The sequence below is a fragment of the Pinus tabuliformis genome, chromosome 9 (genome assembly GCF_031772625.1).
Source record: "Pinus tabuliformis cultivar Carrire ecotype Pingquan chromosome 9, CPIR1, whole genome shotgun sequence".
Classification (NCBI taxonomy): Eukaryota; Viridiplantae; Streptophyta; class Pinopsida; order Pinales; family Pinaceae; genus Pinus; species Pinus tabuliformis.
In genome coordinates, this window is record NC_142307.1 from 1,727,612,316 (window position 1) to 1,727,684,404 (window position 72,089).

Sequence of the window (72,089 nt, forward strand, 5' to 3'; positions counted from 1 at the left end):
CATTCCACCCTTTGCATTTGCAACTCCAACTATTGAATCTGCATACGGATTGACATTACCGTTGGTTGTGTTGCATTTTTATCTGCTTCCACAACTCAATGCATGATCGTTCAAGTATTTATTCTCCGCACTTCTCCATTCCCTAGTTTTCGAAGTTGAAGCAACGATGCTCCTTTGAGATTTCTTGAACCATAGTATAATTGGCTACAGATAAAACCTCAACAAGTTTCATTTTGGCTTTCAGTATTTTTTTTTTATATTAGCGGAGGGGCTTTAGCTCAAAAATTAGTCCAAATGACTAAAATTGAACAACCAACCTGAACTGCACAAGCTACTAAGCTAAATCCAAGCCCCTCAATATAATATAGGATGCATTTTTTTACATTTCCATTAGCCTGGTCCTAAACTTATTGAATGTTCAGTCATAACATTCCACATTTTGAATTTGTAACTCTAACTATTGATTTTGCCTACGAATTGGCATTATCGGTTGCTTGCGTTGCATTTCTATCTGCTTGTGCGACTCAATTCATAATCGGTCAAGTAGTTATACCCATAATACTCTAACATTAGCGCTTATTTAAGATTGTAAAGGCTTATTGGTGACTCAGATGTGTTGCGTGGAGAAGTATTGGTGACAAACAAGTGTTGCAATCACGCAATTTGGAATTCAAAATTTTAAAGAAAATTCTGCTAAATTGGAAAACTATGTTGTTTAACCTAGACAATCATTGCAAGGAAGAGCATTGTAGTGGTGCATTAAATGTAGAAAATTCTTCAAGCTTAGTTGTTGAAGATTTTAGACATTAGGGAGAAAATTGCAAGCACCGCCCACCAAAATTTCTCTAAAGAAACCAAAATAAAAAAATCCCACTGGGCAGTCTCATTACACAATACAAAAGTCAACATATTGGCAAAATAGTTAAATTTTCAAACATATGTGCCAGAAGCTTCCACGAGAATAGTGATTTGCAAGGATATGGCATTTGGTGAACAAGTGGTGCAATTAGAGAACCATTGCAATGGAGATAACAACAACAACAAAGGAAAACACCTTAGTGTGGAAGTAGTTGTGCAAAAGAGGGGTTTGTTCGAGAGAACCTTTACTTCGCACACAGCCCCGCCTTCATACATGTGTTGTTCTACACAACTACTTCTACAATTAGATAATGTTTTACCTATCATGTAGTTTGTTCAACGCCTGATATTTGTTCAACCACCCACCCCTCGCTTACGTAAGGGACCTGGCACCCGATCAATTCTAGAATAATTGGGTAGAGTAGTAGTAGTGTCAGGGCACTCATAGATAGAATGACGACTTACAAAATTTCCCTCCACTAGGGGAATTATGTCACATCAAGACTCACTCAACCAATGGAAAATTAGAAATAAGATTTCCAGGAATTAAAACATTATTTTTGAATTTACGAAAAAATGGAAATATTCAATATTTTCCTGAAACTTTGGTTAAAGTTACTAAAATGCCACAAAAACTCGGAAAACTAATCAAGAGTCAAGGGACTTTGATCGTGATGTGAGTGTTATAGTCCCTGATGAGGTAGGAACTTGTAAATGGAGCGACATGCCCTACTAGGAAATGGATCTCTTATTATTAAGAATAATTCAACATATGGCTAGATGAAGAGGAAAACATGTGTTGAAATGTAGTTTTCACGACTTTGTTTTAATGTATGTTGCTTAAGGTATGTTTTTGGTATGAAAATTTCACAATGATGATTTTGAACCTAATGAAATGGCTATCTATATAAAACTTAATAAGGATTATTGAACATCTATATATATATATATATATATATATATATATAAAGTATTGGTTTGTTGGTGACATTAATCAAATTTCGAGTCATCTATTAAAGTTTGGTGTTATTTAAACATGTTATGTTTTGGAGTTTTTGGCTAGAATCCGACAAATTTGTTTTTGGCTAGAATTCGACGATTTTTTTTGGCTAAATTTTATTTTTGTTGTTGTTTAAAATGGGGTTTTAACTACATATGTGGATTTAACACCTTGAAAAACCCTAGGAGCACCCAAATTGTGGAGAGTTTACAACTCAAACTTGTGATTCCAAAGAATCTCTGCCAGATTATGGATAAATTAGACTGAAAAACCCTAAAAAACGTAGAACATATAAACTATGGCTTAAAGTTTTATTTTCAAAAAATGTTGCCCCAAATGAGATGTTAAAAAAGATCAAGTTGAGTATAGTTTAAATGAATTTGGTATAATAGATACAACTCAAATTTAGCATCTAAGCCAAAAGAAATTTAATTTATATAATATGACGTTAAGAGGTGTCTTTTTAGAAGCACTTTCTTTTATGGAAACTCTTAAGATCAAGTTGAGTATAGTTTAAATGATTTTGGTGTAATAGATACAACTCAAATTTAGCATCTAAGCCAAAAGAAGTTTAATTTATATAATATGACGTTAAGAGGTGTGTTTTTAGGAGAACTTTCTTTTAAAGAAACACTTAAATATGCTTTAACGCTCGACATCCAAGAAGATAATTAGACTCTTGAAAGCGTATGGCACGAGAAGATTGGGAATGCTTAATTAGCTCAAAATTATATATGCCAAAATGTTGCGTAAGATGTGAAATGTTGCGTAAGATGTGATTGATGATCATAATAAATGAGTAATGTTACATAATATTGTTATATATTTTGCTATTATGGAAAGTTATAAACTCCATGCCATATTATTATAACTTAAAAACATAATATTTCTCTTGGTTTAATTATTTAGCATGTCTTTCATAGGGTTTGAACATAAAATTCATGTATAAAACCTCAAAATTATTACCAATGCTCCTGGTTCTTATTTACTTAACAATATTGATTTCATATCTAAAGATGGAGGATATCTGCAATAACACTGGCCCCTTCAAAGCCTTTTTAAGGGAATATGTGTCTATACTCTGTCTCCAGGGTTACTTTATGGAGACTGGGTTATCAAAAAATCCTCTTCCCTTAACCAAATTGATACTCTTTTCTAAGATCATCATCATGTTTTGCACATCAAGAGTTTTTCAATGATATAAATTTCATCAATATCAAACCTCTAGACACAAAGTTATGGCCTTAAAAGTGCCATGTCAACATCTATACATTGCCTCATGTCATTATTTTTTCCTGGTATCTCCTCCGTACAATGCTAGTCAACTAACACATCACTATCCATGCCCACATGTCATCACTGCATAAGGCCATGTTGCAACTTGGCACATCAACCACTGCTTACATGTGGATCCAAGGTCTTCCTTATGTCTTGCTATAAGTGTCAGAATCATGATTTTTGTTACATCAAAACCCACAAGTGTTAGTAAACGGATGCATCGCCAGATTTAATGGATCTTTGAGAGGCGGTTAAGCACATGTCACGAAACACATGAGGAACACTCTATTATCTAATGCCCACAATCTCCCCCCCAACGTGATCCAGGGGTGTTTCAAATTTGAAACCTTTAGATTTAATACTAATTGTTGGAATCACGATTGTCGTTACACCAAAATCCATAGGTTTTAGTAAACAGATGCATTGCCAAAGTTAATGGATCCTCAAGAGATGGTTAAGAACATGTTGTAAAACACACAGGGAGAGTTGCATTATCCAATGCCCAACAATAAGAAGTTATAGATCTAAAACATTTGAATCTAGGGATAATGTAAGTGTCCCTCTTACCTTTGATCCAAATCTTCAAATATTTGAATTCCCATAAATCTTGATCTGTTTGGCCCCCCAAGCTTTTGAATACATTTGGTTAATCTAAAATATATAGACTTAGGAATGATGCAAGTTTCCCTCTTACCTTTGAGTTGGATATCCAGATATCCATATTTCCAATTTTTGGATTCCACGTCACTTGCCACAACAATGACACATCAATTGCCATGTCAACCCTTTTGACCACAATTCACTATGTCATATTGCCATGTCAATATGCCACATCATCATACCATGTCAACACACACCCACCCGTGGAGACTGTGAGTGTCCACGTGGCTTGCTACACTAGCATCCAACATTCAATATCCAAGTGTTTTTAAGATCCGTTTACCAATTCTTCCAAATTCCTAGATATGTGGATCTTGACAAACAACTTGGTTGGAATTCATATCTGGGTTCTTATCAATGGTCTCTTTATAAGGATTTTTGGGTGCTCGGATGCTTATCTCTCTTGTAGCCTTGATGTTTGGGTTCCTCTTATGTAGAGTTCTAACATGTGCAGGATTCCACCATTTGGGACATCTAACATCTGGACTTTTGGAAAGGGTTCCTTTACAAGGATCTTTAGATGTCTAGACATCTAGATCTCCCTATTTCTTCGTATTTAACAAAAATTTGGTGCTGATATTCCTATACTTCACTCAAAAAATCTTTATATTTCTCATCTGCATTCAACTGATTAGAATAAGGTTGTCTATGAGTTCTTTTGGATGCCTAGATGCTCAAATATTCATATCTCTCAATATCCAAAGCATCCCCGCTTATGCTCCTTAGTAATTCATCTGAATTCTTGCAAATATGAATATTTGGATATTCATAGCCTCTTTTTCCTCAAGGACTTCTATACGTAAGCATCTTTCTCATCGGCCACGAGTTACAATCCTCCCCACCTAATCCATGTGACTAGGGTCTAGGCATAAAGCTCCAAAATTCCAAGCTTCCACCCAAAAATAAGAAAAACTTATGAGATACTTCTATGCCTATCCCGAGGACTAAAAAAGACTGCAACAAGGCATTAATATACCCAAAAAACTTATTATACACAGAAGCCATCTTCAACATTTATAGGCTTTCAAACTCTAGTCTTAAATAGGCATCCTCACAGGAAGGAACAAAAGACGGCCAAATGCTAACTCCACAACTTAACCCAAATTGAAATGAGATCCTTCTCATTCCTTTTGGTTGCAAACTTCAACTTCAGACTCCTAAACATACAAATAGAAAATCCAATAATCTAGTTTATCCCTCGAGGAAAAAGGGTCCCGAAAAATCCTTACAACATATTTGCAACCTATCCCTCAATAACATCACAAATAGAACCTTAAACCTCCTTTCCAAGATCTCCAATCATGGAAACTTCCTAGTCTTTTCACTTATATTCAAGCTACAACACAATTGTTCAATCCCATTATTGGCCTAATAATGGCTAGTCATACTAACAGAAACATTAAGAGCCTTAGGCTCTAATCAGCTTGCACATTTCAATTCAAAAAACCATACATCTCATATTCATTACAACTAACACATTCTAAGGATTACTTCTACATAAAAAAATTGTTAAAAAATGAATTTAGATCTATTTACCAAACACCATTCACCATAACTTTAAACTTATCATTACAACATGCTCAATATCCAACATTGCAACAACCATGAAACATTAACAAAAATATAATTTCATGGACAAAGAGATTTACACACTTATTTGATTCATAAAAGTTGGTTGGAAATTGAAGAAGGGAGAGCCACTCTCCACCCAACCATAGGCTTAGTTGAAACACACTTTTTTTTGTTGTAGCCGACCACCCTTGAGCCAGTTATAATGCCCTCAGAGGAAGAATCACTTAGGTAATATCATCGATCCAAACATAGTAGAGAACATGAAGGCTTCTCTTTTTCACACATTGGAATTCAATGTGTCGCCTTTTAGCCATTGATCCAAGACATGTTACCTTTCATAATGTTGCCATGTTGGGCCTAGATAGCATAAAGGGAGTCCTTTTTAGATCCAACAATCCCTTGGTACTTCCTCTTTCTTAATGATTTTCATGGATAGATACAATAAACTCTCTCAACAATTCCTTCTGGCAATCTAGCTTAGGTTGACAACTTCAACACTGACTTCCCTCACCAATTAGGTAGTCCACAACTCCACATGTGTTACCGGGACTCAAAGGGATTTTTCTCTCACTTTATGCTCAAAGTTGCAATCTTAGAATCCATGTGTGGCTAAGATTCATTCTACTTGTTACTTAGTTCACATGCACATCACTCTACAAGTCACATATGACCATAATATTTTCTTGTTTCTCACACTTCGCTACAATCCTCTATGGTCACACTCCATAAATATTGCTCTAGACTCTCCAACCACACACAGACTCTAAGCATGAGAATACGGGGTTCCTCCGTTGGTTTGCATTGTCAATCAAAAGTCTCTAGAATGGGTATGTAACCCATACTCTTTGAGTAGTTCATTACCACTCCCATTCTTTCTCATAACTACTGGTAGTTAGGTAGTTCAACTACCAAATAAAAATCATAACATTTAATTCAAGTAAGATGGGAAATCTCCCTAGTCCCCCTTGCAACTTCCCTTAAGCATCAAGATTCATATTGGATGATCTCTTATTTAACTTTAGCAATGTATTAATTAAAAATGAATATTTACATCAAATTATGTCTATCAAACTATCCATGTTGGCCATTCTAACATTAGTGTTAATTACAACTACAAAACTTGGGGTTTAAAAAGGGGTATTACAGTATAGTTAGAGTCATGCATTGCTTATGGTCCAAATTGAAGCTTATTTGAAATTCTAAGGTAGAGATTTGGATAAGATAAAATTTGATTTAAATATTTTTATTGTTTTAAAAAAAATGAGCATCTAATAAAAGGAAGTAAGCCCTGACAAAAAAATTAAAGGATACAAAAATGCATTTACCAATAAGACTTAAAATGGTTGTAGTTGTTTATGAAGAAGAATCATGTAAAACCACTAAAGATGAAGGACAATTCCAAGTGCTCATTGAAAAATATATCATGTAACTATGTATTAAAAATAATTCTAAGTTGGTTATTTAGATATTGAAATATGTTGTTAAGAATGAGCACAAGCATAAGCGAGACGAAAAAAAGGCAAAAAAGATTAAGCCATTTTCAACACATTGTATTGATCTCATGATATGAACATATAATACATTGACTTGATAATTCTAGATGTAGATCTCATTGACAACTCATTAATGGATCATGACAACACCTCATCAAAGATAAGGTTTACAACTCAGGACAATTGTGGTCTTGAACTTTGTTATTGTCTAGGGACTCATAATCTAACACTCCTATCCTCAATCACAAGTCTAAATAATTGTACTAGTAGCTTGTATCATCTTCAATCTAAAATTGTTGAATCGATGAAGATATGCCGAAAATCCACCAATATATGGAAGTGAACATTTTCCATATCTAAACATTCCCAATGAACAAGTTAAATGATTTTCATTTCCTATTGAGGAGACCAGTTGCTATGATGGAATTCCCAATTGCTAATTGGATTTTGATTGATTTATAAGACTTTGAATCTTGATGCCTAATATTTGATATCCACTCGTATTAGGTGCAAGTTGAGTAGATTGTTAAAGGGATTCAGCTTGAGTTTTGGATTCTTTTGTTCTTTAATAGCTCGTAGTTGAAATGACCCATGCTATAACTTTAGATTCTTCTATTATTTAATGACTCATGGTTGAAAGGATTCAAGTTGGAGCTTTGAATTTTTTATGTGGTGGTTTTTTTGGTTGACTACTAACCATCTTCACTTCATATGGTGGTTTTTTTGGTTGACCACTAACCATCATCCATTGATACTGATGGTTTATGGTGTACCACTAACCATTTTCACTTGAACAATGTGGTGGTTTTTGGATGATCACTAACGGATTTTCTTTGCACAATGTGATGGTTTTGGACGACTACTTACTAATTTGATTGAATAATGTAATGGTTTTGGTTTACAACTAACCAACTTCATCCCTCCCCCTTAAGGTGTAGGGGAGTTTATTTTTATCAATATGCTCCCCCACTTGAGGTGTGGAGAGTACCACCTTTGACTTCAGAGAACATATAGAATTGAGTTTGGGTCATGTCCAAAATCATATGGAATAATTGCTTGATAGCTTTTAACTTTGGCCATTTCTTCTTTTTACTGTATCACCTCTCTCTTGACTAGGAAGTAAGACTTATGTAGCTTCTTTAATTCTTGATTCCATCTCCAATAATTTATCTATCCATAATGAATTGTCTTCTTAACCATCTTTTGGTTTCAACATTTTTTAGGTAACTGATTTTCCTTCCCACAATGAAGACAAGGATGAGCATCAAAACACTGACTCCCCACATGACTAACTCTTTGAAAATTCCAACACTCATTACTAAGATTCTGGACATATTCAAGGAAGTCTATGCTCAAAAACTAAATTGGTTTGGAGTAATTTGGGATATGAAAGTTGGTTCCTTTGTCATATCCTAATCCATGTTGATTTTTATTAAATGATAACTCTTCCCAAGGCTTGATAAACATCCTAGAAATATCATTTTGTCATTATTTTGTTTCTTCAATTTTCTACTATTTTTGTTATCATTCTATCCTTGTGACTCATCTTCCATCATTGTTTCCTTCATCAGTTTATTGCATGATTCCATATCCATCAATTTGTCTATTTAACAATGAGCATCAACAATCTGTATTATGTCTTGTGTGTCACAAGTCACGTCAACCTTTTGCATGATTTCATCTTATCACATGTTGCATCAATCTTTTGTATACGATCCCCTATATCACATGTTGAATAATTTTTTAGATTAAGTTCCTCTATATCACAACTTCATCAACCTTTTGGATGAGGTTATTAGCTGCAAATGTTGCATCAAACATGTCATCAATTTGATTATGTTTTTCTCTTAATTCTATATGAAGTGCATCAATTAATTGATCCTTGATATTTAAATAATCTTGAAGATCAATAAGACAATTATGCAATTCATTTTTATAATCTTGTAATTCTTTGACTTCCTGAGAGGCATTTTAAAATATTTTCCTAAATATCCATTTTTCTCATGCTCACTTGTCAAGCTCGCTTGATTATATGCTTATTTGTCACATTCAATTGTACTTTGTTTCTTTATATCACATTGGATTGATGTTAAGTCAGCTTAGAGTGTTGGGTGCTACCCATCATGCACCCTAAAATGTGATGACAATGTCTTGAATTTTGACCTCCTTATTCAATTTCAAGTAGGTTCCTTTACAACAGTTCTTGTAATTCCTCTCTTTAAACAAATCAATGACTCGAATTAAATGACTTATCCTTCTTAATTTTTTACAATTCAATTCTTGATTAAGAGAGATTTAACAATTTGATTTCAGAGTATATAGAATTGGTTATGTGATGGTCCTTAAACTTTATTGTTATGTTTGTTTAACCTTCTATTCTCTTATCTCCTTTTACTCCATGCTTTTAGGATTGTTGTAGATAGTAACATCACTATTTACAAATGTGAATTTAGCCTGTAGAAATTGGACATAAGGATCAAAATAACACAAATGCAAAGTACCTTAGACTCCCTTATTCAATTTCAGGACAAGTCTAGGGCAAGGAAAAAGAAATTTAATTTTATTATGGGTGTCTGCAATGCTTTATCGTTATTGTGGCAAAATACAATTTTTTATCCTTCACAATATTGTGGCCAAATACAATTTGAAGTCTTCATTTATTTCTTTTTTTTGGTGGAAGACTTCTAGGTTTAGAGAAAAAAATATGAAAACACAATATTCAATCAGATCAATTGACTCCTCTTGTAAAGAGAATCTATGCCTATTTTTGTTTTTCAACTTTGGTAATATCCCATGGCAAAAATAGACTTGAATCAATTCTCAAATGATGTGACATTACCCAAAAGATACCTCTTTTTTAATTGTGCATGGACTGGTCATCAAACCTTTAGATCTGAAAGAAAATATGCAAATCTGAGTGGCATTTGTGGAGTGTTTCTCCTCTTAACATTGTTGAGCATTTCTCCTTTAAAGGGTTACTATGGATTGCATTTTTGGCCAAAATTTTCATTGGAGGGATGATAACATAACCATGTTTTATTAGTGATAGGGCCTGGACTCCAAACACATAGATATATTTCTAGTGTGCTCCTCCTTATTTCTCTGCATGAACATGGATAATTTGGACACCAATACTTGAGAGGATATTTCTATTCTTCATATTCATTGGATATTAAGTAGCATGCTTCCAGTTGTTGATCCTCTATCTCCATGCAATGATGCTCTCATTCATGAAAATTGTATTATACCATCTATTGAAGACTTAATATATACACTACTACGAATGGCCTATTTCTTCATGTAATAATGCCAAGTTTCAATCTTGTCCATTTTTGGAGTCATAACGTTCTTAATCCCACTACCTTTCCTATCTCCTCAACATCACAATTATGACAAAAAACGATAGTTGTGAAGAAAACATGTTGAGCTATAAAATATACAACATTAGCCCAAATTCTTATTGGGAAATAAGCTCTTCAAATTCAAATCATGGTGGTAGAAGCCCTAGTTGTGGAATAAATCAATATAATACACCAAGTTTCATAATGTTTGACCATTTGTTAATTGATACACACATGAGCCAAGTTAAGAAATGAGCACAAACAAGACTGTGATTTATGCTTTTGTTGGAGGTGTTGACCCTCTGAATTGTCCTCATTTTAAAAAACCTTTTTCCCTTCCTTTCATCCATTTCATACACATTTGTGTTTCATCCATGAATTATAAGGTCATCCAATTCATGCACAACTACAATAAAAGGTATCATTCACTCACAACTCATAATCTATGATTTCTTTGTAAAATTGGTTAAAACATTGCTATAGCTACCGAAAGGTTCATATTTTGTAGCTAACTAGCATTTCTATACATATGTCCTTCTTGTCTTCAAAATCATGGGAACTTGCATGGACATCCACCTATTGGGCTCACTTGGAAGTTTACAAAATATGAGAATCTTGTTGGTCAAATCAAAAGTCAAACCTAGATGTAGAAGGTTGATCTCGTGCAGAACCTCAAGGAGTTAATCTTATTGTCAGGCAAGCATGGAAAAGTCAAGCGAGTGAGATGTGGAATTTAGAATTTCTAATTAATGATGTGTCGATCAAAATCCCTCTCATAATTCACTCTTCCCATAGCGAATCATGAGAATAAACTTTCTATTTTGATTTTAAAACTTAGTTTTCGACTGAAGAACTTACTTCTCGACATTTATCTCTTAAAAGTTGTTAGTTTAGAAACATTATAAATTGCTTCGATCCAAAAGCAAGAGATGTTAAGTTTTAAGTCTGTAATTATTGTTACTCTTTAGAGAGAAGACTTTGTTTATAGTTAATGCAATTACTCTGTTCTTGGCGCAATTGTGAATGTGTTGGTGACTTAGTTCCATGATTTGAATTCTTATTTCCTCGCGCTCACCAGGAGGGCCCCCTGTGGAGTTGTGAGATAGTGTAGTTGTTCTTTCAATTTCATTCTTTTTAGCATTCATTTCAATTCATTCTTTAATAGTTAAATGCTTAATACTCTGTTTTCAAGCACAATTTTCTTATTTTTCTTTTGTTTGTCATAGGTTGAGCTATTGATAATAAACCAAAAACACCAAACATACCTCTTTCACATATTGATTATTTAATTTCATGCTTGATGCCTAGATTAGTTTGAATTAGGAATTCCCACACTAGTAATCTATAAAGGTTTCAATTCTTTGGATTCCATTGCTTTAATCACCGCTCTTTAAATTAGTCTTCATTTCAAGTTATGATATCTAGGTTTCCTTTCATTTTCTTAGATAGAATTGATTTCAAGTTATTCTTTGTCAATTAGATCAATTTTTCATTTCTTGGTCTATAGACTAGAATTAGAATAGAATTCATTTCAAAAGATTTCTAGAGTAAGTATTCATTTCAAGTCAATTAGATTATATTTATTTTTATTGTGTAATAGAATAAGATTTCCGTTTTCTGTCAAACTATAATAGATTTCAATTATTGCTCTTCTTGTTCATTAGAATAGTTTGCTTTGAAGGTTAATTAAATCAGAATGCCTTGTAGACAGAACATGTGCATACACTTAATGAGAATTAGTCATAGATATATTGAGTTTACAACTTGTATTCATTCTATTTGATTGAAAATAAATTCCTAACATATATGGTGCACATACACTACACAAGTTCACAAACCCTGGTTGATAATTTAATGAAGTAATTTAACCAAAATTAAACTACCCAACAAGAGGAACCTATAAGCTACAAGTGAATCAAAGATGGGAATGCAACAATCCACCAAATCTACCTCTCCTATAGCCAATAGATGCCAACATTTGTTATTGTATTCTACTGCATCATATGTAAGCTATCCAAGATGGAATCTGTTTTTCTTGTAGTTTGCTTTATCAATGTGAAAAATATCTCTATGATTCTTTCACAAAAGAATAATTTTAACATGGCATTTTATCTTTGTGATTATTTCACACAACTATTCTTTAACATCAATATTAATTCTTTCTTTAGATTAGACCAAGCTTCAATATAATAGATCTACTTCAAATGAAAATTTTGTTCTACTAAGACATTTATTGGCAAAATGATGTATACAACCCCAAAGAAAATACACATGAACAATGAAGAAGAAGGGTCTAATCACACCCTCCAATTCCCCAAAATCTAAACAAAACAATTTTTCATTTGCATGGTTTTCTAAGGTGCCAAGATCATAGGGCCAAAATATCCTTTGTTCAAGACAAATTCTACCATTTATGATGAATTGAGCTAGCCGTAGATATGGCTTCGATCTACCCTCCATGTACTTCACTTAATGTGAAATCAAATCACGATGTGAGAATCAACACTAAATTTTTAAATGAGGAGCATTTCTTCGAAACCATAACAATGTAGTGAACCTCTTTGTAGAGATTATTCAATCCAAATTCATGTAACAATCTCACCACCCCATTGTTACTATTAATTGGTTAAAGAAGTCAAGGATCATATTGCTACTAAGGCAACAAAATAGATTGTTACCACTTTCGACTATTAATCTACTCCTTCAAACATATATCTAATATTCTTGACGTTTATTGATTGATCTATGATTTTAATTGAGCATGCTTGATGGTAAAATACTACATGCTAGATTGCTTGAGGTTGATCTTGATGATATCAATTGTGGATCCCTCTTGTCTTTTCCTTATGCAATGAAAAGGAAGTAGATCTTGTAGGAAACATGACTTCTTCTCCTGATTGTAGACTCCACTTGCTTGAGACGAATTTTCTCATCACAAGCCTCTCTTAACCTTGCTTTGATATTCTCATCCTCTCTTCACCATGGGTCTGAGACCATGTTAAGAATGAGCACAAGCATAAGCCAGAAAAAATATGGTGGAAAAGGCTGAAGCCGACTTCTTCCAAGTGCTCATTAAAAAAGATATCATGTAAATTTTATTTAAAATAATGAATTCCAAGTGTTCATTAAGAAAAAGATACCATGTAACTATTTATTTAAAATAATTCTAATTTGGTTATTTAGACACCTAAATACACCAAGTCAAATAAAAATTAGAATCACAATAAAACAAGCTAAGAATTTCTTTCTGAGATTTGAGCTAGGCATGGTAATATGCCATATACCATGAAAATAACATAGTTGGAAGTGAAGAGGCAATTCTACATCTTAATCATGGTATAATTGATCATTATGAAGCTCAAGTGGTTACACAAGTAGATATTAAAAGGAGAATGTCAACATAGAATGAAAGTATGGAGAAGATAACTACATGCTTTAGACATGCACTATAACATTATATTAGATTTTACTTCAAGCTCATTGGCCTTGTATGCTCACCCTATAATTTTCACTAGTTTGATGAATGATATTCCCATAGAAGATTTCATAGTTTGATAGGTTCTTGGATATTATGAAGACACAACACAAGTACAAGTAACTTGAGGAATGCAAGATGCTGAAGAAGAGGAAATGAAGGAAGTTCATAGTAAGCATTGAAGCATCTAAGTTGCTCGAGTTTTCATGTTTTACAAGGTTTTTTTTAGGTGGCCCATTTATATGAATTTAAAATTTTCAAGAATTTAGATACTTTGTTGAATATAAATGTAAATTGATTCAACCACAACCTTTTATATATCAATATAGAGCTAACTATTTATACTTGAAAATTAAAAGAAAAGCAACAAAAATATAAATGTAAGTGAAAATGCATAAACAAAACTTTCCATATGAGTCATGGGTATTATGGAGATTGTTAGAACAAATTGAGATTTTGAGCATGAAGATTCCTTAGTTTAGCATATTGTTGATCATGGTATTTTTGGATTAAAGTTGTGCCATATTTTGAAATTTTCAATGTTTTGAGTGGACCCTTGAATCATCATCAGAGACTAGAAAAGTCTGATGATAAGTGGAGGGCCCACTTGAAACATTGGACATTTCAAAACATGACACATGGTTTTAATCCAAAAATATCATAATTAGAAAATTAAGATTTTTCAATGCATTGATTTGCACCACTGTTGTAACAAATCATGGTTTCTAAATGCACTAGATTGAATCATGTCAAATGATTTAGATGGTAGGGCATTGATTCTGATTTCTTTAAATGTTGTTATTATAAACACACTTCAATATAAAGCATAATTTTTCCCTTTATTATTATAACATTTATAGTTCATAGTTATTATAAATTCTTCAATTAAATTATTAACACATTGTAACAACCCTTGGTTAAAAGTTCATGTAATAAAAGTTAATAAAGGAAAAATAAGACCACGGGTAAGGGACACTTATTCCAAGTTGAATGTTGGGCAAAACATCTTAGTGTGGGTGTTCATTTCGGTTTATTATAGCTAAGAAAATTGGCAAAGGCAATGGCTAAGGCATTAAAAAGGCAAAAAAGTATTTTGGCACATTTATTTATGAAAATAAAGGAAAATAGGACAAAAGGAAGGTGAAAGGTCACAAGTTGCATGTGAGGAGGAAAATGAAGGAAAATAATGGAAAATGAAGAAAATAGAGGCCTCATTGATAAAAAGGCTTTCGAGGATCAGTTGACAAGTTGTTGTCAATGTTAAGCTTTTCCTCAGCTTTGGAGCAAGGAAAGGAAAAACAAGTAAATGAAGGACAAAGAAAGGAAAGGAAAGCAAAGATCAAGTAGCTTCAATAGGAATACTTGTAGGTAACATATTTCATGTGTGATTTCCTAGCTAGTTTTGACATGCATGGATTTGCATGTTGGTATATGGTTCTCTTGTTATGAGTGACATGGTTTTTCCGGGTTATGATAGTGGTTTTCAGCCTTTCCTTTCCTTTTTTTTGGATAGCCATGGTGTGATGGGATTGTTTTCTCGGTTTTGAGCTCTAGAATTACCGGATGGTTTCAGAATTTGGGGCGGAGGTGATCTCAGGAAAATTCCCAAAGGCTTAGGAATCCCTTGACCGGTTTTGGCAGGATACATGGTAAATCCTGAGAGACTGGTGTCTCAGTTTAGGGCCTAGTGATCCGGTGTGCATTGCGGTAAATCTTGAGAGACAAGGAGACGGAAAATTCCTCAAGGATAATGATGGAGTCCAAAGGAAATCCTAGCTTGGTTTGGTTTTGTGATCTTGGTGTTGGATTTGGTGATAGCATGGTTTAGTGAGGGTGGATGTGGTTTAACCTTTGGATTCCCTTGGTTGTTTTTGGATTGGTTTATCCATGAGATCCCTCATTCATGCCTGGAATATGGCACGAGGGTGACTGGTTGAAAGAAAGATTTGGTTTAGCCATGTCTATGGTCGGGTGGTACGTGGAAGTCTTGAACCTGGTCGACTTGCTTATGTTTAATATTTGTTATCTCATTGTTATTTACATGGTTTAATGCTGGTTACAAGTATGGTTATATGATTAGTTATTGTCATGGTTATTTCATGTATTTACTTGTAACTGAAAGGATAATGGATGCAATACCTAATTGATGTCAAACCAGTTAAAGGAAGAGGGTGGTGATCCTTCTTGTCAAGTCTCATATGAGTTATCAATGATTTATGCTTTATCTTGTATTCATTTCTTGTAGATTGCATTGATGCCAAGTGTTTGATAGAATTTCAGTCCCGGTTAGGGATGGTCAGGCCTAGTCCTAGAGTCAATTTATAATTTGTAAGTCTCTTCATCATGTAATTCATGGATTCTGAAAGCTACAGGGGTTTTGGGAAGTGACCTAGATTATGGGCTTGAAAAGTGGCACAAATCCCAGAGTCGCATACATAGGTATGAGGAGAAAAATCCTCATACGCATGCAGGCCTTGCTCTGCGAGCGTATGGAGCCTCCTAGATGCACCCTTGTCCATATCAAGGGAGGATATAGGGTTTTAATGGTCTAAAACTCAGTGGAACCCAGGGGAATGATTGAGATGCATTCTGGGAGTCCTCTAGCAGGTGCAGAAGGTCTGGTATGGTGTGTTTCTGTCGGTTCCACTTCCTTAATTGACACATAGGGAGTTGAATCATATCATAGTAACTTCTCGTCACATGTTTACCTCGGTTGGATGGTTACTTGGGGAGATGTGGGAGGAGGTCGTTATAGAGTGGTATAAGAGCATGGTTCATCCCTCAGACCGGATGGGATGTGTGTTGGTCATGCATTCATGTCGGTTGCATATGTGTTTCTTGTGTTGTAAGACCATGTGCTTGTTACATTTGCATGGTGTTACTCATGGTTGTAGTGAGGTCACCATATGAAGGTGATGGTGTTGTTGTGGGATGTGTCGTCATGAGTGTATGGTTGTATATGCATTTTTTATGCATCTCAGTGTCTATATGTTGTTATGCATGCATTTTCATGGTGAAGATTGTTGTGTGTAAGGTAGTTGTATACAATTAGGTCCTCATGATGATATTGGTATGTTATGATGATAATGTGTTGGCTGAGATAGAGCAAGAGATGCAAATCATTAAAGTGAAGTTGCAATAATGGACTTTGGGGTAAGAGTAGATCATCATACATGTTTATATGGTGGGCATGCATGTATGTTGGTTAATGTTTGTTATAAGCATTAGGGTTACTGATATGCTTGTCATTCTATTATTATTATGGTTACATGTATGATAAATGCTAGTGGATTAGTGTAGTCATATGCACATGTGCCGGATAGGCATGAATGATAGTAACTTGTGGTTGTATGCATTGTAGTCATATGCACATGTGCCAGATAGGCATGAATGATAGTAACTTGTGGTTGTATGCATTGCTATTGTTGTTTTATGATAGTTAACTTGATGATTATGTTATATGTTGTTGATGAGTATTTTATATGTTAACTTCTTGTTGTTATATGCTAGTTAATGATTAGGGTTATTGCATTGAGATCTTGATGTTATATGTATCAAAATTGGATTGGCCTATGCAGATGGTTAGGATTATGCCATTCAAGTACGAGTTAACCTAATTATAATAGCGTGTTGTACTAATCTAGACTGACTGTGCATATGTGATTATTATGTATGAATGATAATTGTTTATGAGTTTATGATGTGAAAATGTTAGCTAGTGACTATTATGGATATCATGATCTCAATTATGTTTGAGTTGATATGTTTTGATATTGTCGCGCTAATCTGAATTGATTGTGTAGACAAGATAGCCTCCCCTGAGATACATTAAGGTATGATTTTGACTATGTCATCTATGTTATGAAACCAGCTTAAGAAAAGATAGAAAAGATAGATCAATGCCTTAGAATTTAGCCTCTTCGAGGGGGCAACCTCCTTTACATTACATAAATGAACAATTCTTGGATGATTCAAATGACAAAACCTCCTTTCTATATATAAGAGTCTAAGGAGTCACAATATAACCCAACTGACCTAACAATAATAATATAAATCCACAAAAATAACAATAGAGGGATTCTATGGGGCACAGTAATAACAATATGGGGATAATAGGGGCACAACAATATTAATAAGGGATGAAACTACAATAGTAATGGGGTAATTACTAGTATTATAGGGACCCAACATGCCCCTCTCCTTCAAAAAAGGTGTTGTCCTCAACACTTGAGTAGTTCTGGATGCTTCTGTATAAAATTCTCATCCTCCCATGTGGAATCTTCAGCAGATAAGTTCTTCCACTTGATAAGATACTTTGAAATTGATCGATTTCGTAGCTATCGAGTTCTTATTTCTGTGACTGCTTCTGGTTCCAATATAATTTTTCCTTCCTCGTCAAGTTCTGGTAATATTGTTTGACATGGGAGCTTGTCACCTATAACCTTCTTTAAACATGAAACATGGAAAACTGGGTGCAATCGAGAAGCTGCAGGAAGCTCCAATTTGTATGCCATAGTACCAATCTTTTGCAACACCTTGTACGGACCATAATACTTTGGTGATAATTTATTATCCTTCTTAGCTTGCTTGAGGGACATTTGGTTATATTGTTGTAAACGTAGGAATACCCAATCACCTACATCAAAACTTCTTTCGCTGCGATGTTGATCTGCCTGTTGTTTCATTCTATTCTGTGCCAACACGAGGTTATCCTTTAAGAGTTGGAGGACTTGTTGTTGATGTTCGATGTGATGTTCCACTGCTTGAACCTTAGAATTTTCTCTTAAATATGATGTGATGGATGGTGGCTGATACCCATAAAGTGCCATAAATGGGGTCATTTTTGTTGCTGTATGGAAGAAGTGTTATACCACCATTCAGCCAGAGGCAACCATTTGACCCATTGTGTTTGTTTATCAGATACAAAGCAACGAAGATATCCTTCCAAACATTTGTTTACTATCTCAGTTTGCCCATCAGATTGAGGATGATAAGATGAGCTATGAGCTAACTGAGTACCAAGACAAGAAAATAATTCTGTCCAAAAATTTCCAGTGAAAATGGGATCTCTGTCACTTACAATAATCTTTGGGTTTCCATGTAGCTTTTGAATTGTTTCCATAAATGCAGTAGAAACTGTACTGGCTTTAAATGGATGTGATAATGCACAAAAGTGTGCATACTTGGTAAGTCTGTCAACTACCACCATGATGACACTCTTTCCCTCAGACTTGGGTAAACCTGTGATAAAATCCATTGAAACCTCCTCCCAATGTTGGCTTGGAATGGATAAAGGTTGTAATAGACTCGGTGTCTTAATTGTTTCAACTTTATTTTGTTGGCAAACCAAACATTCCGCCACAAACTTTTGAATATCCGATTTAAGGCCATCCCAAAAAAATTCCTTCTTAACCTTGTGGTAAGTTTTTAAAAATCCTGAGTGCCCTCCTAAGGGAGAAGTGTGCAATTCCATAAGAATCTTTTGTTTTAGTTGGGAATTCTTACAGAGGTATAAGCGATCTTTGTACCATAAAGAATCATTTTTCCAGCTAAATGTATCAGACGTACTGGAATCTTGTTGTAACTTTCGAATAAGTGCCCACACTTCTTCGTCATTCTTCCATTCCTCCCTTGCTTCGTTTATCCAATCTGGTTGGATAATAGAAATGGCGCACAACAATGCTTCCACATCCTCATCCTTTCTTGAGAGTGCATCTGCCACCACATTTTGCTTCCCTTTTGTAGATGATTTCAAAGTCATAACCCAACATCTTTGTGACCCACTTTTGTTGCTCTTCAGAGGATAATCTTTGTTCTAAAAAGTATTTAAGGCTATCATGATCCGTTTTTACCTTGAAGTGTCTTCCCATTAGGTAGGGTCGCCATTTCTTAAGTGCATGGAGTATTGCCAACATTTCCTTCTCATAAATAGCTTTGTGTAAAAACTTTCCCTTGATTGGACGACTTTCAAAAGCAATGGGTCTTTCATCTTGCATTAAAACAACACCAATTCCATTTCCTGAAGCATCACATTCCACAATAAAGGTTTTTGTGAAGTCCGGTGTAGCTAAGACCGGTGCTTGGCACATTGCCTCTTTAAGATGTTCGAAGGCCTTTGTTGCTTCTGGAGTCCATGAAAATGCATCTTTCTTCAATAATGTTGTTAGAGGTGCTGCTATTCTCCCATAATTCTTAACAAACTTGCGATAATACCCTGTCAACCCGAGAAATCCTCGCAGATGCTTTATGGATGTGGGGATTTTCCATTCCTTAATGGCTTTAATTTTGCTAGGGTCTACCTTAACTCCTTCATGAGATACAATATGACCCAGATATTCCACCTCTTGTACTCCAAAGAAACATTTGGATCTTTTTGCATATAATTGTTTCTCCTCCAATAGTTGTAGCACCCTGTCAACATGTTCAACATGATCCTTCCAAGACTTGCTGTAGATTAGTATATCATCAAAAAATACTAACACAAATTTTCTAAGGAATGGTTTGAAAATGGAATTCATCAAACCTTGAAATGTTGAAGGTGCATTGGTAAGGCCAAAAGGCATGACCAAAAATTCATAATGACCCTCATGAGTTCTAAATGTTGTTTTTGGAATGTCTTCAGTCTTCATTCTGATTTGATGATATCCTGAACGAAGATCCAACTTGGTGAAGTAAATTGATCCATGCAATTCATCCAGTAATTCATCAATGACAGGAATGGGAAACTTATCTTTAATAGTGAGCTTGTTGAGCTCCCTATAATCCGGACACATGCGCCATGATCCATCCTTCTTGTGCACCAATACTACTGGAGCAGAGAAAGAACTTTGACTCGGTTGAATTATACCAGCCTCTAGCATTTCTGCAACCATACGTTCAATTTCACTCTTTTGGGCATAGGGATATCTGTACGGCCTGATGTTTGGAGGAACACTTCCTGGAATCAAATGAATAGCATGATCATGATCACGAATAGGTGGGAGACCTTTGGGAGTCTCAAATACCTTGGAATGATTGTCCAAGACTTTTTGGAGATCTGGAGAAATAGATGATTCCAATGTGGAAACATCTAGCGAACATAATTGTGCAATTACACACCTTTGTTCCTTTTTTAGAAGCTTTGTCATACCATTAGAGCTGATTATCTTTCCTGGTTTCCCTGCAATACCCCTTAATTCAACTTCCTTTCCTTCCACGGAAAATTTCATGAAAAGTTCTTGAAAATTAAAAGCTATTGTACCCAAGGATTGTAGCCATTGGACTCCTAGTACAACATCAACACCTCCCATTGGAATGGAAAGCATTGGGCTAGTCAATACATATTCTCCCATGGATAGCTTGATATTATGGCACTTTCCAGAGCAATTTATTGTTCCTCCATTTGCAACCATCACTTGACACTCTAGTGCTGGATATAAGAAGCAATTCAATTCTTTTGCTACCTTACAATGAATAAAATTGTGGGTACTTCCTGAATCAATCAACACTATTACCTTTTTCTTCTTGATTTGTCCTTCTATCTTGATGGTTTGAGGAGTGGTAATTCCTGCCAATGCATTACAAGATATGGTTGGATTCATTTCTTCTTTATCTAGGCTTTGTTCCTGGAGTATATCCTCTTTTTTTGACCTTTCTTGCTCCTTTTCTTCTTCCTCTTCACAATCTATGTAGAATAATTTCTTCTCAGCACACTTATGACCTTTAGTGTATTTGCTATCACAACTGTAACAAAGCCCTTTTGCTCTTTTTTCTTCCAATTGTTGTGGTGTCAACCTTATAGGTTGTGGAAGACTAGGGCAACAACACTTCCATCTTTATAGTTGTGAGTGGTATGCTTCCTGGTTGCCATAATTTTGCTTTCCATTTTTCTTGCTAACCTGAATGCCTTCTCTAATGAATCAGGTTCCCAAAGGCGAACATCATGTTGGATATTATCCTTTAAAGTCCCTATGAACACATCAATCCTATGCTCCTCTGGAATATCTTTTACCCTTATGTTCAATTTTTGGAACTCCTCAATGTGCTCCATTATTGAACCCTTTTGTTTGAGACTTATCAATTGGCTAAAAAAAGTGTTGCTTTTTGTATCCTCATAATGTGCTATCAATTCTTCCGTAAAAATTGCCCAAGTGATAATTTGTTTACGAGAGCAAAGCCATTGATACCATACAAACTGATTTGGTTCCAAATATAAAGTTGCAATACGTACCTTTTGTGTGTTTTGCACATTATTGAGATCGAAAAATTGCTCCATCTGTAATATCCATGTTGCGGGATCCTTGCCATCAAACTTCCTCATATCGATTTTTGGAATATGGTGGGTTTTCGATCCCACATTAGAGTCTATGAAATCATGATTAACATTTCTTTTGTTCGCATCATGAGTTTCCTTTACTACCTTTTCACCATTGATAAGTACTTCTTGTAGAAAATTTGTCAAATCTGTCTTCAAATCTGCCATGCCTGTCTTCAAATTTGTGTTCAAATCTATCTTCAAGTTGTCCATCTTAGCTTCCATGCCATTCATCTTAGCTTCCACACCATTTATCTTAGCTTCTGTTAGCTTTTGTGACAGTGACATTTGTTGCACTTGTTCTTGTAATTTTGATATATCATGTAGCATTTCTTCCTCTTCTTCATGAGTCATGCTAGAGATTTCAGGTTTCTTACTAGGTGTTTGCATTTTCTTTCCTCGGGGCATCAGTTACCGATAATAATGCTCTACTATGCCCTTTGAATTCCTTCAAAATAAATTTTCAAACCAAGCTTAAGCAAAAATTTAAGAAAATCTACACATCTTTTTTCACTTTGTAGGAGCTCGATATTGCCTCTGATGTATCTCTGTAATTTCCGATCATATAGTTCTGAATTTGTGACCTGCAGTAGTCCTCTGTGTCCTCTTTCCAATGCCACAAGTCTGACCTGAATTGGATTCTCCAAGGAAGAGTTATGCGAAATCTCCCACAGTGACTTGATTATAGACTAGTTCAGTAGAGCGAACTTGTACGACGTGCCACGAGTCACTGTTTCAAACTTTGGATCTGGAAAATGCATACAAGAAACTATAGTCTGTCCTCTTTCTATACCTTCTTATGAAATTTCAATCCGATCCCCAGAGAGAAAGTTATGATGATTTTCCCCAGGTCACCTGTTTGGAATGTAATTCAGGAGTCTGCAAAAAGACCAACTTCCTCAGATCATATCTCAACAAATATAGCGTGAAAAGCTTTGAAATTTGGACCCGAGGTTTAGCGTGATTCCTTCTCAAATGGGTTTTTTTTTGCAACTTCTGAAACATCACAGAAAAAAAGTTATAGCGAAAATTCCACGATGACCTGTTTGGAGCAGCGAAACCCTAGAATCCAAAGCTCTGATACCAAATGTTATGAAACCAGCTCAAGAAAAGATAGAAAAGATAGATCAACGCCTTATAATTTAGCCTCTTCGAGGGGGAAACCTCCTTTACATTACATAAATGAACAATTCTTGGATGATTCAAATGACAAAACCTCCTTTCTATATATAGGAGTCTAAGGAGTCACAATATAACCCAGCCGACCTAACAATAATAATATAAAGCCACAAAAATAACAATAGAGGGATTCTATGGGGCACAGTAATAACAATATGGGGATAATAGGGGCACAAAAATATTAATAAGGGATGCAACTACAATAGTAATGGGGTAATTACTAGTATTATAGGGACCCAACAATCTATTTGATGTTTGAGTGTTTGATTGTGCCATCTAGTTGATTTATTTAACATGGTATGTTTGCAAGTTTGTTGAATGTTTGATGAATTGCATATTATGAGTATGTGCTCAAATGATCGTGTTTTAAGATGGTTGTACTAATACATATGTGTTGAGACAGTTGATATGTACTTGAGTGTAAGTAGGTGATAGTTGAGGCATTATGTATTGTGACTTATGAATGTGAGTTGATTGTTGATTATGACATGATTGTTAGTCTTGGTAAAGGTTGATTTTAAATTAGTAGACATGATGTCTTGATATTTGGAACGTGAGACCGACATGTGTGAGCAGTTGTAAGGAAACATGCTTGGTATTAACTTGACAAGGTGGTAGCTGATGTGTTTATATAACTGACAATTGGGTGGTGAAAGTGCCTAATAAGACTCAATTGCAGCAAGGAAAATGTAAAAGAAAGGAATTGGGTGTAAATTCCTTTGGCTATGTTTGGAATCCACAATTCCAAATGGATGAGTGCTTTGCATATAGGAAGTCTTCTTAATCCTAATTTGTCTGAAATTATGTGGATAGATGTTATATTCATGGACATTTATTTGACAGGTATAACAGTTGGTGTCTAGTTATAGCTAGATCTGTCAAGGGAATTTGAGTCCCTTGAGACATTGCACAAATGTGTTCAGCGACAAGGCAACATGCTTGGCATAACAAGGTAAGCTAATTGGTATATTGTTATATTTATTTATACCTCGAAAATTATGTATTATGGTAGTATGATACAAAGAATTACATGACAAAAAATTGCCATGGAATCTTGAAGAAGGCTCACGTTGAGATTTCCCTTGGAAGCACTGGGAACCCATGAGGATTGAGTCATGGTGTCTGTTGAGAGTCTTGTGCATTTTATCTTTTTATATTTATTGCGCTTGATTTGCAGATTTGTTCATGTCTAGTGTATGGCCATACCACTTTGTTCGCGGTGTTGCATTGCTATTGATTTTCATGGTTTTCTTCTTGTTTGTGTCTTTTTCTTGTCCTTTATGTTTTGAGTCTTGGGAATTGGGTTGGGAAAGAGGAAAGTTAATGGATTTTGGGGAGAGTTGTGCGGTACCAAACAAGTGATGTAAGGCCTAGTTGAAGCTCAGCGTATGAGTAAAGGGCAGTTTAAGGCAAGAGTATGACAACTAGTTGGATTGGTTGGGTCCATTGGTGTAAATGGACGATGGCAGGATAGTCATGAGAAAAGTAATCAAGAAAGGTAAATTAAATAGATTTGAGGCATCAGAGGCCTTGGCTATGTTGGGAACAATTGTTCTCAATATTGTGCATGTTTTGCATGGATAAAGAGAGTTCTCTTAAACTTTACCTTATGATATTTGGTAAATATGTTGTGATCATGATTGCTTTATTCTAATGTTTATATGCATATATGTATGTATGTACGTTGTTATATGACAGGGTCATCAAGGATCATGCTTGTTTTATGTTGATGTTTACGTATATACATGTATGTATGTATGTCGTTGTCTGACAAGGTCACCATGGATCATTCTTGTGGACGAATGATTGCTTATGCAGGTGAAGGGCATGAAGAGGTTCCCAGTTTATAAGGAATCAAGTGGGAAGAGTAGTCATGACAAATATACAATGTCAACATCATGCGGATATGAATTGATGTTGTATGCTTGTATTATGCCTATGTTTATGTTATGATAGGTAACTCCAAGGGACACATCAACAGAATGAAAATAATGTTCTTTGCGACATGCTAAGATAAGTATAGATGGCAAAGAGACATTGGAAGCAAGGTTGCTTGGTAGAGACTGTTTGGTCTTGGATGTGCATTGCTACTATCGTGCATATGTTGTATATGTTGTACATGTTGCATTTATGATGTTGTGCGCATGTGGTGTTTTGTATATATAGTGTGTGTACATGTTGTTTATGCAATGTTATGTACAAGGTGGTATAGATAATGTTGCGTGAATATTGCATATGCAGTGCTGGGTATAGATGGTGTTATGTACATGTTGGATATGTGGTGTTGTGTACATATTGTACTGTGCACACAATGGAAATGCGTTGTTGTGTGCATATGTTGCTATGTGCATGTTGGATATGCGGTGTTGTGTACATATGGTGCTATGTACATGTTGTATATGTAGTGCTATGTACATATGGTGTTGTGTGTAGGTTGTGCATGTGGTGCTATGTACATATGGTGTTGTGTGCATGATTGTACATGTGGTGTTGTGTACATGTTGTACATATGGTGTTGTGTGCAAGGGGTGTTGTGTACATGTCGTGCATGTGATGCTATGTACATGTGATGTCATGTACATGTCGTGCATGTAGTATTGTGTACATGTGGTATTGTGTACACATTGTACAGGTGGTGTGGTGTACATGTGGCGTTGTGTACACATTGTGCAAGGGGTGTCGTGTACATGTGATGTTGTGCACATGTTATGCAGGTGGCGCTGTGTACAAATGGTGTTGTGTACATGTTGTACATATGGTACTGGTGTACATGTGGTATTGTGCACATGTTGTTTTGTGGGCACGTGGTACTATGTATGTGTATTGTGTAGTCATGGTATCGTGAGACATGTATTCATTGTGTTGTACTATGTTTACATATTTGTGTTGTGTGTACACCGGGTGTAGGTGTATGTATTGTGTTATGGTGTACACTGGATGTAGGAGTATGTATTGTGTTGTGTTGTACACTGGGTATAGGTGTATCTATGGTATGTCATATGTATGTGCATGTATTTCATGGTGTTATATGTCGTGTGTGGTTGTATGTGTGTGATGCACACTATGTGTATGTGCACATGGTTAAGGAGAAGGCACTAGGTGTTTTTCATGTGTGGAAACCGATCCTGTGTGTGTACGGAATAAGGACAAAGGTAGAAGTTGAGGATTGATTAAAGGATAAGTATCAATATTTTATTCCAGTTTTATTATATGGGATTTATGATTATGGTCTATGATGATTACATGTGATCTATGATTCTGGTTTATGATGGTTACATGTGATTTACGATTTTGATCTATGATGGTTGTGTTTTGAGCTAACCTGATGTGATATGTTTATACATGATGATTTGGTCAACGATGCTAGTTTGACTTGTTGTGACAGGAAGCGAACAAAATTGCAATATATCTTATTGACAGGCCACCAATGAGATATGATTTGAAGTTATTTCAATTGTAACAACCCTGGTGAAAATTCTGTGTAATAAAAGTTAAAAACAATACCCACGGATGAATGGGACACTTATTCCAAGCTGAATGTTGGGAAGGACATCCTAGGGGGTGTTCATCTGGTTGTTTATGGCTAAGGAAATTGGCAAAGGCAATGGGTAAGGATTTGGAAAGGAAAAATGGCATTTTGGCACATGTATTTATGAAAATAATGGAAATTAGGAGAAAAAGGAGGTGAAAGGTCATAGGTTGCATGTGAGGAAGAAAATGAAGGAAAATAATGGAAAATGAAGAAAATAGAGGCCTCATTCATAAAAAAGATTCTGAGGATTAGTTGGTAACTTTTTTTTTTTTGTCAGTTTAGCTTTGAAGCTCTTTCATTATACTCTCTCTCTCTCTCTCATACTCTTGGACACTTAGAGTTTTCTTGGAGCACTTTGGCTTTGGAGCAAGAAAGGCAAGGAAGGTAAGAGGAAGCAAAGATCAAGTAGGGAAAGGCAGGATCAAGCAAGTACAACAGGCTTCATTACAGGTATCAACTTGCATGTGTATTTTCCTTGCTAGATTTGGCATGCATTTTATTGCATGTGGTTCTTTTATATCATGGCATGGGTTTTTCCAGGTGTAACAATGCTTTTCAGCCTAGCCTTGCGATTTCTGGATAGCCATGGTGTGATGGGGTTCTCATGTTTGGTTGATCTGGATTGTCAGATGGATTCAAAGCTAAGTGAGGTGGATCTTTGAAATGATAGAACACATGGCCTAGTAACCCCTGAACCAGACTGTGGGTTGCGGTAAATCCAGATTTTATGTTGCCTCAGATGGCATAGGAATCCTTACCAATGAGTAGCAGGATATACAGTAAAGACTATAGGTGGTTTGCTCTCCGTTGGGCCTAGTAATCCTGGGTTTGGGATATGCGGTAAAGCCTGGAGAGTGGGTCTTGGTTTAGGGCATAGTGATCTAGGTTTGGATTGTGGTAAAGCTTGAGAGACTAGGAGACAGAAAAATTCCTCACGGTGTAGGTGGAGAAATCAGGTGGCATCCATGCTTGTTTGGCCTAATGATCGGGTGGAGATCACTGTAAAGCCTGTTATGATGTGTTCTTTGTGTTGGCCTAGTGATTCGGGATGGATTACGATAAAACCTAGTTTTTATTGATGAGGGTGAGGTGGTTTAGCCTCGGTATGCCCTGATTGAGTTCTTTTGATTTGAGTCCCACATTCATGCTTGAAATATGGCATGTGGGTGAATGGCTGAAGAGAGACTTGGCTTAGCCAATCTATGGTCGGGTGGAACGTGGTAGTCCCATCTCCGGTTGGTTCATTGCACTGATTAATGAGAAATTCATTCCATTGATTTTCATGTGTAAATGTACTGATGTATTTATGTATTTTGATGGCTGATATGTTCATTGTAATTATGTTCCTATTATGCTGGTTAGATGTATATTTTGTGACAACAACTATGTATGGCTCTCAACATGTTTTTACTTGTATTTGAATGGATATGGTATCTATGACCTAATAAGTGATAAGGCAACAAATGACATGAGGGAACAATGGTTCATAGCGATTCTCAGATAAGTATGAGATCCCTACACTTAATTATGTTGTTTACACCTGTAGGTTACATGTTGACAATATGTTTGATGAAATGCCTGTCATGGCTAGTAGGGGTCTGGTTAAGGTCTTGATCAACTATTTACTTTTGCATCATTGTTTCCCTGTACTTTACTTGATTCTGAGCTTTCATTCCATTCTGGGCAGTGGCCTGGGCTCTGGGCCTGAAAAAGTGGCTTAAATCCCAGGGTCGCTGGCACAGAACTGGAAACTTTAGTCCATAGTCGCTGGTAGGCAGGCCTATGAGAGCGAATTTAGGTCTCTGACTACTCCATTGCCTATATTGAAGCATAAAAACTATGGCTGAAGCAGATAAACTGATAGCTTGTAGCGCTGAATATACTAAGACTGGTAGCTTGAAGGCTTTAATATAAAAATACACACAGGTATTTAATAATAATAATATATATATATATATATATATATATATATATATATATATATATATATATATATATATATATATATATCTATATATATATATATATAATTGTATAAGATGATTTGAATGTTACAATGAGGCCCTGCTTTTATATCTCAGCAAGTGACCTTTCGTGAATGGGCATGTCTTTTAGACATGCCTTTTCACTTAATTTAATGACTATTTAACCTAAATAATATTTAATATTAATATTTATTTTATTTATCTAATTGTTATGAATTATATTCATAACATAGCCTCTCCCTTCGGAAGCTTTGTCCTCAAAGCTATATTGCTGGCAATTGCCTTTGCGGTTGTCGTCTCAGCATATGGAAGGCAGAAAGTTGGCTCAACGTCTATAATTCGCTAATAACTCTATTTTGAGTCCAAGTTGTCTTTTTTTTTTTTAATTAATTAATTAATTTTTTAAACTCTAATATATATATATATATATATCTATATATATATATATATATATATATATATATTAATTATAACCAAACTATATATCATCATGCCATGAATCCGAAACACCGTGACGTACCAGCATTTGACACGCAGGATTTTATGATGGCATGGAGGTTACGAAAAGGTATAAGCCATCTATGGATACATATTCAGGAATGATGATGATGAGCAGCACGCATCATTTTATAATGGTATAAAGATTACGAAAAGGTTTAAGCTATCTCTAAATATTCAGACATGATGAGGACGAAAAACAGGGGACCTTCGAGGAAACGAGCGTGGACACTCGGGCAGACCCTTGGGATATCTAGAGGTATCGTGACAATAATCATAAATCATATAGTTATTCCTCACAAAGTGAAGGTCTTCTTTCTGAGCCTTGGAGAGTGTAGGCGGGAAGAGATGATCCAAATGCCCGGGCTTGCAATCGGGTTGTCCAGCCGTGCAACCGCTGATTATGAAGTTGGTGTAAGTTGAGAGAAAAGGTTCGTAACTGTAGTTTGCTCTGTGTTTCCCTCCATCGGTTGCCCAGTCGGACCCGTCCCACACGGTTGCATAGATGGACATTGGCTTCCCCGAGTACTGTTTTCTCACACTCTTCAGCTTCTAGAATTGTCGGATGGGAATGCTGTCCACGAAAAACATGATTTGATGAGGAGTCCAGAGGATAGTGTAATTGTGGAATTCTTGCGTGGGATCGAACCAAAGATGAAACCGATGTTCTCTTCCGATATGACTGGTAATATTACCATCACCGCTGCCATTTCCGTAGATGTTTGTATGGAGTGTGTAAGGCTCCCCCGGAATCGTCCCAAGAAACTCGAAATCTAACTCATCGTGCCGATTAGGATACACATCACTATTAGACAAATAGAACGTGGTGACGATCCCGGCAGTGTAACCAGCTTGCAGCTTCAGTGCCGCATTGAAAAATCCATACAGGTAAGTCTTTTTCGATTTAAAACCACCGCCAGAATATCTATCAATCTTGAGTGTCATAGAATTTCGATCTTGGGAGACATTCTGATGGTCCGGGCTCCAAAAATTCGAAAATCCTTTGTGAACAAGGGTCATCTGGAGCGTGCCTCGAGGAATATCGACAACACTACCGTCATTAGAGTTTTGTATAATTTTCAACGCTCTTTGCACTTTGTCCAGCGGAAGAAAATATGCTGTACAACTGTCATTTTTGCCGCCAGCATTCAGTGCTACTGCTCGACCATCACAATTAATTACAGGTGCACCCCTTGTCCCTCCGTATATCCTTGACGCTGCCTGAAAATAAAACGTATTGAAGTCGTTGTAGCCATTACTCTTATAGTGAGGGGCCTCTTGATCCACTCGGTCCAAGGTTCCTGTCATAATGGAAAGACTTCCATCACCGTCATTACCCACCACCCGGATATCCAATCCAACCACCGCAGCTTCTGGCGCAAGAGGGATTTCTTCACATTTCATAAACTGAAGCGACGCTGGATCAAAACGCAAAAATCCAAAATCGTGAACAGGGTCACGGTAAAGAGGATAAACAGGAATCTCCTCGCGATTGAGGAACGTAGCGTCGACAACAATAGGTCCAGGATTGACCACACGGCAGTTGGTGAGAATGATCCGGCGTGTTTTGTCGACTATGAAACCTGTGTCGTTGCTTTGTCCTGCTTTTATAGATCCTATTTCTAGGCTTAGGATCTTGAGGCGTGCCGAAAATTCACCACAACCAATGATTATGAGTGAATTATTATTAGAATTGTAGTAGACAAATCCAATTTCCATCGGATATTTCAATATTATATGTTTCCCATCATCGTCCGTCAAGGGAGAGAATTCCCCACCTCGTCGTTCGTATGGGATGAGATAGGCTTTGAAAAACCCAACGGTGAAAAAAACACATATTATATCATCTGCTATGACCAGGTCTGTCACTCTTTCTCCTACGTGCAAGGCTCGTAAACTATTTGGCAGTTTGCGAGTTAACTCTTAGCGTTTCAGTTGGTGGAAGCAATTCTTGGACAACAATCTATCATTGCCCCTTGAAATTTTATATGCTTTCTGAAAATTCACTCCAAGTAAACATAATTCACCTTCCCTTCCTGCTTCGCCGTGGCCCTTGTGCTGCGCACTTCGTTTTTTCCTCCTCTTTATTGGTCTATCTGTGATTTCAGGGGGCTCTGTAAGTTCATTCTGATTTGAATGAGAAACAAGATGAACTACTTTTTTTTCATATTCCCAATTGGATTCAGATTTTGAGTGGTATTCTTCTTTAGTTTTCATATACCCACTTTGACTATCCTTCTCATCACAGTCGTTGTTGAGTTCATTTTCATCTTCATGTGGATATTTTTCATTATCTTCCTCATTTTTCTCTTCATCATCTTCTTTATTATTGATTTTCTTTCAACATTTTTTAACTTCTGCAATTGATTTTTCTAATCGCTGAAATGCTTCTTGAATACTAAACTATTCAATGTAATCAAGATGTGAACGTAATGGCACATTGTGCGGCGAACTACGTTCAAAGGCCCGCATGATTATATTGTGTGCCATGGTTTTGATACCACTAAAGCATAAAAACTATGGCTGAAGCAGATAAACTGATAGCTTGTAGAGCTGAATATACTAAGACTGGTAGCTTGAAGGCTTTAATATAAAAATACACACAGGTATTTAATAATAATAATTTATTAATATATATATATATATATATAATTGTATAAGATGATTTGAATGTTACAATGAGGCCCTGCTTTTATATCTCAGCAGGTGACCTTTCGTGAATGGGCATGTCTTTTAGACATGCCTTTTCACTTAATTTAATGACTATTTAACCTAAATAATATTTAATTATTTAATATTAATATTTATTTTATTTATCTAATTGTTATGAATTATATTCATAACATATATCATGAGAGCGACTATGGACTTAGAGGTCCATAACAACAGTGGGACCCAGGGACATGTCGTCTGAGTGGTTGACTTGTCTCCTGAGGGTTCTGTTGATGATGTTGGATGACTATATGTGATGTTCCGTCGATTCTACTTCCTTAATATCACATAGGAGGTCAAATATTATCATAGTAGCCTCTCGTCTCATGTTTACACCGGTTGGAATGGTTACTTGGGTGGATGTGGGAGGAGGGTGTTACATCAATTTATTTTGAACCTAATGGAAATTATGTTCTTGCTACAGGAAAGCATGAAATGCCCAGTTGGGTGGTTGAAACTGACTACAAGAATTAGCAGCATCAGTGAAAGGAATTGGAACAGGCTGCAGTATGCTGGTCAAGCACTTCAGAAGCAGGGCCATTGTGGGACATCGGTACCCAATAGTGTCCATTGATCACCATGAGCATGTTATGACTGGTATGATGGTTTTGAGGCAGGTATATGCCTTGGTTGTTGGACCTTCCAATGCGAGGAAGCCTTTCCAAGGGATGGATCGCCTGAGATAGGGGATGTCGGGGAACTTGGAAAGTGAGTGATTACATGGAAGGGGGTGACCGGATTTCTCGAGGGATTTCAAGAAGGGAGTGCGCCTTGAAAAAAATGAGTCGGTAACTGTTTGTTGAGAGGACAAGTGGCACAATATTATAGCACTGGACATTGGATGCAGATTTGAACTTGTAGTGGATTCTGGACTTCTTGGGAAGGAGGTGAATCCTGGTATTACTTTGAGGGTGGAGGTGTGAGCCTGTGGATTCCCTTGTTGTGGATGTAGGCATCGTATCCTTTTATTTGCTAGTGAGAAAATGTGCATATCTGTATATGTGTGTATTAGGGTAAATACTATATCGAAATGGATTTATAAAGCTCCATAGACAGTATGATTATTTGATGGGTGAAGCAAATGTGCTTATGTGTATATGTGGTTGTTATTGTAAATACTGTAATGAGCTGTGTTATAATGCTCCAATAAATGGTATGTTTGTCATGTTTCAATGGTGGTCATTGTAAGTACTGCAACAAGCTAAGTTATAAATCTCCATGTGCAGTATGTTCGGTTGCAATGATCTTGCTGGTTATAGGTGTTATTGAACACCAAGGATGATGTTCCCCCAAGGGGTGAGGTCTATAACAACCCCTCGTTAAAAGTTTATGTAATAAAAGTTAATAAAGGAAAAATAAGAACACTGGTAAGGGACACTTATTCCAAGCTGAATGTTGGGAAAAACATCCTAGTGTGGGTGTTCATTTCAGTTTATTATGCCTAAGGAAATTGGCAAAGGCAATGGTTAAGGCATTAAAAAAGAAAAAAGGTATTTTGGCACATTTATTTATGAAAATAAAGGAAAATAGGAGAAAAGGAAGGTGAAAGGTCACAGGTTGCATGTGAGGAGGAAAATGAAGGAAAATAATGGAAAATGAAGAAAATAAAAGCCTTATTAATTAAAAGGCTTCTGAGGATTAGCTGACAAGCTTTTTTCAGCGTTACACTTTTGCTTAGATTTGGAGCAAGGAAAGGAAAAGAAAGTAAAGGAAGGACAAGGAAAGGAAAGGAAAGAAAAGATCAAGCAAGGAGTAGTAAGATCAAGCAGTTTCAACAGGAATACTTGTGGGTAGCATATTGCATGTATGATTTCCTAGCTAGTTTTGACATGCATGAATTTGCATGTTGGTATATGGTTCTCTTGCTGTCAATGACATGGTTTTGTCGTGTTATGACAATGGTTTTCAACCTTGCCTTGCCTTGCATTTTTTCTTATAGACATGGTGTGATGGGATTGTTTTCTTGGTTTTGAGCTTTGGAATTGTCAGATAGTTTCAGAATCTAGGGCGGAGGTGGTCTTAGGAAAATTCCCAAAGGCCTAGGAATCCCTTGACCGATTTTGGCGGGATACATGGTAAAGACTGAGGGTGGAGTCTCGGTTTAGGGCATAGTGATATGGTGTGGATTTTGGTAAATCTTGAGAGACTGGTGTCTCGGTTTAGGGCCTAGCGATCCGGTGTGGATTGTGTTAAAGCCTGAGAGACAAGGAGATAGAAAATTCCTCAAGTATAGTGATGGAGTCTGGAGGCATTCCTAGCTCAATTTGGTTTTTTGATCTCGGTGTTGGTTTTGGTGAGATCACGGTTTGGTGAGGGTGAGTTGGTTTAACCTCTAGATTCCCTTGGTTATTTTTGGATTGGTTTATCCATCCCACATTCATGCTTGGAATATGGCACGAGGGTGACTGGCTAAAAGGAAGATTTGGTTCAGCCATGTCTATGGTCGAGTGGTATGTGGAAGTCCTGAACCTGTTCAACTTTTCCTATGTTTAATGAAAGCTAAGCTCTCTTGCTTTTGTACTTGTTATTATGTGGCTTTAATAACTATTATCTCATTGTGATTTACATTGTTTAATGTTGGTTATAAGTATGGTTATATGATTGGTTATTTTCATGGTTATTTCATGTATTTACTTGTAACTCAAAGGATAATGGATGCAAGACCTAATTGATGTCCAAACAATTAAAGGAAGAGGGTGGTGATCCTTATTGTCAAGTATCATATGAGTTATCAGTCATTTATGCTCTGTCTTTTATTCATTTCCTGTAGATTGCATTGATGCCAAGTGTTTGACAGAATGTCAGTCCCAGTTGGGCATGGTCAGGACTAGTCCTGGAGTCAGTTTATGATTTGTAAGTATTGTCATCATGTAATTCATGGATTCTGAAAGCTACAGGGGTTTCTGGGAAGTGACCTAGATTCTGGGCTTGAAAAGTAGCACAAATCCCGGATTCGTAGGCACATATATGAGAAGAAAAGTCCCCAAACGCACGTAGGCCTGGTTGTGCGAGTGTCTGGAGCCTCCCAAACGCACCCTTGTCCATATCAAGGGAGCGTCCAGGGGATTAATTGTCTAAAACTCAGTGGGACCCAGGGGCTGGTTAGGGGAATGACTGGGATGCATTATGGGAGTCCTGTAGCAGGTGCAAAAGGTTTGGTATGGTGTGTTTCCATCTGTTCCACTTCCTTAACTAGCACATAGGGAGTCAAATCATATCATAATAACTTGTTTTCACATGTTTACCCCGGTTGGACAGTTACTTGGGTAGATGTGGGAGGAGGTTGTTACACATATTTAATTTGAGATGGGAAAAGACATTCAAATTTTATTATATTTCTATTCTAAAATGGGATTGTAACACCTTGAGGTTTATATTTTCACATGTTTGAGATATACTTATTTCATTTATGCAATGCCAAGTTTACTAATACTTATAAAAATCAAATTATAAACATATAAAATGATTGATGATAACTCATCACTTTAAATGATCTTCCTAAAGTTTTGGGGTTTGAATTGCTTCTAGTGAACTTGATTTCATTAGAATACTCGCAAATACATAAAAACTTTACTCTCAATGCATACTTCATTCCATAAAACACTCTTTGTAGTTTACACACAAGTTTGTCAATTTCAAGGTTGTCCCATGTAAAATCTTTCATTTTCCCACACATTTAAGAATACATTCTTGCCCACAGAGGTTTGGTCTCATGGCCAGTGGACGATTTGCTAAGTCGTCCGTGCCGCTGTGGAGGTCACGAGTTGGAGTCTCATCTTAACTGAGGGTCGTTCTTGCAGGCTGGGCGGTTCCTCCTAGAGGTTATAGTGGCAGCCGGTGGGATTCGACCCTGTGTAATGTGAGTATGATACCACCGCCGTTGCCGATTCCGCTAGTCAACAAAAAAAAAGAAAAAAGAATACATTCTTCATGCATCAATTTGGTGTATTATCCATTCAAAATGTGATACAAGATCTAATATAGGTTGAATAGTGTTCATTTACCTACTAACATGAAGGTTTCTTTATAGTTAATTCCTTCCTTTTACACATCAACTTTTGGCTATTTTCTATGCACTTAACCTCCTCAACTTTTCATTAGAGTGGCTTGCATACCTTGATTTTCAATAACCGGCCTAATACTTCCAACTTATAGAAAAACCAATTCACCACAAAGTTAAGTAATAAAATTATACAAACTAAGAGAACTTATTACATAATGGTATGTATGGAATTTTTAAAAACTGGAATAAGAACTAGCATAAACACTGTAAATATACATATCCCAACATAAATTTAAACACCTTAAATGGCTGCAAAGGGAACATTCACTATCCATCCATATGCATCCAAGTCAAATTCTACCCTTGGGTTGGGATATGAGATTGGAAAGGGAAAACTTCCTACATGATTATGCTCTACTCATGAAGATGGTACCATAAGATCCAAATTAGACAAGGAAGGTGAGCAACAAAGCGTCCAAGAACCCTCCAAAAGCTAGCATGTTGGAATATATTTCAAGCAACACCCTCTACAAAACCTTGCATTAGTACTAGACCTACCCACTTATATAAGTAGAACTCGTGTTATCCTACTCATTAGTATGTGAATCTCTCCACTAAGCCATGGGCTAACAAATGTTCTATTCTTAGCTTATGATCTCCTTCAAGAATAGTCTAACTCTCAATGCACACTTCATTCCACAAAACACTCTTTGTATTTTACACACAAGTTTGTCCGTTTCAAGTTTGTCCCATGCAAAATCTTTCATTTTTCCACACATTTAAGAATACATTCTCCATGCATCAAGTTTGGTGCATTATCCATTCAGATTGTGATGCAAGATCTAATATAGGTTGAATAGTGTCCATTTACCTAGTGACATGAAGGTTTCTTCATAGTTAATTACTTCTTTTTAAATATAACCTTTTGTCTATTTGTTATGCACTTGACCTCCTCAACTTTTCATTAGAGTGGCTTGTGTACCTTGATTTCCAATAACCGACCCATTACTTCCAACTTATAAAAAATTCACTTCACTACAAATTCAAGTAATCAAATTATACAAACTAAGAGAATTTATTACATAGTATGGCCATAATTATATGTATGGACTTTTTCAAAAGTGGAATAAGAACTAGCATAAAAGTTGTAAAGATATTTATCCCAACATAACTTTAGACACATTAAATGGCTGCAAAGGGAGCATTCATTATCCATCCATATGCATCCAAGTTAAATTCTGCCCTTGGGTTGGGATATGAGATTGGAAAGGGAAAACTACAAACATGATTATGCTCTAAAATCTCATGAAGGTGGTGCCATAAGATCCAAATTAGACAAGGAAAGTGAGCAAAACAACATCCAATAACCCTCCAAAAGCTAGCATGTTTCAAGCAACACCCTCTTCAAACTCTTACATTAGTATTATACCTACCCACTAATATAAGTAGAACTTGTGTTATCCTACTCATTAGTATGTGAAGCTCTCCACTAAGCCATGGGATAACAAATGTTCTATTCTTAGCTCATGATCTCCTTCAATAGTAGTCTAACTGTCAATGCATACTTCATTCCACAAAACACTCTTTATAGTTTACACACAAGTTTGTCCATTTCAACATTGTCCCATGTAAAGTCTTTCATTTTTCCACACATTTAAGAATACATTCTCCACAAGTTTGGTGCATTATCCATTCAAATTATGATACAATATCTATACAGGTTGAATAGTGTTTGTTTACCTACAGACATCAAGGTTTCTTCATAGTGAATTCCTTCTTTCTACACAAAACCTTTTGGCTATTTGCTATGCACTTGACCTCCTCAAATTTTTATTAGAGTGGCTTGTGTACCTTGATTTCCAATAAATGACCCAATACTTCCAACTTATAAAAAAATCACTTCACCACAAAGCCAAGTAATCAAATTATACAAACTTAGAGAATTTATTGCATAATATGGCCATAATTATATGTATGGAATTTTTCAAAAGTGGAATAAGAACTAGCATAAAAATTGAAAAGATACTTATCCCAACATAACTTTAAATGCCTCAAATGGATGCAAAGGGAGCATTCACTATACATCCATATGCATCCAAGTCAAATTATACCCTTGGGTTGGGATATGAGATTAGAAAGGGAAAACTACCTACATGATTATGCTCTAAAATCTCACGAAGGTGGTACCATAAGATCCAAATTAGACAAGGAAGGTGAGCAACAACGAATCCAAGAACCCTCCAAAATATAACATGTTGGAACATATTTCAAGCAACGACCTCTACAAACCCTTGCATTAGTACTAGACCTACCCACTAATATACGTAGAACTTGTGTTATCCTACTCATCAGTATGTGAAGCTCTCCACTAAGCCATGGACTAACAAATGTTCTATTCTTAGCTCATGATCTCATTCAACAATAGTCTAACCTAGTTCATGCAGTTTCCTCGAATAAGATTTTAGCCTTTTGTTAGTAACATATTAACCATTAACTCAAACATCATGCATAGTTGAAACTCCATACATGTGTGCACACACATGTTAAAGAAGTAATAAGGCTACATGTAAAGAAGCTATCAATGTTACTCTTCTAACAATAAAATTTAGAATTTATAACAAGAAATTTTGTGACCAAATAGTATAATATTGTAATAAAAAATTATAAATACTTTCAAACTTACCCAAAGTTCCAAAACGAAGAATTTACTAGTGAAAAGGACATCAGTTCTGCCTTTCTAGGACCAAGTATATAAAGCTTGGCAAGTTACTACCTTATAAATTGTAATAATAATAATAAACTATGACAACACATTGTAAATTTAGGTAAAAAAAACTAACCAAGTTCACGCCCAAAGTGGGCCTTCATTTCTACGTCCACCTAAGATTCTAGTCCTTTGTTTTCCATGTGCACCACATTGCCATTGACTTCCATGGCTACAAGGAGGACTTCTACAAAATCTTCCGTTGGCTTCAAGTGTTAGGTGTGCTAGGTATCTAAGCAGTCCATTGAGGTCGAAGAGAGGCCACAATGGAAAGAGTCCCTTAATGTTTCCATATTGTTTCGGGGTGTGATGAAACTACCTTCGAGGGAGGTCACGATGGCCATGATTCACCCTACTAAAGATTATAGAGATTTCAATTGGGTGACCATCTCTAGTTGCTTTCCCTTGTTAATAAAAATGAAATACCTTGGTTCTTCTTCCCATTCTATTGTAGTGGCTACAACCCCCCTCCAAAATTTTGCCTATGCTTTGATTTTGGAGCCTTCCTTCCTATCCATAGGAGCTCATCTTACACTGATCCAAGTATTCATGCTTCGATTGAGACTTATCTTTTCATTCGTGCTTGTGTTTGCTCGTTTTCACACCTAGCTGATCTTTCTAACTCACAAGTTGATCTCCCGAATTGGTATCACAACAATTTTGGGCTTGCCTCCAGAAACTGCATAATCCTTGAAGGCAGTCAACCTTGATGATTGGAATTGCATAGTTTATATTGGCAGTCAACCTTGAGCTCAGAAACTGCGCAGACATGGAAGGAAACCCAACTCTGAGCCCGGAAATTACGCAATATCTCATTGAGCTCAGAAATTGCGCAATGCACTAAGCCGAAAGGTTGCCCAGTTCCACAGAATTGCGCAATATTTCCCAACAGCGTGCATGGAAAGTTTCCCCAGAAAAAAAAAAAAAGAAAACTAAAGGGAAAAAAACATCCCTATGGCGTAGGGATCCATTATTAGTTTCCTGAAGGTGGAACACTGCTATTTTTAGAAGTTTATGCCAAGTGTTGCTTTTCCTTGATTTTAGGCCCACGCATCATAAAACCTCATTTGCTCAAATCTAGTTAATTGATGCCTCTATAGCTCATTTGCACATTCAATCTTAGAGCTCTAGAATTCTTGAGGAGATCAAGGAACCTTCGGTACAGTCATTGTTGCTTTTCCAGGTGAGTTTCGCTTTTGTCATCTTTTGCCACTTTTTCTGTCACTTCTTGTTGTTTCTCTTGTGTGAGTGTTGTTTTGTTGATTTCTCTTCATGGTTGATGGTGTTTCAACTTGTTTTAGATTGTATAAGTGTTGTTTCAAGTTATCGTTTGCCTTTCACAAGTGTCGCATCGGTTTTCTTGTTTTTGCACCAATGGTCGCCTTTGCGGTGACTCTCCGCACATATTGGATTTTTCCTTCTATTTAATCATTTTTTGCACTTGATCCACATTGATTCATTCACACTTTGTCAGTTTTTCACTCAAGACCACATCATCATTCACTTATGCTCGTTTTTCACACTTGCACCGGGCATATCTGAACTTCCTTTGGCCGGATTTTTCCTTGCCCAGCTGGGCACTGCGCAATACTAAGGATCAAGCCACAATATTGGCCTCTGGAACTACACAATGCACAATATAGGCTGGCTCCAACTGTGCACTGCGCAGCTCCAGGAGTCAGCTTGTCACCTTGGCCACTTAGACTGCACAATACATAGTCTCTCGCAGTCTTTGCCCAGGCTGAACTGCGGATTGCGCAGTCTCAAGCCACAAGCTTCATCCTTGGATTCTAGGACTACATAGTGTGCACTTCCCACAAGTAGCCAGTCCCTCTTGGCAATGAAAATTGTGTAATCCTTCCCATCATATGCCTAGTTTGTTGTTTGATCATGCCTTGTAAGTATATTTGCTTAAGACTGATATTTTCTTTCCATGAGTGTCCTTTTGTTCCACAGGTACAACTGTTGTAGAGCACCTCTCCAACAATGACTATTACCATGGCACCAAAGAGAACTGCTTCAAAAGATACCACTGAAAGTAGTACTAGGGAAGAATTTGAGCAAGCACCAGTTAACTTGTCAATATATGCGAACACTCAACTGTTTATAGAAAAGGAGTCAACACTAACATGGCAACAATTACAAGAGTAGTAGTAGAAGGCAACAATCCGATAAAAAAGGGAAATAGAAAGGTTGCTGATAGAATAGAGGGAGAACAAAGCTACAGAGTTAAAAAAGATTAAATCCTTATGAAAGTAGCTTTGGCAGTGGAAGCAAAGAGGAAGAAAATGATATAGAGAGCAGAGCGAAGGAAGAGAGAAAAATAGAGCTCGCGGGAAGAAAAACTGAGATCAAAGTAAGCTGTTGGGTTGTGTTATATTCTTTCCACGACTAGCCCACGTAGTTAATCAGGGGGTTATAAGGGGGGAAAAGCCCCCTCTTCGTTGCACCGATTGCGTAGCAGGGGGAGTCACAGGGGGTTTGAGGGATGTAGGTAACCCCACTCTATGGGGTTCAGGGCAGCACCCCAGAAAATTTTGGTTTTGGACCCTATATTAGGTTGGGCGGACCTACCTATGTTTTTGTGCATGTTTTTTGCACATGGTTTTGGACACGATGGTTTTTGGTCCATGGTATTGGATGCTTCGACATGTATAAATATGTATTGTAACATTGAAAGGAACATAATGAAAAATCAAGCTGGTAGTCCAGGTTTTGGGATCCAGGGGAAAATCTCTGTGTATATTTGTTTTATGTGTTATGCTCTCACATTGTTTATTTTCTATGTTTTAGAATTCATATGCAGGTAATTTTTGTACGGGGTTAAAACCTACATTTGGTATTAGAGCTATTTTGGCTTCAGGGGGACGCCTTTGTTGCTGAGGGGTTTCGCTCGGGCCTGTGGTAGACCCCGTTCAGTGGGAGATCTGCGGAATCGATTTTGGTGGTGAAAGAAGATGGCGAGCACTGGAAAGATAGAGATCGAGAAATTTAATGGTCAGAGTTTTGAGTTGTGGAAACTCAAGATGGAGGATCTGTTGGTGGATAAAGATCAATGGATTGTTGTAGATCCATGTACTAAACCAACGGGAGTGTCTGATGAAGAATGGAAGAAGTTGGATTGGAAGGCAAAGAGCACAATATGCTTATGTGTCTCAGATTTAGTATTGTTGAATGTATCAGGGTAAGCTACGACGAAGGCTTTGTGGGACAAGTTAGGGACTTTGTACCAATCTAAGTCTCTGGTGAATAAACTGTTCCTGCAGAAAAAGCTGTATAACCTAAGGATGAAAGATGGATACTCGGTGATAGAGCATTTGAATGCATTCAATACTATGGTAAGTCAGTTAGCATCTGTTGATATTAAAATTTCAGATGAAGATAAGTGCATCAATTTGTTGTGTTCTCTATTAGATTCGTGGGATAGTCTGGTTATTGTAATAGGTAGCAATGCAACTGCCTTGCAGTTTGATGAAATAGTCTCATCCTTGTTGACGGAGGAGATGAGATGGAAAATATGGAGAGCCAGAATGGTGATGCCTTGTTTGTATGAGGACGGTCCCAGAACAGAAACAAAAATAAGTCATTGAGTGGGAGATCTAAATCTAGAGGGAGATCTAAATCTTCAGGAAAACCTGTAAAGGTGGTGTGCTGGAAATGCGGAAAGGAAGGGAACCACAAAAGGGATTGTAAATCTAAAGCTCCTGATAAAGGAAAGGGATATGATGATGCTCCTTCTGCAGAGGCGAAAACCACCTCAGATGAAGATGGGGATGTGTACTTGGCTTCTTCAAGTACACATGTAGATCATGAGGCATGGTTGATTGACTCAGGTGCATCCTTTCACTTCACTCCCCATAGAGAGTGGTTCTGCGAGTGTGAGAAATATGATGGTGGTGATGTCTTCTTAGAGGATGATAGGAAGGCTAGACTCGTTGGTCGTGGAAAAGTAAAGTTGAAGTTGCAAGGTGGAAGGATTAGAACACTTCTTGGTGTTCTACATATTCCTACATTGGCTGAAAATCTGATTTCTGTAAGCAAGCTAGATGATGCAGGTGTAAAAACAATGTTTGAGAAGGATACCTGCAAGATGGTTCAGGGAGCACTAGTATTGATGCGGGGAGTTCGGATTGGAACTTTGTACAAGCTGCAAGGTAGCACTGTTGTTGATGGGTGTAACAGTTCTGTGGTTCCTGAAAGTGGAGCAGAAAATCTAGTGGTCTCTGGAGAGAAGACCATGCTATGGCATTAAAGGCTTGGACATATTGGAGAGAAGGGCCTTCGAATACTTCATGGTAAAGGTATGAGTAATAGCTCTCTGGATTTTGATTTATGTGAAAATTGTGTATATGGGAAGCAGAATCGGGTGAGTTTCCCCTCTGGTGGTAAGAGGGCGAAACATATATTAGAGCTTGTGCACAGTGATGTGTTTGGACCTGTGAAGGTTCCATCACTGGGTAAGTCTGTGTACTATGTATCATTTATAGATGACTTCTCAAGGAATACATGGATATATTTCCTTAAGAAGAAATCTGAAGTCTTTGATAGGTTTAAAGAATTTAAGGCTTTGGTGGAAAACCAGATAGAGAAGAAGATAAAGGTGCTGAGGACAGATAACGGTGGAGAGTTTCACAGTAAGGAATTTGAAGAATTCTGTAAGAAGTGTGGTATAACACGGCATTAGACTACTCCATATACACCTAGAAAAATGGAGTTGCAGAAAGAATGCACAAGACGTTGATGGAAAGGGCAAGAAGCATGCTCAATGGTGCCGGGTTAGGACAAGAATTCTGGGTAGAGGCGGTGGAGACAACAGGTTACTTGGTCAATAGATCACCTTCATTAGCATTGGAGGATAAGACTCCACAAGAGGTATGGATTGGTAAGAAACCCTCTCTTTCACATCTGAAGGTATTTGGATGTGATGCATATGTACATGTTCCAAAGGAGAAAAGAACCAAGTTGGATAGTAAATCTGAAAAGTGCATCTTTATTGGGTATAAGGATGGTTTAAAGGGTTATAAGCTTTAGAACCCAGTAACAAGGAAGGTTGTGTACAGCCGAGATGTGGTGTTCAGAGAGGTGAAATATGTTATTAAACATGAAGTCCAACCAAAGGAACCTGAGAAGATAGAGTTTGAGCTAAAGGATGAAGAATCAAACTCTACAGCAGAGGAGGAATTAGAAGATGAAGAGCCACAAACTCAAGGTGTGAGAAGATCAGTTAGAGAAAGAAGGCAGCCAAAAAGGTATAGTCCATCTGCTTTCTGTTCAAAATTTTCCTTATCTATTACTGATGGTGATCCCAGAACTGTGAAGGAAGCAGTAGATTCAGAGGATGGAAAACTCTGGAAAGAGGCCATGGTTGATGAAATGGCATCTTTGCACAAAAATGAGGCTTGGGATGTGGTGGAGTTGCTGGTTGGAAGGAAACCCATTGGCAGCAAATGGGTGTTCAAGAAGAAGACAAATGCAGAAGGAAAGGTGGAGAAATACAAAGCTCGGTTGGTAGCAAAAGGTTATTCCCAGGTGCCGGGAATTGATTTTGGTGATATTTTTTCTCCTGTTGCCAAGGTAACTTCTATTAGATTACTTTTATCTGTTGCTGCTGCTTTTGATTTTGAGGTAGAACAGATGGACGTGAAGACAACATTTCTTCACAAGGATTTGGAAGAGGAGATCTACATGAAGCAACCTGAAGGCTTTGCGGTGAAGGGTAAGAAATAACTAGTATGCAAGTTAAAGAAGTCTCTATATGGGTTAAAACAATCACCAAGGATGTGGTATCATAAATTTGATACATTTATACGGGGACTTGGCTTCACCAGAAGCAAAGCAGATCACTGTGTGTATTTTAAATTAATTTGTGACCGTGTTATTTATTTGGTCTTGTATGTGGATGATATGTTGCTGGTTGGAAATGACAAAGAAATTATCCAGGATTTGAAGACCCAATTGTCCTCCAAATTTGACATGAAAGATTTTGGTGCTGCAAAATATATTTTGGGCATGGAAATTATAAGAGATCGGGCAAAGAGGAAGCTCTGGTTAAACTAGAGGAAGTATGTCGAGACAATATTGCAAAGGTTTAATATGCAGGATAGTAAATCGGTGAAGGTTCCTATTCCTGTAGGTGTAAAGTTATCTGCTGAACAGTGTCCCAAGACACAAGAAGAGGAAGAGGATATGTCCTGTGTTCCATATGCAAGTGTAGTCGGTAGCTTGATGTATGCGATGGTCTGTACTAGACCAGACATTGCACATGCAATGGGAGTATTGAGCAGGTTTATGTCAAAACTAGGGAAGGAGCATTAGACAACAGTGAAGCGGGTTTTCAGGTATTTGCGTGGCACTAGTGATTATGGTTTGTGCTACCAAGGAAGACTAGGATTATATAGAGTTTTGGATATCCATGGCTTTGTTGATGCGAACTGGGCTGGAGATCTGGATCAAAGAAGATCTACAAGTGGGTATGTGTTTAACCTATTTGGAGGTGCAGTCAGTTGGATGAGTAAGAAACAATCTGTAGTGGCACTATCAACTACAGAGGTAGAATACATGGAAGCCACTCATGCAAGCAAGGAAGCAGTTTGGTTGCAGAGATTGTGTTCAAGTATGGGGTTAGTACAGGGAGCTATAAGGATAGACTGTGACAGCCAAAGTGCAATTTTCTTGGCAAAGAACCCTGCTTACCATTCAAAGACAAAGCACATTGATGTTTAGTATCACTTTGTGAGGGATATGATAGAAGATGAAAAGGTGTTGCTGGTAAAGGTGGACACTTTGAAGAACATTGCAGATGCATTGACAAAATCTGTGAGCTCTGAGAAGTTCTCTTGGTGTAGAGAAACAATGGGCGTTGCAGGGATGGATAAATGACTAAGCTCTCTTGTGGCCCCCTGTGGAAAGAAAACAACAAGTGGGAGAATGTTGGGTTGTGTTATATTCTTTCCATGACTAGCCCCCATAGTTAAATGAGGGGTTAGAAGGGGTGCAGAGCCCCCTCTTCGTCGCGCCGATTGCGTAGCGAGGGGAGTCACAGGGGGTTTTAGGGATGCAGGTAACCCCACTCTATGGGGTCCGGGGCAGCGCCTCGAAAATTTTTGGTATTGGACCCTATATTAGGTTGGGCGGACCTACCTATGTTTTTGTGCATGTTTTTCACACATGGTTTTGGACGCGATGGTTTTCGGTCCATGGTATTGGATGCTTTGACATGTATAAATATGTATTGTAACATTGAAAGGAACATAATGAAAAATCAAGCTGGTAGTCCCGGTTTTGGGATCCAAGGGAAAATCTCTGTGTATATGTGTTTTATGTCTTATGCTCTTGCATTGTTTATTTTCTGTGTTTTAGAATTCGTATGCAGGTAATTTCTGTATAGGGTTAAAACCTACACAATCACGTCAAGAACTGAAGGAAGAATAAGAGCTGAGAAGGAAAGAACATGAAGAGAAGTAGAATCAGGAAGAAGAAGAAAGGAAAGGCACAATGGCAAAAGAAACAACGTCGATTCAAGTTGAAGAGCAAGAATAAAACCATCTAGTAGCAAAGGGATAGAGTGAATAGATGCAGGACCAGGAGCTTTCTCAGCCGATCGAATATTTGATTGAAGTTTGGAAAGCGGAGTTGGGACCGGAGCCACATGATGAAGATATTAATATGATGCTTAGTGCACCACAGGTCATTGTTTAGTCTCCACCACCTCTAGCTGCAAAGTTAGCCTCGAGCAAGGAAGGGGACATACTTCCCCTTGATGATGATCCGGTAATGGATGTGTACAATCTGTCATATAATGAACTTCAAGAGAGAATTGTACAAACGTGGAGAAATAATTTTCCAGATGATCATGCATCACCTGCATTCATTAGAGAAAGGGTGATAGTGGCGGACACTAGCAAGAATCCAAATGCCATTGCTGAAGCCAACTTGGCCTTTGCAGGTGCGACCAAATCAAACACTCAGTATTTGACGACTGAGAGTAAGAAATTGGCACAAAACTTACAAGCTACTTGATAAGAGATAGAACAACTTCGCGCACCAACACCAAATGTAGTCTTCGCGCAGGTCTACTTGGAGGAAATGAGAGCAACGATACTTGGTGAAGTATTGACACTTGAAGAGACCATGCAGGACCTCTATGAGGAGCTCATGATTGTACATAAGGCAATTGTTCACTTGCATAGTGTGTAGTAGCAGAGCAAGGAATTTTTCAAGTCTCTTAGGAATGTGTAAACTGCCATCACCACCATGCAAGAATGGACAATGCGATATAAAGGGGCACCACTTACTTTGGTAAAGAAGATGAAGCCACAGGAAGAGCTGGAAAAATCAAGAGTTTGAATGTTGATTCAGAACAACAAGCAACTCACCTCATTCATTGGAAACATTCAGGCCGTCAACTCATTCAATGAAGCTAAGCGCAAACATCAAGTTAGGAAGGAGATTGAAAATTATTTGGAGCAGCTGAAATAGATTTCCACCAAGGAGAATTTGGAGTTGAACAGACGTAACATGCAAAAATAAACTGGTGGTCCTGTTCAGATTAGAAAAATGTCTGTCCTGGTTGAGAAAGAGGTTAATACTGCCTTCAAGTCATAGTACCTGGATGCTATGGAGGCTAGAGTCTGCTTCCAACCAGACACCATCACGTAGTTTGGGGATGTCATCGCAAAATACTGAGCTTGGAACCAATACGTGATCGAGAAGCATCAAGTGGGAGTTGTTGATGTAGAGTTTCCCCAAACTCAAGCATCATATTGTTTTGTCTTGTTAGGCTTTCAAGTTATCTCTACCCTATTTTGTCTCATATGGGTATGAGTGGAAAATATAATATTATTTGTAATTATTTGTTGTAAGTGAAATTCCAAGTGTCAATATTGGAATATGAAGAGTCATGATGTAATGTAATGAGTTATTTTGTAAAGAATTTGAAGTGTCATGAGGGTAGTCCAAAGGCCACAAAGGGGAGTTGAAGAGTCACCTCCTCCTGTTATAAATATAACTTCATAACTCATGTAACATGCTTTTTGGAGCCAATATTTTTGCTAGGCTAAGGCTTAGAAGGAGCTTGGGAGTATTGTGAAGAGCCTTGGCTTCTCCGTAGCGTCAAGCAAGTATACTTCTTTGGAGGGGTAGGTGTTCTTGAATTTAATGTTCCACTATTGGGGTTACTGGTCCGTCAATGGTGTATGTATGAATGGAACTCTCACTTCTAATAATTAAATCAGAGCGGGCGCACTTTCATGCATATGTTGTGAATATAGTAGGACTATTCTTGTTGTATTTGAAATGTATCTTATTTAACTTACGCTTATGCTTATGAACTATTTAGTTTGCATTTGTATGAATCTTGTTGAATGTGTGTTGTTGTGTTAATTCATCACTTTAACTTGTGGACTATTCTGCATCTTAGCTTATGATGTCGTTACACTCATGTGTTTCTTTCACACTACATACTATTACAGGCTTCTAGGTGGTGCACTTCCTTTTACATTCATGTGTAGGAACCTTCATGCATCACATTTGACTCTTTGCATGGTCACATTATTTCTCTCACCCAAAGTTATCATACTTCACTCCGCATGTTTTTTGCGGTCAAGGAATAACATTTCCACCCACTGTTAGGAACTTTACTCCAAACGGTGCGAGGTCTAGTTGGGACAGGGAGATCCCTTGAATGTTAGCAGGTCCAACACCATCAACATTTCTGGTGCTAGAAGGAGGGATAGGTGACAAGTTGATATTTGGTTGCCATGAGTGTCCTTTTGTCCCACAGTTACAAAAAAATGTTGAGCACCTCTCCAACAGTCACTGTTACCATGTCACCAAAGAGAGATGCTTCAAAAGAGACCACTGAAATTGGTACTGGGGAAGTAGTTGAGCAAGCATGAGTTAACTTGCCAATATCTGTAGACACTCAATTGTTTGTAGAAAAGGAGTCAACAATAACATGGCAGCAATTCCAGTAGCAGTAGCAGAAGGAAACAATCCAGTACAAGATAAGGGAAAGAGAAAGGTTGCTGACAGAATAGAGGGAGAACAAAGCTGCAGAGTGAAATCAGATTCAATCCTTATGCAAGAAACTTTGGCAACGAAAGCAAAGAGGAAGCATAGGATACAAAGAGTGGAGAGGAGGAAGAGAGAAATGTAGAGCTTGCAGGAAGTAGAACTAAGATTGAATAAAACAAAACAAGAACTAAAGGAAGAATGAGAGTTGAGGAGGAAAGAACACGAAGAGAAGAAAAAATAGGAAGAAGAAGAAAGGAAAGGTGCAATGGCAGAAGAAAAATTGTCGATTCAAGTTGAAGAGCAAGAACAATACCATCTAGAAACAAAGGGAGAGAGCAAACAGATGCAGGATCGAGAGCTTACTCAACTGATCAAAGATTTGGTTGAAGTTGCGAACATCGATTTAGGACCGGAACCGCAGGATGAAGGTATTGATTTGATACTTAGTGCACCGCAGGTCATCATTTAGTCTCCACCACCTCTAGTTGCAGAGTTAGACCTGAGCAAGGAAGGCAACATACTTACCCTTGATGATGATACAATAATGTATGTTACAATTTGTCATATATTTAACTTCAGGAGAGAATTGTACAAACATGGAGAAATCATTTTCTTAATGATCATGCATCACCTGGATTCATTAGAGAAAGCGTGATAATGGCAAACACCAACAAGAATCCAAATGCCATTGCCGAAGCCAACTTGGCCTTTGTATGTGCAACCAAATCAAACACTCAGTATTTGACGACTGAGAGTAAGTAATTGGCACAAAACTTACAGAACGCCCAACAAGAGATAAAACAACTCTAGCAACAACACAAAATGCAGTCTCCACGCAGGTCTACCTGGAGGAAATGAGAGTAGCGATACTTGGTGAAGTATCGACACTTGGAGAGACCATGTGAGACTTCTATGAGGAGCTCATGGCCATACATAAGATAGTTGTCTGCTTGAATTTCTTACAGCAACATAGCAAGGAATTTGTTAAGCCTCTTAGGAATGTGCAAATTTCCATCACCATTGTGTAAGAATGGATAATGTGACACAAAAGGGCACCGTTTACTTTGGTAAAGAAGAGGAAGCCGGAGGAAGAGCTGGAAAAGGAAAGAGTTTGAATGTTGTTTCAGAACAACAAATAACTCGCCTCATTCATTGGAAATATTTAGGCCTGATATGTACGATTGTACAACAATTTTGATTTTATGGTGAGAACCCACAAGATCCCATTAGTCATCTCACTCACTGAAGCTAAGCACAAACATCAAGTTAGGCAAGAGATTGAAAAGTATTTGGAGCTGCCGAAATAGATTGCCACCAAGAAGGATTTGGAGCTGAACAAACAGAACATGCAAAACTATATTGGTGGTCCTGTTCAGATCAGAACAATGTTGCTCCTGGTTGAGAAAGAGGTTAAGACTTGCTCCAAGTCATAGTACTTGGATGCTATGGAGGCTAGAGTCTTCTTCAAACCGGACACCATCACGTAGTTTGGGGATATCATCACACAATACTGAGCTTGGCACCAATATGTGACTGAGAAGCATCAAGTGGGAGTTGTTGAGGTAGAGTTTCCCCAAACTCAAGCATCGTAGTGTTTTGTCTTGTTAGGGTGTCAAGTTGTCTCTACCCTATTTTGTCTCATATGGGTATGAGTGGAAAATGTAATATTATTTGTAATTATTTGTTGTAAGTGAAATTCCAAGTGTTAATATTGGAATATGAAGAGTCATGATGTAATGTAATGAGTCATTTTGTAAAGAAGTTGAAGAGTCACGAGGGTAGTCCAAAGGTCATAAAGGGGAGTTGAAGAGTCACCCCCTCTTGTTATAAATAGAACCTCATAACTCATGTAATAGGATTTTGGCTAGCCTTAGGCTTAGAAGGAGCTTGGGAGTATTGTGAAGAGCCTTGGCTTCTCCGTAGTGTAGAGCGAGTATACTTCCGTGGAGGAGCAAGTGCTCTTGACTTTAATGTTCCACTATTGGGGCTAGTGGTATGTCAATGGTGTATGTATGAATGGAACTTTCAATTATAATAATAAAATCAGAACTGCCATGATTTCATGCATATGTTGTGAATATAGTTGGAATATTATTGTTGTATTTGCAATGTATGTTATTTAACTTACACTTATGCTTATGAACTATTTCGATTTCATTTGTATGAATCTTTTTGAATGCGTGTTGTTGTATTAATTCATCACTTTAACTTGTGGACTATTCTGCATCTTAGCTTGTGATGTCATTACGCTCGTGTGTTTCTTTCAAGCTGTGTACTATTATAGGCTTCCAAAGGGCGCACTTCCTTTTCCATACTTGTGTTTGAACCTTCATGCATCACACTTGACTCTCTGCAAGGTCACACAATTTCTCTCACCCAAAGTTATTATACTTCACTCTGCGCATTTTTTCGCAGTCAAGGCATAACATTACCACCCACTGTTGGGACTCCTACTCCAAATGGTGCGAGGTCTAGTTGGGACTTCATAGCGGAGATATCACTTGAATGTTGGCAGGTCCAACACCATGAACACTTTCCCTCAATCTTACGATATGATTCATAATATCATGTCCACATTGGTTACTTATCTATTTGCTTCTATAATATGCTACATAAACCCCTCTTTTCACTTATTCCATCACAAGGTCAAGTTCATCACACTATAATGAGCCTTTATAACCTCCCTTTCACATCTATTGAGTCCCTTCTATACATTCTTTAACTCACATGAACACAACACTTCCTATGGAAATAATAATGTGCCATGGTCTCCCTTGAACTAGATGGTGTGCCCAATCGGTGCCAACAACCTTGGTTGTGGAGAGAGAGCCATATACCTAGTGGAGAACCTCCTACCCTTTTACCATTCCCATCAAAATCTAGAATGAAGTTATGGAGTACCTAGATTAACTCATAGAAAGCCTGATAAATCCCACATGCAAGATAATGGTACCGCCATCTTACAATGTATTAAGGCACTTTCCAAAGAGGGATGCATGCATTGTTGAGGATGGCGAAATTACTTTAACTTCCTTTCCCTTCACACTCGCATGACATGACAAGTGTTAGAGAATGACATGTTCTTTGTAAATTTATTACATGATATGGAAGGGGGAGAGTTGCACTATTGTCGATCAACCCCTCCTTTTTTTTATAAATCCATTTTGGCAAGAAGTCCCCTAGATTAGCTTAATTATTGACTTCCATGTTGAGGATTCTTAGGAAACAAAAGAGCTTGAGTTACTTAAATTCACTTATTATCAATATGATTCTCTGATAAAATCTTGATAACTTTTAGTTTGTGATGAGGATTTGGTGGAAGAAATATTTCAAAATAACCAACGAGTTGCCAATCTATGGCCTTTCTAAGCCCTTCACCCTAGAAGGCAACTAGACATTGTAAAACTATGAGTTCTTCATCTTCATTATTTGTAGAATTTCCCAAACCCATTGCAAACTTCATTACATTTTTTCCCTAGGGGTCACAAATTCCCAACGTCCACACTCACTTCCCCCTTATCAAGATTAATTGAGAAAAAGGTTAACCAATGCGAGGCCCTCTACAAGGACCTCAAAACTTGAGATTGTAACGAATTCTTCTATCTAATAATGTACTGGTTGAATGAATAGATTGTTTGATTTTCTAGCATTTTTTAATCTACACGATTGCTTATATGTATATATATATATATATATATATATATATATATATATATATATATATATATATATATATATATATTTCCCTATTTCAAAAGCAACATGTACATTATTCCTAAGAAACATATAGATATGTAACTTAACAAGATGTAAAAACACAATTGTAGTAAGCTAATTGAATAACAAGGAAACATTATTGTTAATCAAATTTACATGAGTGAACTTGGAAATGAGCTAGGAAATACCTTTAACCTTGAGTTGAGTTGAGGGTGAGATTTATAGATTTCTTCCCTCATGTTCACTTGAATTTCCTAACTGAATTTGCCACTTAGCCAACTAGGAACAACCTATTTGACTTTCTAACCCCAGGAACCTATGAAATTACGTCTCGTAGTGTGTCCAATCCACTAGGCGGAAAAACACCTCCCTCAACCCCAACAAATTGTACCCTCCAACGAGAACTCTTCCATGCTCCCTCAACTCCCTTCTCCTCCCCTAAGACTCCAAACAAAATCCAAGATGAAAAAATCCCTCTTAATAATATTAATTAATATTATAATTGATTAATATTAATCTTATAATATTAATTAAGTCTCTAAATTAGTTAACATTAATTAATTATCCCTCATTATAATTAATTAACTTTGTATCAACATAATTAGTTAACCACAATTAATTAATTACTCTTATTAAACATAATACACCAAAAATACTTTAATTAATCAATATTATTTTTAAACCTAAACTTTATTAATGATTGACTGGTTATTTTATTATTATTTTAGAAATATATATAAATAAACTAAAATAATATAGTTTTAGCATGAAGATTTTCACAGTCAATAACTTGATGTTTGATGAAAAATTCTAGTGAACTATGTGTTGTGTTTGTTGATATGCTCGACGTTTCGGGTGAACACTTCACCCATCTTCAGGGACATAAAGCTTAATTGATGATGCAAAGAGTGCTATGCCAAGATAAATATGGGAGGATTTAGAATATAACCATTAGGGTAGGTGAAAATGATGAGATCATTGATATCATTAAATAATATATTTTTTTTAACAGTAAAGAGTAGTAGATTTATATTAATCCGCACCCGATTGCGGAAAAAAATGAGAGGTTATATTTCGTTTACATTGCCATCCAAGGGCATCTATGTTTGCAGACTAGATGTACAAGCCCATTTTCTTTTCAAAATTTCAAACTACAACTGATCATTTACATGTATACTAGGATAAACCTTGTAGTATTGCCCTAAAAGAAAAATACATGTAAAATTTAGCATAAAACACACGCAAATGAGGTAGACTAGTCATCCAATTCAACAAGCCAGTTACGGTAAATTCCAGTTGATTCCTCAGCCTTCTGAGAGTTTTTCATTACTAGTTGAATTTGCAGATCTTCAATTTGACTGCGTAGGGCATGCACCTCATCTTCTAGCTAACTAATCTTTTGGTTCTTCTCTATGTTCTTCTCTTGCATTTCCCAAGCTTCCTCGTGTTGATGTTGAAAACATTTCTGAAGATCAACCAAACTCTCCCTCAATTCATAATGCTCTCTCTCACATGGCCCACAGGCATGAGGGGAGTATGTAGCTAGAGGTGGGAACTTCTCCCATTTCCAATCAGAACGAACCACTAACTTATCCAAGCATCGACATCAATAGCCCCAGAGTCAGAATCCATGATATCGAAGAGAAAGAGATGTACCAAGGGAAAACCAATGACCCAATTTCCATAGAGGAACAAAGACTATGACCCAATTGCCACTGAGGAGGAACAGTGACCCAATTAACATAGTGGAACAAAAAACAGTGACCCAATTGACACCACAATGCCCAGAATCACACCAAAGCAAGACTCAGAATCTCCAACAATTATCTCTAACAAATGGCACTCACCAGACTGAAACTCTCTGACAATTATCTCTAACAAGGGGCAGCTCTCAACAACCAAAATTGTCCACAGACAATCCAGGCTCTGCCAGAGAGTCTTTCCACCAACGACCTACTGGACAAAATCCTTTCTTTTGCAGAATTTAAGACCTTTATTCCCCAATTTATAGTAGTTACCGAGCCGAGAGATTGCATGCTTACCTCCGGGGTCCCAATTCACTGCCATGATTATCTTGAGGCTTGAAACGACTTCCACCATAAGAAAATTAACTATCCCTCATGCGAGCCATCTGATCCAGCCCAAAGGAATTAAATGAGGCTCTCGTTCTGAGGAATCACACATAGAGTTGGTTTGATTGTTCCTGCTATGGAACCAAATACGAAAATCGACACACAAAGTTCTCACACTTATTCCTTGCTCCACGCCAAGTGTCCCACGTTGCTGAGATATGCAACCACGAGTCAAGTGTGAGGTAAGGATTATGCTCAATTGATTCCAGAGGGGGTGGGGGTGGGTGAGGGGGCACCAATAGGGATGCTGGATGTGACGAGGGAAGCGAGTGTGGGAGGAGTGGAGGGGGGGGGGATTTAGGGTCAGAGGAGGTGACAAACATATGGGGTTCGAAGAGGGGGAGGTGTGGAGGAAGAAGAGGGGGAGAAGAAGAAGAGAGGAGGGAACAAAGGGAGACAAGACTAATTCACTCCAAGGGAGGGGAGGGGTAGCATGGATTATTATAACTTTTAATTCCAAGGTATATGACTTTTGTGTCCAGTCTTTAGTGTAGAAGGAGAGATTTATCATCAAATTTAGGACATTCATGCTCAGATTTAGGGGATGGGATGATAACCTTCAGTTCCATTTACCTTGTTGCAACCTTCTTTCATTTGGCAAGCCATATTGGCTTGCATATCCGCCTCCTTATTTAGACTTCTTAAAATATGAAAGAATTGCAGATGCCCAAAGAGAGGGAGCAAGCCAAGGGCTCTCTTTAGTATCTGATTTAACTTGTTATTCTGGGTTGCAGTGCTTGAGTTCATGTGCTTTATAACTAAGAGAGAATCCCCCAATATATTCATTTCCTTGATTCCTTTTTCTCATGCTAGAGTGAGGCCAAAATATAATCCATAGGCTTTTGCTTGGTTATTTGTCTTCCTCTCCAAACCCCAAGCATTCTGATCAATAATTAGTCCATCAGAATTAATGAGAATCCCTCCCCCCTGGCCACCCCAGATATCATTAAATAATTAATAATAACTATAATGAGAGAGAAACTTACAGAAATATAAAGTATTAAATAATAAAAGAGTTCGAATTGAATTCCAATTAAAAGAATTAATTTAAAGGGTTATTACTGAGGTCAAATTGGGTAAAATAAATTAAATTAATCAAATATGGTCAAAATGGAAGCATGTCAACTAATCTAATCGATAATAGGTCAAATGATTAAATTAATTTATTAAGAATGGGATCTAATAGGGCAAATACTTATATTAACTTAGTATTAATTTATTGGGATACAAATTATTATTATTATTGGAATAAAACGATATTTTAATTATAGGATAAGATCATGAAATATAGGTAATGGACCAATTAAAAAGGAAATTATAATAAAATATTATTAATATAATTATATAGTTAAAATGATTTAATTTTGGTCAAATTAAAATTGAAATAGAATTAATGTAGTATTTATGAATTAAATTAAGATTTAAAAGATTTGATTTAAGATAAGAAGATTAAGTATTAAAGAAGAAATATTTAATGAAATTTGAATAAATTTAAAATATAGAAAACAAAAATTGGAATAAATTTAAAATATAGAAAACAAAAAGGAATAAGATTGAATAAGTAATATATAATGAAATTTAGAATTAGATAGAACTTAAATAAAATTAATTAAATTAAAATTAAAGGAAATAAGATATTACTATTAAAATTAATACAATAAGAAGGAAGTAAAGGGGAATTGAAAACTAAAATTTATTTATTAATTGAATAGAAAGGAACACATAAATGAACTAGAGGGATGAGAAGAAAGAAAGAGAGAGAGAGAGAGAGATAGGAATAGGAAGAAAGGGTGGGGGAGAGGGGTGAATTTAAGAGGGGAAAGAAAGAAAGAAAGAGATAAACATAGGAAGGAGGGGGAGCGGGCTGAATCTAAGAGGGGAAAGAAAGAAAGAAAGAGATAAACATAGGAAGGAGGGGGAGGGGGGATAAACATAGGAAGAAGGGGGCGGGGAGGAAATTTAAGAGGGGTTAGAATTGATGTTCTTCTAACACTTAACCCCCACTTTTCTTCCTATTCCTATCCCTTTCTTTTCTTTTTTTTCTTTGAATCCCGCATGTTCATTTATTTGTTTCTTATGTCCAATTAATAAATAAGTTTGGTGTCTCTTACTGAGGCAGAGGATTTGCTCGGATGGCCAAAAGTGGTCAGAATCTGGGCAAATTTTTTTCAAGGAGTCTTGCAGTAGAAGTGCTTGAATCATGTTTTTGATGGTGGAAATGGATTCAACACCATCAAAAACCTCTGGGGTACCCAAAATCTTGAGGTTTGACAACTATAACATGGATTTACAGAAATCCCTACCGGATTTTATTATTACCGGGATTTCCATGATTTTCAGGGCAAAAACGCAATCTAGTTAGACTACTGCAATAAGTTTTAGTTTTCCTCCTTTACTTCCTTCATATTGTATTAATTTTAATAGTAATATCTTCTTTCCTTTAATTCTAATTTAATTAATTTTCTTTAGTTTCATTCTATATTACTTATTCAATCTTATTCCTTTTTGTTTTGTATATTTTTAAATTTATTCCAATTTTATTAAATATTTAATCTTCTTACCTTAAAATAAAATCTTTTAAATCTTAATTTAATTCATAAATACTACATCAATTCTATTTTAATTCAATTTGACCCAAATTAAACTCATTCTAACTATATAATTATATTGATAATATTTTATTCTAATTTCTTTTTTAAATTTTCCATTACCTATATTCCAAAATTAAAATATTTTTTGATTTCTGAATTTAGGCTTATGTGATCCATAACTTGTATGCAAAGAAATGTTTCGGTGATAATCACATTAAAGAAAATTTTGTCGACGTGTTTCAAACCATCTAGTGTGGTTCATCGTCAGGACAAGACGAAGAATAAGATCTTGTTATCGAATTAAATAAATGCAAATAAATATTTTCTAGCCGTTCGAATATAACAAATAGTTTTGACTAAAAAAATATTGTTTATTATTTTAAATAAAGAAGTTGTTAGAATATCGCTGTTAATATTAAGAATTATGATTTATTATTGTTATTTTTTTAGTATTTTAATATAAATAATGTAGCTCTTAGAATATGTCTGTTAATATATATATATATTCTTTCTAAATATGACTAATTCTATTAATGTAACAAAAAATGGTACAAGGAGGCACCGGCCTCTGCAGATCAAGTCTCAGATTATGCCATGTTTATCAACCAATAACTGTAAATGACTGCCTGCACCGGGGAAACCAGTCCAAAACTAAAAGTGTTTGCTGCCCACGCAGGGGTAACAGCCTGTAATGCCAGAGTGGAAGAGTTTGTTGAACAAAACATCAAAATTGACAACATTTTCATAAAAGAAACAACAGAAAAGACCCCTAAGGTTGGTAGCTGGGAACTCAAAACCTGAAGAAAACTTTGGCTAGCTAGGTGTCATTAGGTGGAGGAGGTTCTTCCACAATCAGACACCTATACACTTCCATGTCATCTTCCTCGTCCTGTTGATCTCTCGTCGTTGCGTCCACATTCTTGAAGCCGCCTGGAATATTGCATCCTTGAGCTGCGCCTGAGCGGTCCGGAGCTTCTTCATGGCTTTTGCGCATCCCTGAGCTGCTGCCAGGGGATTTTCTTCTGCTGGTATTGGTCCTCTCCTGATTGTTACGAGCTAAGACTTCAGAGCTTTGAGGCTCCTCTCTAAAAGCTATTGAAATGGTTGCAATTATGCACGGGCGATCCAATGTGCAACGAAACTGGAATTGGGTAGAGTGACTGGGATGTAGAGTCAGGATAGAAGTAGCAGGAGGCTGGGGAGCCTCTTCAGTACTTTGAGAACTAACCGTCTGAGCACACCTCCTACCGCTGCGGGTGGCAAGATAACGACCCGAGAAATGAGCCGTCGTCGAGGGGGAGGAAGAGTCCGAAGGGGTTGAGTCAGAGAGGGACAACGAGGGGGGGCGAATTGCTCTTCCTCTGCTGCTGCCTCTTCTGCAACGCATCCTGTGACGCAGACGAGGCATGTTCGCCTGGTCGAAATTGGGCTGACGAGGACGAGGAGGAGCAGTGCCAGGGATTGAATGGCCAGTGGAAGCAGGAGGACCGGTAATCCGTGGTTCAGATCCAGGATTCAAGGCCGAAGCAGCAGTTCGAAAGCAACAAAGTAGACTCTGCGAGAAGTGGGCATCATCTACCATCTCAATACAACAAAGGATTTGGCATCATCTCCCCATTGACGTGCGCGAGCTCGGCTCTGCAGCAGCAGGGAGACAAATGCAATTCAGAGGAGGCGGAACAGGGGAAAGGCGGTCCGAATTTGCCATCTTATGAACCAGAATGAGGTTTCCTCGGCCCGCATAAAGCATTAAAACGCCATTAATGTCAGCGGTGAGCTTCTGGGTGGAAGCGTGGGTGTCCATGTGGCCGCGCCACTTGCCAACCCGCATTTTCTGTGTTGTACTAGCGGCTTTAATCACCCGCATCCGAGAAATATGTCTATTAATATTGAATAGAGAAAGAAATTTAATTAAAAGGTAAGTTCTAATGAAATAGAAATAATTAATATAATAAAAAGTAAAAAAATAAATATATAACTAAATATATATTAAATACAAATAAATAAAAATCACATGAATTGAAAGAATAACTCAAATTCTAATTGTTCAAAATGGAATGAAAAGAATGGGAAGATATGAGAATAGAAAAAAAAAAGAAAGGAAAACTTAGGAAGACAATGTATGGATCGAACATATGCTAATTCTCCAACCATCATCTCTATTCAAATTGCCAGGTCTCCTTTCAATTTCCATGGCCTCCCTAAACTTATGGTGATGAAAATGATCAATCCTTGTAATGACCCTGACCTCATCAATGCATATGTGATGATTTGTCATTTCCACATTTTCTGCTAAAGTTGAGGAATAAGTCCTTCCATGTTTGATGTCGACTACGTGCTCATGAATCCTATGATTTATAGAGTGGTCTGTTTCACCAATGTATGGAGTCCCATAGGAACATGGGATGATGTAAACACCTTTCCCATCTTTAGTGTCCACATGGTCCTTCACTGATCTTAGGGAGCTTCGTATAGTGTTTAGGGGCCTAAATGTCGAGGGAACCTTATGCTTCTTCAGGATCCTTGCAATCTTGTCCGTTGTCCCTTGGATAAATGGAAGATGTACCCCTGAAAACCAATCCTTCAATTCCTTTTTAATCTTAGGACCTTTTTTAGCTTTAAGGAAAGCTCTAAGGCACTGTTGTCTATTATATCCATTATTATTGAAAACATTAAGGAGATGGACTTTTTAGTCAGAAAGGTGGTTTTCATAAAAAACTCTTAATGCAAAAGTAGCTAAAGTGTTGAGAACACTTAGCTTTTGAGCAGGGAAATGATGGGACTTAACATGAAGATACTTCTTGGTATGAGTTTTCTTCTGCAATACCTAGTGGGCAAAAGAACCATCATCCTTCTTTGAAATAAGGATATCAAGCAAAGGAAGGCAACCATTGACTTCAACTTCTATAGTAAAGTTTATGGAGCTAGACTAATTGTTCAAATGTTGGAAAAAAGGATCCAACTTCTCCCGCCCATGAGGCTAGATGACGCAAGTGTCATCTACAAATATTTCCATTTCTTTGGTTTGAGGGGAGCTGAGGACAAAGGCTTAGATTCAAATTCCTCTATGAATTAATTAGCCACTATAGGAGAAAGGGGGGAACCCATGGCAACACCACAAATTAATACTAAGTTGATATAAACATTGACCTATTGCATCCTATTCTTAACAAATTAATTTAATCACTTGACCTGTTATCAATTAGATTAGTTGACCTGCTTTCATTTTAACCATATTTGATTAATTTAATTTATTTTACCCAATTTGACCTCATTATAACCATTTAAATTAATTCTTTTAATTCAAATTCAATTCTAACTCTTTTATTATTTATTATTTTATATTTCCAAAATTCTTATCTCTCATTATAATTATTATTAATTATTTAATGATATCAACGGTCTCATCATTTTCACCTACCCTAACTACTTATATTGTAACTCCTCTATTTATCTTGATCTAGCACTCTTGGCATCATCATTAACATTTATCTCCCCGAAATAGGTGAAGTGTTCACCCAAAACGTCGGTCATACCAACAAACACAACACATAGTTTACCAAATTTTTTTATCAACATAAAATAATATAAAACAATAAATAAAATACAAATTTAAAAAATTATAAATGAAAATAAAAATAAAAATAATAATGATAAAAAACCATAAAATAATATAAAACAATAAATAAAATACAAACGTAAAAAATTATAAATGCAAGTAAAACATAATAATAATAATAATAAAATTATCCCATCGTGGATAGGTAAAGGTAACAAGTGGTCCTCTCTCATGAGTCCCACGTGCCTCTCCCTTCCAATTATTCTATACAAAAATCCTAAATCCTACCCTACTATTGTATATTCATTTTGTAATTTTTCATGTGGTGTTAAAACCCTACCCTACTATTGTATATTCATTTTGAAACTTTTTATATGGTGTTAGTGTGGAGGTATGAACTTGGCGAAGTTCCATTCTCACAATGAAATATTCTTCCATACGAAAACCCCACCCTTCTGTTGTATATTAATTTTGCAATTTTTCATGTGGTGTTAGTGTGGAGGTATGAGCTTGGTCTTTGCTCTGTGGTAGGTTGTCTCAAGGCACAACCATGGATGTATGTGACTCTTCACATTTGTATTAAAATAAAACCTCATTCCTTCATACATGAGTTTTCTCAATTCACAAACGTTTGGATGGACACACAGGAAGCTCTGTTGGTAGGCAAAGGGAGGTCTCCATTACGCAGGAGTTCTGTCATATGATAGAGGTTTGGAGGGACACAAAAAGAGATCCACTATTCTAAGGAAAAAGGTTTGAATTATCCACAATTCACTACTTTAAAAAGGAAGGTTTGGATTATCCACAATTCTTTTGGGTTTGGTTTACCCATTCTCCCTAAATGACATTTTAGGGTTTATTTCTTCTGTGGTAAATGTAATTTTTGGCTCTAATTTTTCTATGCAACTTTCATTTCCGGGTTTACTTCTTCTCTGCAAATATAATTTATGGGTTTATTTTTCTATGTAAATGTAATTTTTGGGTTTACTTTTAATTTTTTTTTGTATATGTGTTATATACTATATACTATTATATATTATAAGATATAAAAAATTGAACTCGGTTATATATTAGGTTATATATTGGGGAGGCTTTGTTTCGACACACTATGGGTAACGATTTTGGGCTTGGGCAAGAAGGGCTAGGGAACCTGTCGGCTAGAAAGATGAGTTACCTCTTCCTAGTTGGCTAGGTGTGAAATTCAGTTGATAAGTTGAGTGCAACACAAATGAAGACATCTACAAATCTTACCCTCACTCACCTCAACGTTGAAAGTATTTCATAGCTCATTTCAAAATTCATTCTTGTAATTTGATTATCAATTATGCAACCTTGTAATTCAATTAACTTACTATACACATTTTTTTACATATTTTTAAGTTACTTATGTGTATGTTGCTTAAGAACAATGTACATGCTACCTTGGAACAAAACAAAGAAATAGAAAAATAAGAATAAAAAAATCTTTTAAATATCAAAATGTTGAAAATCAAACAAATTATTCATTCAACCAATACCTCGTCAGATAAAAGAATTAGTTATAGGCTCAAGTTTTGAAATCCTGGTCTCACAATCAATATATATTTATATATCTCTTTTCCATCCGAAGTATGAACTACCCATGGTTTTATATTTGGATCTCACATCATAAGTTTACTACACACGATATTATCAAATTTCAATGTTCTAATAATTCCTTATGCTATATTGTTAAGTGAAACATGGGCTTCTCCTGTTGAAGCAATTGTTATGGTGTGATTCATAAGGTATTTAAAAAAATGAGCAAATGGAAGAGGGCAGATGACCTAATGTTGTCTTTAATGACATATTGTGCAAAAGAAAGAAGACTTGGATGCAACAAAATAACAAATGGTTTAGTAAATGGGGTATTTTCTTGAATGTGTCCCATAAACAGTAAATAGATAAAATCTTTTATTATGGATAAGTTCCACAAGCGTACTTGGGATAAGTAGCTAGGGAGAAAGAAAAAGTACTATATTGAAGTGTTTAATCCCACTCATAATCATCAACGAAAAGTGTACATAGAGGCCAATATTTCTTGGAGAGCCAAAATTATTACTGCTCAGTTAAGGACTAATTCTTATCAACTCTGTTGTGAAATAGAGCGCTGGAAAAGGCCAAAAGATGTGTGGGAGAAAAGAGTATGTATTTTTTGTTCTTCAGGAAAAGTGGAAACAAAAAAGCATTTCATTTTAGAATGTGAAGCGTTCAAAGACAATAGGAAAAGTTATGTAGATATTTTGGCAGCTAGCTCTTGGGATAATCTATTTAACGAGAAGCTTGTCGAGAAGCGGGGAGCTTGTATTGTGAGGCTTCATAGGAAAAGGGCTGAATGCATCAACCAAATGAAGAAGCAATCTGTCCCATAAACTATTTTTAGCCTCGTAAATATTAAAATAATTTCTTTCTTCTTTCTTTCTTAAGTAAAACCCTAAATATTACACTCTCCTACATACAAACAATATTGCATAATCTTTTTCATATAAAATATGGGTAACATCCTCAACCAACATACCCTTCATACCCTTCTAGGAAGTTGTATCTCATCTCGATAACACATTCCTCGAAAAGAACATAGTAGAGTTTGTTAGAATAGTTACATCTTTTGACCATTGAGATGTGGGCATTGTATTCTTTAGCATTTCTTTAACCTTTCAGCTATATGCATTTATATTATTTAGTATTTTCTTCTTGCGTTTAAACTACATATATGCAATTATATTATTTAGTATTTTAATTTAGTGTTTAAAGTGTATATATTTAATTTATTATTTCTTTATATTGAGTCATTAGATTGTGAAATTTTTAGTTTTTTTTTTTTTTTAAACTTAAATATATTTTAATTATAAATAAAAAACAAACTATATGAAAACATGTAAATATTGTACAATGCAAGGATACACATATGCGTAATAATGTTTAAAAATATATTGAAAACTAATCCGCAAATACGCAAATTAAAAATATATTGTAACATAACTTCAATGTTCATGAAGTGAGTTTAGAGTCAGTCTTACATTTTATGGGAAACGCTGCCTATTTTCTTTCACAACTAGTTATTCATGTTTTCTTTGGTAATAGTCGACTGCTTAATTAGTAATGAGAATAATGATGAACATGTTAATAATTGTGAATAATACTATTAATTAATTCATCATATACATGCAAAAATTTGGTATATTGTAATTTGTAAAGTGTAATGTTGAATTTTTTACAATGATACTCTACAATATACAAAATTATATGACACTATTTGGAATTAATGATACTTTTTTTTTTGGAGCATTTATATAGTTACTGTAGATTAACATTTATTCCCAATATATTTTCATTTATAAGTAATTCTTTATAATTGTTGTGTATTGAAAATGTGTTTTGATACTCACATTTCTCAATGTTTTTTTATTTATTACAATATAACTTCATCCATTTGAATAATGAATCGAGATATATACACACATTAAATTAATGTGGATATAAATTTGATATCAATTTTAAGTAAATTGAATAATTACTTATATAATAACAATATATTAAATATTATTTTACATTTAAAATTTATATGTATTGTAATATCATTTTAGTTATACCAGTGCAAATATATTTTAATTCTAGATCTATCAAACACTGAGAGGGATCAATTTTCTTAAGGTGCAAACCTTTTTTCAAGTTTTAGATTAAAAAAAAGTTTGTATCCTGAGAGATTGGATCTCTCGATGCTTAGTAAATCCAGAATTAAGATAAATCTACTTTAATATAAAATAAATTAAATAAATTAAAATATAATAAAATTTATATAAAAAAATAATTTTATTTTTAATATTTCTTAATACAGGGGACATAAGGTACATTTGGTCACAAAAATGTGTATTTAGTTATTGGAGGTATGTTTGATTTTATCACTAAAAATTGGGTCACTATTTGTCTTATTAGCACACTAATAATGACCTAGTGAGAATTGGCATCTTTGATAGGTTTATACGTGTGTGCACCGGTGTTGTACACGTTGTACATAGAGTAGGGTCAAGGGGATAATGTTGAAATGTACATAGCGTAAGTACATAGAGTAGGGCCAGGGGGATAATGTTGAAATGTACATAGAGTAAGGGCATGTGGATGATGTTGAGATGTGGAAATTGTTTATATTATGCTCATTATTATTATTTCACAACACTTTTCATTGACTTAATTTGTGTTCATTAGTGTTGTGGTTTCACAAACACTTCTCTTTACTTTATTAACATTTACTAACACTCGAGTTAGAGTGATATATGTATATTAATATATATATACAATTATGCACTAATTTTTTTTCAAGACATATAATATTTTGTTACATATCACTAATATAATTTTAAAATTATATTAATTGTTTTAGAATGTTTTTGTTTTTTTTTTTAATTTCACACCATTTAAATTGATATTTATATGAAAATATAATTTTATATGATTTATTTATATTGCTTTTAAAATTTAATGTTTTTGTTTGTTTGGGGTAGTTCAATTAGTAAGGGTCGTGGAAATTAAGTCTCATTGAAAGAGTTCATTGGAGCTCGCATTTCGTGGAGGGCAAAGGTTTTTATTTCTCAATTAAGGACCAACTTAGATCAACTTCGGTGTGAAACAAGACGGTGGAAAAGGCCTAAAGAAGCTTGGGAAAAATGGGTGTGTACATTTTGCATGTCTGGGGCTGTGGAATTGGAAAAGCATTTCATTTTGGAATGTGATGCATTCAAAATATCTTTTTAGTGAGGGGATTGTTGGAAAGTTGGGCCAGCTCATCATCAATTTGAATCGGAAAAGGATTGAATTGCAAAAATCGAAAAACAAGAAACTAATGGTCTGATAGACTATTTTTAGTCTAGTTAAAATATCATTTCATTCCATTTCATGAACCAGAGGTCTTGGGATTCAAATCTTGTACTATCCCCCGATCGGGGTGAGAAGTTGAACATAATAAAAATGTAATCCTACTAAACTTAAAAATTAATTTTAATATTTTAATTTTGCTTTATCATATTTTAATCTTCATTTATTTATTTATATTATTTAATTAGAAATGTCATTTTTTTTTTAAATTTAAAAATACTTGTATGGTCATCACCAGGTTACTTTTAATATTTAATTAGCAATATTATTTTTACCATTTAAAGTTATATTTAATTTATAAGAAAAAAATATTGTAAAAAAAAGATATTATTATTATATGAAATATAAATGGAAACTTATAAATAATATAGATATATGTTATATTAAATTTTACATAAGATAATTATTATTTGTAAGGCATTTTCCTTCCTTAATTCTTATGTTATTTGTTGTCATTAAATTATGTTGTTCTATCCAAATTGGATTGATGACCATGCATTAACTTTAAGTTGTCTGATTCTTTAACAGGCGGATCACCTTACCTCATGTACTCTCTTTAACTAGTATCCCCATGCCTTGGTCTCCATTAATGCATACCTTCAAGCCTTTTTGTAAATGTTCAACCACCTTGCTGGCTTCACTTGTATTTTTTATAAATCGACATTCACAAGGTGGTTCCATTTTTTCCATTATTTTTTTCATATTCTATGCTATGTTTTGTGGTTTACTTGTGATTCACCTTGTTTTGTTTGTCATTTCCCTTACCTCCTTATTATTTATTTAGAGTTTGCTTTACCCTTATAATTTTGGTGCATTCATGTCATACATTAATACATTACCATGCAACCATATTCACAAAAATTCTTTCTCCTAGTGTGTACTCTGAGGAGATGCTATGAAAGTTGGTATGCATTTTTGTTTTTGTTTATTGTAATTACTTACTGATTTTGATTTATGTTATGTTGAGGTAGATTATAACCTTTTAATATCATCACTTGTAGTTTCCCTCTCCGATGGCACTCTCAAGAATGTATGTATTCGAGGATTCTTAGTGTTTGCATATGTGCAATTTTTCGTTGTGTTAGACCTATTCATGTCCACCTACTATCTTCATAGTGCCTAGAATAGTCTTAATACAATTTGGTGTGCTTTTGCTTTTGCTTTTTGACCAAATTCATAAAAACATGTATGTTTCTTTCAACCTACTCTATCTATTAGGGGTATCCTTTAATTTAGACCTATTAAACCCCTATGAAAAATCACATTTATTTGCTCAATTGCTATCACAAAGCACCAAATTCAAATAAGTTATCGTGGATCTCTTTACTATCTTATAATTCATTCTATATGGATCTTCGAACTGTTTTTTCCAAATAGTGAGTAGAAAAGTTCATTACATTAATAATTTGGATCAATGTATATTATGTTAAATCTTGAACCTTTGTTACAAATCTAATATTCAATATTCATTACAAAAAAAACAAAATTTTCTAATGTGTTAACATGATAAATGTAGAAAATAGGTTGTATATTTGCACTACTCATGAAGTTTTAATCAAAATCACAAGACACAAACCTACTCTATTGTTTTGCAGACATTAATTCACAATTTAGAATCAGACATGAAAGAAGAAATAACACACATGCAACAAGTATTTTTATATGGGGAAAGCAATATGCTAAAAATCCCAATGCTTGCTTGCATTAATCGAATGAATAGAGATGTATTACAATTGCTTTGATCAGCTGAGCACATCCTCCAAGTGCAAAACCTATCTCTCTGCTCACTAAATGCCTCTAACCCAGACTTAGTCAAAATTTTCCTTGGCTTTAGCTCATATTTCCTTGCGTTGTTCCTTGAGGAATTAGCCCCTATTATTTAGGAAATTCCTCTAATTGAATTGTGCAATTCCTTAGAATGATCATCTGACTGCACGCAACACCTGTACAGTCAATACTAGTCTACAACTGATGTTACACTGCCATGGAATCTCCACCTCAACCGGGTAACTCGAATTCTTTTCATGCACTAGCTATTTTGGGTTGATTGATAAATTAACTAGACGATCACTGAGTTTGACTGAAGTTCCACTGCTTAACTAACCTTCCACTAGTTCCTCCAAAAGTTGGAACTAGTTTAACTGAAAACAACCTGAGACAACTGACCTTGATTGCTACAAATTAGCAATCACACATGAAAATTGAACTCTAACCCCTCCAAAAGAATTTAATGAGTAAATTAAGTGACACAAGCCATGTCACACAAGTTAACATCATTCAAGTTGTCTGCTGATGTGGAAATTCGAATTTTCTCAATTTAATCAAGGCAAAATCAAATTGAGAATTTCTTGCTTCATTTTTCAACACTCCCTCTCAGCAAGAAAGGGATTATCAACCACCCCTATCCTACACATGTGGAACTCGAACTTCCCTCTTGATAAGGCCTTCGTTAAAATGTCAACATCTTATTCCTTTGTCGGAATGTACTGCAACAACATTATCCGCCCCTACACATAGTCCCATAAATGGTGATACTGGATATCTATATGCTTGGATTGATCGTGAAAAAATATATTCTTAGAGAGCATGATGCAACTATGATTATCACAGTAGATCACAGTTGGATCCGTCACCTGACCAAACAATATAACAAGTATGTTTCTCATCCAAATCACCTCACATGTTGTTTGATTGGCAACCATGTACTCTGATTTTGTCGAGTTGAGTGCCACATATCTTTGATTCCTGTTGTGCCAAGAAATCATTGCGTACCTAACATTGAAAATTCCACCTGATGTACTATTTTGTTCTGATGGAATCCCCACCTAATCTGCATATGTGAAGCCACACAACTTCACTCCCTCCATCCTTTTGTACCATATTCCAAACTCGGTAGTGCCTTTGAGGTATCATAGAACATGCTCAGTTGCCCTCCAAAATAGTTTGGTTGGCCTAACCATAGCTTGGCTCAGCTGGTTGACTGCATAAGACATATTTGGTCGTGTGTTCACAAAATACATTAGTGAACCCACCAACTACTAGTAAACAATAGCATCCACTTCCTCACCTGAAGTGGCATCCTCTTTCCTCCAGTTGGTCACTAGAGGTGTCTCAATGGGTTTGCAACTGTCCATGCAAAACCTAATGAAGTATCTAATTGGAATACTTGCCCTAAAAGACAAACAGTTCCCCATCACCTTGCCATACTTCCAATTCAAGGTTGTAGTGCATGAGACCCATTTCCTTCATTTCAAACTAGCTTGCAAGGTCCTCCTTGAAAGATATGATTAACTGCTCATCACCAGTTAAAATAAAATCATCAACATATAAGACAATAATCAACAATTTACCTTCTACAAAGATATGATAGAGGTTTTCATCTGCTTCACTTTTGGTGAAGCCCAAACTGGTGAGATAGCTATCGATCCTAGTGTACCAAGCACATGGCGCTTGCTTGAGACCGTACAATGCTTGTTTGAGTCTACTCACATGAGACTCTCGATCAAAAGCCTCGAAGCCTTCTAGTTGCTTGATATACATCTCCTCCCAATAACTCCATTGAGGAATGCTATTTTTACATCCATCTGGTGGATATTCCACCCCATCTGTGTATCCAGAGAAAGAATTGATCTAATGGATGAGTACCTTGCTACAAGAGCAAAGGTCTCCTCATAGTCAATCCCCTAACTTGAGAGTACCCCTTGACCACAAATCTGACCTTTTAAGTTTCTATACTTCTATTTGCTACATGCTTTACCTTGAAGATCTATCTCAAACCCACAATTGATTTATCTGCTGGCCTTGGGGCCACTTCCCAAACACTGTTCTTTACAATGGATTCATATTCCTCCACCATTGCATCAAACCATATAGGTTTATCAACTGCTTCCTTGAAAGAGGATGGCTCAGGCTATATAAGCTTAGTCATTAGAGCCATGTAGCTAGTGTACTTATCTAGCGATCTCCTCTGCCTGTGCTGATTTGAAGGAGCACCATTCTTCCTCACATCCTGCACAAGTCTCTCAGCTTCCCTAGTCATTTTCCTGCCTTCTCTGGATGGGTCTTCTTGAGTGGTTGTCTCTTCTCTCTACTCCTTAACTTGTGGCTACTCCACAACTTCTTGAGGTTCCTCCTTTGGAGCTAAACGCTCCTCCTCTTGTGGGATTTGAAGCTACCTCTCAAGAGAGTACCACATGGATTTATCTTCGTCAAATTTTAGATCCCTTCGCACAACTGTCATTTTGAGGGATTTCAAGTACACAGAGTAGTTGTGGGGAGTTTCTGTGAACCCACAAATACCCCCAATTTTGTTGTCAACTCCAGCTTCTTCCTTTATTCTTTGGAGACATGGAAATAAATGAAGGCTCCAAAAATCCTAAAGTGTGACACATTTGACTTTCTCCTTGAGAAATCCTCCTCCGATGTAATCATGCCCAGAATCTGATGAGGACTCCAGTTCTACAAATAGACTAATGTGTTGCATGCTTCAGCCCACAAATGTAGAGGCATGCCTTGGTCATGCGACATCGCCCTCACTTCTCCCACAATGCTACGTTATTTCTCTCAGCCACCCCATTCTGCTGTGGGTTGTGGGGTGTTGTCAACTCTTGTCGAATGCCTTCATTTGCACATAAATTTTTAAATTCATTTGACACGTGCTCATCTCCATTATCGCTCTTGAGAGCCTTCACCTTCTTTCCTATTTCTGTTTCAACGAGTGCCTTGAATTCTACAAACTTGGAGAATGTCTCATCCTTCTTCCACATGAAGAAGATCAAACACTTCCATGAGAAGTCATCAATAAAAATGACAAAATATTTGTGCCTAGTAGTGGAGACTGTCAAGAAATTTCCACAGATATCAGAGTGGATCCTTTCCAAAACTGTATGTGCTTTACTGTCTCGATCATGGAATGCAAATTTTTTGTACTTCCCCAAAGTACATCCTTTGCATACATCCTGCTACTCAAGTGCTCCTTTCGGGAGGCTTGTGGTTATCTGTTGCATGATATTCAGAGCGTCATGATGAAAATGGACAAGTCTTCTATGCCAAAGTTCACTGACGTCGCGACTCTACACCTTCTCCACCTTTGTGCTCAATGCAACACAATCCTCCACATCTAGCTTATATAGGTTATTCACACGAAACCCGATTTGCTTCACCTGTCTCGTGGCTATGTGTCTCAAGAATTCCTTTCCTTTGTTGAAGATCACATCATAACCACAATCTTCCAAAACTACAACAAAGACGAGATTTTTCTTTAGGCCCAAAATGAACATGACATCCTTGAGCCTAAGGGGGGAGCCTGACTCCCTCTGAAAGATGACTGTACCAATCCTGGTCGTGCTATACCTTCTGTCATCCCCCATCTTGATGTGCATTTGCAAATATTTTTCTTCCAGGTCACTAAAAAAGTCTTTATTCCTCGTCATGTGGAATAATAGACCTGAGTCCAAGTACCACATGCTCCCCATGATTGTGTTGGCCATGAGGGTAAATTCAATTTTGAAATGTGAAGCCAAAGCTTTACCTCTTTCTCCTCTTGAGGTCATCTTGCTTGCCTTATTGTGTGGACACTTCATGGCATAGTTCTCGCATTCATGATAATGGAAGCTTTTAATTTTTGACAAATCTTTCTTCTTGCCCCCTTGAATGGATTCTAGTTTGGATTGGGATTTCTTCCCTTTTCCCTTCTTTTTCTTTCCATCCAATGAAAATTTTTCTTCATCCTCTCCCTTGGATGAAGTCCCATCTCTAGTATCACGCCTTATTTCCTCCTATACCAAATTAGACCATAATCATTCTCAATTTAGTAGTTTCTCCCTCCCATTCATCGAATCTTCTTAGGTATGCCAGCTCTTGGGAAGGCCCATAAGGGCTAGGATTACCAAGTCTTCTTCACGGACATGAAAACTGACCCTGCCAAGTTCATCATGATATTCTATAAACTTGCTCGGATACTGCAGAATTGTGTCATTCTTCTGCATCTTGATACTTTAATGTTTATCCTTGAGCGCCAACTTCTTTTGGTCACTACTATTCTCAAACAATTATGTCAGTGCTTTCCACATCGCGAACAAAGTTTCTTTTTTCGTGGAGATTCGAGATAATATGATCTTGTACTTCCTCCAAGATTATTCTCCTCACCTTGGCTACATCTTTCTTCCACTGAGCAAGGTTCTAGGCATCCGATGCTTGTGGTTTTGCATGGTATTCTAGCAATCCATTGTCATCCAATACCACCTCCATGCGGTCCTTCTAGGCAACAAAATTATAGGTGCCTTCCAAGGCATACTCTATCCCAAGTCCATTGAAGGCCATCTTCTCAGCTCTGAAGAAATACTGCTACACTAATCTTCAAATTTGAACCTCTGAGAAACAACTTCAAAGTTCCTGCTCTAATGTGAATCTAGCTATGATACCATGTAGAAATTAGGCTATAGATTTGCAACTACTCATGAATTTTTAATCAAAATCACAAGACACAAACCTACTCTACTATTCTATGGACATTAATTTAGAATTTAGAACAAAAAGCTAAAA

General features: G+C 36.4%; 1 pseudogene; it reads right to left on the reverse strand.

The window, feature by feature from the left end:
- Nucleotides 1-29,341: 29,341 nt before the first annotated feature.
- On the reverse strand, nt 29,342-30,883 carry LOC149155616 (xyloglucan endotransglucosylase/hydrolase protein 31 pseudogene; annotated as a pseudogene).
- Nucleotides 30,884-72,089: the final 41,206 nt, after the last annotated feature.